Genomic DNA, 60,948 nt, shown 5'->3' with positions numbered 1-60,948 from the left:
TAATAACATGTATTCTATTAGCCATGTCATCTGTATCTATTGACCACCACATGCATTGCGTCGTCATAGCATTGTGACATCATAAGCATTGTGACGTCACGGCCAGAGTTATCAGCTACTGTTCAGTTTTACCTGATGATGGGGCCAGAACAAGCCCTGAAACGTTGTACTCGAGAATAAAAAGAATATGTAACCCAGAAAAAATCTCTATGTTCACCCATGCATCTGTTAAATATTACTAAAATAGCAACAACGCCTTATAGATTAGTATGAATGAATAGTAATATAGTTAGAGCTATAATGGCGACATTAAAGTTATGCATTAAGAAAAACATTAGCACCAACAGTATATTTATTAATATTACCATTTGAAACAACTGATAAAGTGGTATAAAATTATTAACAAGCATTATGATAACTCATTTAAAACGCTGATGCTTTCTGGGATGAAAGAATTTCGAGCCCCGCTTGTTATGTATATGGCGTATGCAGTCGTCGGCCAGAAGGAAGAAGTTGAAATTCAGGAAATAGGACTTAGGGCTGTCATTTAAATTAGTGCTTTCTTTCCGATAGTGCCGATAGCTTGCATTTTAAGTCCAGAACTTTTCCTTGCTGTGTTAACAATTTCCAGAGGTACAGATAAGCTGCGTATCTGCGTAAATTACGCAAATATTTATGTGAACGCTCAATTCCTAGTACGCTTGAATTTTTGTAAATACTCAAAAAATGGGATCTCGCATGCGTACACATACAAATGTCAAATCACAGCCTGGAGGTTACTGACGACAGGTAAAATAACTGGTATATTGAGAGCTTCTATTCCAGCACATGAACTTGGCAACTTGCAATATTTCTTATCGTTTCTCATATTACAGATCAACTATAAATAACAAACACGTAAACCAACATTAAAACCTTATTTTATTGTTACAATTAACGGAAAATGGCAAAATACCCAACTGAGTTTGAATGAGATAGCTCTGAATCTTAGAAGGCTAACATCGATTTTGAACAGACAGACCCCCATACCAGCAATGAACACTGAAAACTAAAATACTTGTACTTTGAATAAAAGACTTGTAGAATAACGACAATATGGTTGTGTCAATCTTAAAATAACGATGACGACGTAAAAACTATGGCCGCTTTAGTCCTTTCTTGTATCTGTTATCAGTATTGTTGTTCCAGGTGAGCTTAGAATCTATCACTTAAATTCCTCAACTCTATTGATGGTTTCGTTATCAATGGCAATTGGCAACAGCTCACTTTTTTCCGTAAATCAAAAACCGTATCTTTTGTTTTCTTAACATCTAATTTAAAAAATTGATTTTCCACCATTCAAGAATTTTTGTAATTTCATAGCGGCGACGTCACCTGCAAATTTACAGTAAAACATTGTGAAAACCTTTTGACACAGTCATATATGTAAAATAAATAAGTCGGGGAGAAAGAACGCAACCTTGCGGAGCACCAGTGGATATGAATGTTGTTGCTGATTGGGTGTTATTAACAGTTACATACCGGGGTCTATGTACAAGAAAAGATACTATCCATTTTATAACAAATGCGTTGACTGACATATTGCATCTCATGAGGCTGGCTGGTATTAAAAGCTGAAGAAAAGTCAGCAAACAGCATTCGTACATAAGAATGCTAAAGTTCTAAAAGTTTGTAAATATTGTTTCATTTTCCGGACTCCCGTCGGGTTGGGGTAAGGCAATTTATTCCCATTGCTACATCTATATACACCAAGAATATAATTAAACATCGCCTAGACAAGCTAAGTATAAAATCGCCAACCATACTATAAAATCATACAGTTTGGTGCCTGGTGTTCCAACAGTCGTGTATTTATCCTCTGACCAAAGTGGTTTTGACACATAAGTATTGAAATCCAATAAATGCAAAGTCACGGGTCAGTAATGTGACTGAAGTGTTAGTGTTCTCCAGTTTCTTCACATTAAATATCATGACCTCCCCCATGCCACATCCTGGAGGATACGCGACACGTTTTGACCAACGGGTCGTCGAGAATCTGGCAGCACCAACAACTGATCATAATGTGGTCAATGGCACTTGTACATATTTGTGATTTGTACATGGAAGGAATGACTGGGGCTTACCTTTTCCCGGCTGATCAAATCCCTAGAGAAGCTGAGTTAATAAACGTTTACAGTTTGGTGCAGCTTAACTTTGTCTCAAATCTAAGAATACATGTTCCTTTTTCCAATCGACCCGTGAAGGTCCGGGTTAGAATGAACCTTCAGTAACCCATGCTTGTGGTAAGAGGCGACTAATGGGATTGGGTGGTCAGGCTCGCTGACTTGGTTGACACATGTCATCGGTTCCCGATTGCGTAGATCGATGTTCATGCTGTTGATCACTGGATTGTCTGGTCAAGACTCAATTATTTACAGACCGCCACCATATAGCTGGAATATTGCTGTGTGCGGGGTAAAACTAAACTTTCTCACTCACTCCTTTTGAGAACCAAAACAAGCAATGTAGTATCAGTCATCCCTCCACCCCCACAAGAGCCCCACCTCCACCCCCACAAGAGCCACCTCCGCCACCCCCACAAGAGCCACCTCCGCCCCCCCACAAGAGCTCCACCTCCACCCCCACAAGAGCCGTCTCCGCCTCCGCCTCCATAATATCCCCCACCACAAGAATCACCGCCAATAGATCCACTATCACTCCCACCTCTACCATGATGGCTATACCCACTGAACCCACCACCACCACCATCACTACCACCACCACAACCACCACCGTCATAGTCTTTCTCATCTTGGTACACATCCCCGTCTAACTCATACATCCCACAGCAGTCCTTCGCGCATGAATCTATGCCCATTATGTACGGGTGTTCATACTCATCCAAGTACCTATCCTCATTGCTGTCTCTCCTGCTCCTCTGCGGGTATTGTCTCGGAGCCTCGTCCCTCGAGGCTCTGTTCTTCTTGTGCGTGTTGACGATGTAAAAGTTTGAGGCACATGGTTGAGTAGCCCCCGCTGCTCCTACTAAAGGCGTTTCTTCCCCAAGAAGAGTTGTAAAGACCTCTTTCCAGACCGGATCCCAAACCCTCTGTCTCGGCTGGCACATTGCGACGAGGAGCCCGACGGAGAGCACCAGGGCGAGATGTTCAGCTACTTCATCACCGTCGTACAGCATCACATGGCCGTCATCGTATACGACATCGCCCATCCTCAACATCAGACCTGATTTGTAGTCAAGTTGGTGAAATGACAAACGTTTTTTCGGAATGTTGTACCAGCGATACGTCAGTTTTCCCGGGCTCGTTGGCACAGCATTACGTCTACGTCGACGTCTTTTCTCTCCTATTAAGAAAACAAAGATAGTCAGGACAGTTGTTCAAAGTTACTTGTTTAATTGTTTGAGAGAGTGACAACAGGGAAAGTGAGTGAGGAAATGAGTTAATGAGTAAGTTCCTGAGTGAGTGAGTAAATCTAATGGCTGCCTTAAGGACAATATGGTTCCTACCTTTCGAAGCAGAGAGAGCTCTTTCATCTACTCCTGTCCAGCTGCCAGTGACTATCCCCCAGTCACCCCTATTGTTCTTGATCAGCACAGCCCGCTCACCTGATTGAGGGTTCAAGCAAGGTATCTTCTCGGCCTAGAGACGAAACAGAAATGATGTGCATCATAATAGGTGAGGTGAGGTGAAACTGGGTTAACGTCGGGCTTGAGAATATTTCGCTCATATGACGACGTGCATGCGTGTGTATGTGCAGCTGATTGTACTAGCCCAGACTGAAGCTAGTTTTATAATGCTAGTCCACTGAGAAACCATGCCGCAGTGAAGCATGAATACCCCACTCAGACACATTATACTGACTCCGAGCCAACCAGTCCTTGATGTACCCATTAATGCCGAGTGCCAGGCAGGGACCAACAAGTACCATATTTTAACGTCTTTTGGTATGATGCGGTCGGGGATCGAACCCGCGACCGTCCGCTCTCCGGGCGACGCTCTAACCACTACACCACGGAGGCTGTCGCATCATAAGAGGAGACCGTGGCGTTATCAGTGAGACACATGTAAGTCACTTTGTTTCATGGATCATTAGGTACTTACACTGTCCGTTCGAACCTGGTCTGGATGTGGCAGTTGGTCTGGACCAATCAGATGTGCACACGTCACCAATTTCTCCCGATAGTACACATAAACTGCTGACATCATCACATCAGTTGAGTGGATTACCTTGCACGTAAACACTGGTTCTCCGCTGATAAAGGCTACTCTGAAGAGACATTTACAAAGATCAGCAAAGATACAAGCTATTTTCAGATGCCAAAAGAAACCCAAATTATTTCCCCAGTGACAAACCTCCAACATATGATACGTCATACATATAACATTACGCTGCGAGTTTCGTACGATGAATGTGTGAGTGAGTGTGTTGGCTTCATATGAGATCTCTAGAAATGCCAGGAATGACACAGGCAGTTGACTTTTACCACATTTTAAAACTCGAATATGGTGTGGAACACACACACACAACATACCCACCCCTACCTCCTCTCTCACACACCCCCCCGCAACACCCCCACCCCCTCCTCTATGATTCAAGTGCTTTTGGATAATGCGATAAGTCTGGAGCGTTGTGCAAAGTACGTACGTGTGTGTGGCCATATAGCATGTTTCATGAGCATCTGCCACTTTTGGTACAGGCAGTGGAACTGGACCCCAGATTTCCTCCCTCTCGTCGTTTGGATGTTCTACTGGTTTAAAAAGTTCCCGTTCAAGTTTAAAAGCTATGACATCTTTGCGTGGATTTGACATTGTCCCTGCGATAAGTAACTGTACAGGTGAGGGAAGGAGCGGCACCGTCTCCTCAAATGAAGTGGAGTTTCCTGTCATTGCGTGGATGTATTTGGAGGTGTCAAACACCCCATTCCCGATACGAAATTTAAATTCCTTCTTCAAAAAGCTTTTCCCTTGAATTCCAGTCAGGCTGAATGTCAGCCGACAGTGCTTAAGACTCACGTCTTCCGTTGCCAGATCAGGATCCGTCCATTCCATTGCATTCTTATTGGACCATTCCTTGGAATGATAGCTGTCCATTGAATAATAGGATGAAAAGTCCAGTTCAACTGCTCTTGCCCGTTTTGGAATACAGTTTAATTTCAAAGTTGATATACGAATTGTTGCTGATGTGTAGGACATACTGGCTGTCTCTTCATCGGTTAACTGTGTAAACTGTGTTTTCGCCGGATCCCCTCTGTACACCGCACCAGTGGCATCGAGTTTCTCCAGAACAAACTCCTTCTCCCATAATGTTCTTGTAAGTTTCTCAGCATTTGAAACTTCTGTCATGTCTCGTGTGGCATATATACTGATGTCATAATCGAGGAGGTGCCCCAGAATCCTTTCAGTATCAACTCTATAATCCAAAGGGTCCAGAAGATGAGTTTGCCAAATGAGATCAATGTCGACTGCAGGGGCAAGGACAGCGCTTGGATTCATTTTCTGAAGGTGAATAAATTTCTTATATCTTTCAAAACTTTTCAAGATGAATTGTTTGTCTCTATAATGTGGGAGAGAAACTTGGTAATAGAACTGCCTGTGTTTGGCAGAGGTGGAAACGATATCAGAAGTGACTCTTGAAATATGATGACCAGCCGGTCCGGCATTAGTGGACATTGGTTGAGTAAGGAACGGTACTCCAGGATATGCTTTATCCCATAAGTCTTGTGTTTTAGCCATGATCTCCTTTCTTTCTGTTGGATCTAGGTGTTTGTGAGGAACAACTTGACCTACCCTGGAAATACAGTCTTCTTGATATGTTAGTGGAACCAGCATATGGCAGTGCCATACCCATTCAATGTCCAAAGGTGCTGCTAAAACTTCCTCTGGATGTTTGGACGCTAGAGGCAGCCAGTAACGACTGTACCGCTCGATTGCCCCTTGCAGAGAAGACCCTTCGATCATCTCTTGTTGTTTGTCTACTTCCTCCAGGAAGGCAAGATGGTTGAGAACAGACTGCACTTCCACCCCTACAGTCACCATGGTGATGTACCTATGAATAAGAATATAATGAAGCTTAGTTTTACGCCAGTATATTCCAATTCGCCAATAAGTCAGCCAGGGTTTGCGGTGTCGTTTAACCACAGTAGTGCATGTTTATGGCTTGACGGTGACGCAAATGAACTGCCTCGTTTACGTGTCAAGAAATTGTCCGTAGAATATCGGTATGTTGTTATCTCACAGCCCTAGCTTTCAATGTAAGCCGCCATAGAAAATGAATATTGTTGAGTGCGGCGTTGAACAACAAAGAAACAAATTACAACCGCGAGCGTCTGTTGTGAAATAAGCCGTGAAATAGGAGCTTTGATATAGACAACCTGTCAGTGACGTCACATGCACACCGGCCTAGCACCCTGATGACTCTTTGGCTCATGTTGTTATGCAAACATAAGCTGCCTTATGCGGCTGGTGAATCAGCCCCACCCCATAAAATTGTGACTTTTAAACTGATTACCTTACTGTAAGATATAAGCTAAGTACATACTGCAGATAAAAAGATGCCTACAAGCTGAGAGATGAAAGTCAGGAGGACTGCTTTATGCCTTCGCCTTCAAATAAAATTATTCCTTTACATGTCAAAAGTATCATATTTAGAAGGTTCGTCATAAAATAGATTTTCAGCCTTCCATATATGTCGTAAGAGATGACAAACAGGATCAGTGGTCAGGTTTTCGGCCGTGGTTTGATGCATGTCCCTGCCTCTTGCGTAGATCGATGTGAGTCTCTCCCGGACTCAATGTTTAACAGACCACAGTCAGAGAGCTGCAATAATGTTGACATCACATGCCGCTAGGTGACGCTGTACCCTTCACATAATAACTTACACGTATATGGAGAAATATACATACCACGGTAGGCCTTCAATACGACGTCTTCTCCTCCCCCAATAACGTTTCACCACCGAAGTTACCCGTCTGGCGTCAAATGGATTTCTTATGCAAACTTGCCGATGTTGTTAGTAAGTAGTCCCTTAGCTCACCATGATTCAAGGTTAATCAAAACAGTGTGATACTCTTAAGATGGCAGACGACAAATACACGCCCACCATGCACCAGCAGATCGCTCACGTTTGTACATGCAGATGAAATACACACTTGTACAAACACACAACAGGTACAACCACTTTTGTACTGACACACGATATGTCATTCCCTTCTACCAGCAAAGCATAGTTTACTTTGTAACAGCAGACGACAGGTCAACGCCCACTTCCACCCTTGTACTGACGAATACACGAGTAGCTGAAATGGCATGTATTGTGGATTCACGTATGGAATGCATTGTGGATTTGTGTATAGAAGACATACATATCAAATTACCCCTGCTCGTCTGGTCCCGCGTTAAATGTGAGCCACCTTCACTTCGTAGGTATCAGTCGGATCAGTAAATATTGGATCATATTCTGCCCTCATATTCTGAATGTCGCGTACAATAAATATACATTAAATATATTCAATTCAACTAAAGCGAGGATTGTGAAAGCTGGCCACGTTGTCATGGAGGGTTGTACCAAGTCGATATATCAACCCCTTATTTGCATCAGACACCATAGCGTCAGCTGCATGCGTGAACAGGATAGTCGAACATATAGTAACAGCATCCTTCTTCATTCAGAATATTTGCTGACTGAATAATTTATTGAATGGATTGTTTTTATTTATGCAGTATCACATTAAGTAGCATGATGGTATATGCAAAATGGAATCTGTTAGAAAATATCTGTGTCAATACTGTACCAAATACACGCTACTGAACTAACGATTTCCGGTGGCACTGCGGCCCTCATTCCGATTTTTCGATGCTCGCTTGGTACCACCCGCTTATCTGGGTGTACGTACACGCGGTTAACTATTGTCACGAAAACACTGCTGTTAATATGTTGTGTCATTGCTCACATTTCATCACATTGGTGAAACAATGGCTGTGATACTCTATACCTGACTGTATTACCCAATAATAACAGTCTTCTCGGGTTAATCTTACTTGTTACATGATATCGCCTTGACAAGTCCCAGTATGAGTCCGTAGGGTGATAGTTCAGAACTCAGCTGCAGTCGAACGGCTGTTCACTAATATATGGGAGAAATATACTGAGGGGCGAAAGAAAGTATACTTAGTCTGTTTTCAGTGTTAACTGAAAAGTGCAACCACTGGTGTTAAATTTGATTATTTGACCATTTGTGAAATTGATTCAATGAACACAGGTGTACATTTGCACAGACATACATCCTACCATGTTCTGAAAATGTGAATATCCTTATTCACAATCAGTTATTCGACCCAAAAAGTAATAACGTATCATTACCTATTGCCGGTCTAGTCGGCTGATTTGTTCCACTGACATGATTTTCCAAATTGACAAAGTTTCACAATCAGTCTCAAAAATAACCCGTATAACTTTTTAAAAGTCGCCCAATATATCGAGGTACGAGTTATTTTTACCAACATTTACCAACAAATGATCTTTTCAAAGAGACACACAACCACAATCACGACGATCCCGCAGACTAGAACGATGTCTCCAACGATGTTCAATCGCAGGCGAACAGTCGCGGTGTAGAAAATCTAACAAGGCAAGGTAAGGATTACCTCCCTTTACCTGTTTACTGTACTCGACTGACCCATTTCAACATCGCTATTGACATGGCAACCCTCGTGAAGCGGAGACAACCCGCCCGCATACTAAAGACATAGTGGTGTATATGATATGTTCGTTATGCACTAACACTGCACTCGCCATGTCGACGTGACCTAGCCAATTTACATAACGCAAATGTGATCTGATTAACCTGTAATTGAGACGCAGTTGGCGATGCGAGGAATGTGAGAAGAGCGCAGCAGACCGGAGAAGATATACCGCATTCATTACACCGTATCTCGTGAACAGATATTGACTGTTCATCGCAGATCCCACTATGAAACAAATAGACGCCCTTCTGTGACGTTTCATCGCTTGTACACACGAGCAGGGTCCTGTAACAGACAGTACTGTGACTGCATTGATCAAAGGTCATCGGGAGTTCAACTTGTAAGTATATTTGGCAACTGAACCGTGTAGGGAGTTGGGCTGAAGGTACGCTGTCGGGAGTATGTGCTAGCACTGAGATTTATATATCGTGCTGGTATGTTATTTAGTCAAGTAAATCACAAAACATTTAAATTATATTACATCAGGTATTAAAGTTACTTAAGACTAGTTCCATAGTAATGAATTCTCCAACCCCTCTTTATCCGCCCAGTCTATTGCCGGAATTACGTGAATATGCAGGTATGGTTTAGTCTGTTTGCAGTGAAAACGTACCGATGAATTTCACTTTAAATAAAAAGGTAAATCACATAAAGTGAAATTAAGATTGCGAATCCTCATGATTTTACCTTGCCAATTGAACATTAAAATATTAGAATTTTATTCAACTTAGGACAAAGTTGTTTAACAAACGATCATAGTTCAAATCACTATTATTGGTTTGTATTACAAACAGACTATAGTTCTAAGTTAATCTGATATTCAAGTGTTGTTAGTAAATACCACGAGGAGATCCTGGGCCTGTTTGGCCGGCTTGACTATTGCTGGTGTAGGTGATTATTGCCATCCTTTTCGCCATCTTCACTATTACTACTTTTTAGCTACACGTGGGGCTGAACAAAAGTATATATTTTATCTATTTATTTTATATATTTGTGTACAGGTATGAATTCTTGTCACCAACATTTTAATTCACTATATATACATCCATGCATCCGCACACAAACACACACACACACATACACAAATGATTACGTGGTTTCATCCACACACACACACATACATACACAAATGCTTACGTGCATGCATATGCACACATACACAAATACATACATACATACATACATACATATCATTTAAAGACAATGACACGACGACGACGACGATGATGATGATGATGATGATTACGATGATGATGATGATGACGAGGATGATGATGATGATGACGAGGATGATGATGATGATGATGGTGAGGATGACGAGGATGATGATGGTGATGATGGTGATGATGGTGATGATGTAGGATACCTGTTTTATTCCCAGTTTGTTGACTGCCTGAAAGAAGACATCATCTAGGACCTGTAGGACCTGGCGTGAACCAATACAACGTGTATCACTCATCACGCTGAGCAGTAAGTATTTCACGTACTGCCCTCTCCTACATAATGTCGCGAGGAGTAGGTGTAGCCAACGATCACCAACAAGATGGCGGTGGGGTAGCCTAGTGGTTAAGACGTTCGCTCGTCACGCGGGGTTCGATTCCCCACATGGGTACAATGTGTGAAGCCCATTTCTGGTGTCTCCCGATGTGATATTGCTGGAATATTGCTAAAAGCGGCGTAAAACTAAACTTACTCACCAGCAAGAAGGAACATGTAGTTCACTGACATTTTAACCTGTGATTGTGGTTTCGGATCATATTCGCCCGGACTATGTTTCTAGGCTTTCCTGTCCCATATGGTCGTGGGTTTCACCAGAGTAGTAAAAATCCAAGACCTGTATCAGTTTTCTCCAACATCAGCATGACACATGCTTTGCTAAAAATATTGTTCAATGGTGCGGTAAAATCCCAAACTTCCGACGTGGCGTAAAATATCCCCAGAAACGCCGTAAGACCTTGATTTGTATGATTATATTTTCAGAATCCATTTGATGAATTTTAGTGTTCATATCCATGTTTATAGTTTGAACTTCAATGTCTACGTGCTTACTTTAAGTACGAATTTTAATATTCATATGAAATTTTTTAGTGTAATTATTTTAAATATCATTATGCACAACCTCACTGTTGTCTCGAACAAATTATTTTTTTACATCCGAAGCCCTCCAAAGTATTAGATGACTAACTGTCATGTTTCCTTCCCCAGTGGAATCCGTTGATGCCATGGATGTAGATGTTGCCATAACAGCCATCCAGAACCATCTCAACTTTCTGGAACAAGTGGACAGTCACGGCCATCTTTATGAAGGCCCCGTTCTAATGAGAGCAATAGACCGTTACCAACGATACTGGCTGCCTCTAGCATCCAAACACATCCATGAACTCCTGGCGGCCCCTTTGGACATTGAGTGGGTCTGGCACTGTCATATGTTGTCCCCAGTGTCATATCAGAAAGACTGCTTGTCCATGGTCGGTGTTTTGGTTCCACACAAACTGTTTGATGCTGATGAAAGGCAGAAGTACGTGCTCGAGTCACAGAAACTATGGGAAAAGGAGTATCCGGAAACACCCTTCCTTGCAGGGACTGAAGGAATAGCTGTAGGAAGTGACCTTGAGTCTAGTCTAAGCTATGATATTGTCTCAGCCTCAGCAAGGCAGAAGCAGTTTTTCTATCAGGTATCCTTACCTCATTACAGGAACGAAACCTACCTGCAAAATGGCGTGAGGAGATATACACAGTTTCTGTTCCTCCTGAAAAGCAACCCCGAATCCTTCCTTGCTCCCACCTTTGATATTGATCTGGTCTGGCACACCCATCAGCTGGACCCGGTCGCCTATCTGTCTGATACTAAGAGAATCCTCGGTAAGGTCCTGAGTCATGATGACAGCGTCAACGACAGATCACAAAACTCCAAGCTTACCAATGCCACGAAGTTGACAGCCTCCCTTTGGAAAAATGCTTTTGATGACAGCTTTTCCTACCCTGGTGCTATGTACAGAGGTGAAGACCGAAAGGGACAATTGTATCGGCTGACAGAGGGAGAAACAAAGACTTTAGGTGTGGTAGAAGTTCTTGTGAAGCTCACGTCCCTTCAAATAGATAGACTTCCAACATGGGCTCGTTCAGCAAAGTTAGAGGTGGTCGTTTTACGAGACGAAGAGGTGGTGCTGAGTAAGGAAACATACAGCACAAAGACCTGGACTGACAAAGATACCATGACTTGGAAGAGGACTAATCTTTTCCAAGGGAAGATGTTCACCAACAAATGCGATTTAATCCACTTTAAGTTAATCGGAAAATCAGGGTATGGTATCTTCAAAAAGGAAGTAGTGTTGGGAGAGGCAACACTTGACTGCCTGTCATTAATTGAGACCCCTGAAGGTTGTACATATTCAGTTTCTGCTGAGAGAACACTGGACCCATCGCCCATCATATTGACGTGTAAAGGAGAGATGTGTCGGCCCAAGGCAACTTTAGAATTGCATTACGGACCTTGGAAGCCGTATAAGGACGGCATACTGTCACCGAGAGAGGAAGCATGGGGTCCTGTACCACTGCCACATCCAGTAAAAGGTGTTCCAGAAAGATTCCACATGGCAACACACAAGTAAGTGGTTCTTGTCGACAGGACGTTAATCCTGCAGTTTGCTTTACGGGTTCGAATCCCGTTCCTCCTCGAGTATGGTACAAGGTTTGACAGCGTCACTCCTGTGCTTTTAACCAAAGTTGGTATTGACACTTAACCTTTTTCTAACTAAGCTTACTCACCGTGATTTAATACTGTTGAAAGCGCCTTTAAACCAAACTCACTCGAGCCTTTGAAGGGTGTTCCTATGTATGAGTTCCTGGCTTATCTCGGTCATTATTGTGGAAACACCCCCTGACAGTCTGCCTACGTAAACTTAACATTTAAATCAGTCACGTAAACATAATGCTGATACCGTTGTGTTGTATTCTTCAGTCGCAGTGGGGTTTCTTTCAATCCTTTCATTCTATACATAAAATGTAGACAGTGGTGGTGCGTGGTCCTGTGCTCAAAGCTCAGGTCACAAATCGGTGAAGTTAAGCAGCGTCGAGCCCGGAGAGTCCTTGGATGGGTGACCGTGTTTGGCAGCTTGACTCCTGAGAGTTTCTAGGACTTGAGTCCTGCCCCACAACGAAGCACATGTGACACATGTGGTCTCACCTTAGGCAAGTGAGTTTGTTCAAAATTGTCTCTGTTCACCCAGCAGGAAAATGGATACCCGGTGGAAAAAAGTCATATGACTATAACCTTCTAGCGCTTAACAGGCAGCTTGGGTTATCTGGGATAATAATGTGCTGTGCTTTGATTGTTAGCGCTATGAGCATACCTAGTGTGGAGTTTGGCGCTATATAAATGGACACATTATTATTATTATTATTTTCTTTACCCGTTCCAGACTTAACGATGCGGAAAAGAACACAGTTTTTACATGCAAAGTTGTTCACTCCACGGATCTGATGATGTCATCAGTTTTTTGTGTACCACCAGGAAAGACTGGTCACGTTTGCTTATCTCATCGGTGCAGACCAACTTCCTTCACCAGAAGCAATCGATTCATCTTCCGTAAGTTAACCTTTGTTAGTTTGTTTGTTGTTTAAAGCTACACAATTGCCAGCTATATGACGGCGGGGTGTAAAAGATCTAGTCTGGACCAGACAATCTACTGATGCCCATCATGATCATCTATCTACGCAAGTGGAATGTGATGACGTGTGGCAACCAAGTCAGCTAGCCTGAACAGGTGTAACCGTGGTTTTTGTTCTCGTGAACAATTTGTTTGACTTTCCATAAGTTTGTGACGAGGGCCATCGGTTGGAAAAAGATATGCCCAGCTTGTGTCATCACTGGTTTGTAATGAATCGAAACACGCTAATGATATAATCGGAATTCACGTAGAAGAGTTTTTGTTAACCACCAAAATTAGCGAAAAGGGAAAAGATGTCTTTTTATACGAGGTATCTCCCGCTGCTCACAAAGTTTGCATGAAAAACTAACTGTTTGTAACGAACAAACACTCTCTATTTCTGATGTCATCCTATAATTCCCATTGTATTTTGTTGTAATCTTATCATTCTCATTGTACGAGCTCTCCGTAATGGAGGATAATAAAAGTATATATCCTAACTTTAGTATTGCAAAACAATTTATCAGGGACCGTATGGGGACCAACGATAACAGCTGATTTAACTAATTTCTGAATAAGGGAGACATCATTATTTTGTAGACATTAAACATGTTCCAAAAAACACAGGCACTGGTATGGTGCTGACCGGTCTAGAAACATCACAATCATTGCGAATTCTGACGCACCTAAAAGGAACACATACATACGATTATGGCTCCAAGGTCATCTGAACATTATATTAAGATAATCGGATGCGAGTTGGTTATAAAGATTGGCGATGCGTGCAGATATTGCAGCGTTCTTTGACAGAATCTGTTCCGATGTGTTCTATTTCAGGACTTGCCGACTATAAATCCCAAAGTTAGGACAACGAGCGATGTTGATCAAAAACAGTAGAGGAGATTGGGGTTCGGTTACCGGCAACTGGGTTCCCGCTACAAGATCCATCCCAATTTCAAGTATGTCAGTTATGTAGTCTTTTTAATTGTTACTGTAGTTCCCATTTCCATTTCCTTGAGTTTTTCATGTCACTTGTTATCCATTAATTTGTATGGAACTAGCCACAGAATGTATCATGTTACTAAAAGAAACAAGGTTTACCCAACCGCTTGACCCATACAGTCGACATGCCCACTGACCAATTGCAAGAACATTTTCCCCCTTGTCTAATGGAGGGTGGCATGCACTGATGTTCTACACAGTCAAGATATGCACTGTGGGTGATAAGGCCGGGTGTACCATATGGCAAGACTACAGAATACCGGATACCTTCCGCCATCTTTGAAAGCTTATTTTAGAACTGCGCACAAAATGTGCGCAACTGAGTTCCTTAGTAACGGCGTTTTCTTTATGTTGCATACTCGACATTAGGGTTTAGGGTTTAGGGTTAGGGTTTAGGGTTAGATTAGGGTTTAGGTTTAGGGTTAGATTAGACATTAGATATGATGCTTACCTTACAGAACGAAATCGTCAGCACTGTCGTCAGCATTAGATATGATGCTTACCTTCACAGAACGAAATCGTCAGCACTGTCGTCAGCATCGGGTTGCAGGGGAGCGAAGGGGCGTCTCACATGCACAATTTCATCATCTCTGTCATGGGGTTTATATACACGACTGATAAGCTCCAAGAAAGCTATAAACATGTCCTCCCTGTTACTTAAGTACTTCCTTCTTACACAAAATTCTTCAAAATATGAAGAATACAACCCCTTAGTAGTGCCTGATCGTGGAAGAGATCTTTTCAAAGCACCCCAAGAGGACTCAATGGTGTTAGTGTGTGCTCCCGTCTCGGGGTCCTTGAAACAGATCGAGTGATTCACTTTCAAGTGGAGAAAGTCTTCATGCTTCAAGCAGTCATAGGCTTTCCAACAATCGCTTATTATTGTGGTGCCTGGTTTGATGTATTTCCTTATTATCGGAATTAGTGTCTCAGAGTCACGCTTGTCCACACATGCAAAAAAACAGTCTTTGGATTCCCGATCGATTCCCCCGAAAACCCACTGACCGTCAACCCTTTTTCCTCGATTAAATTTTCTTTTTCCAAACGTTGATTCGTCAATTTCCACTATTCTTCCCTCCCCACCGATCCTATCACTGTCAGAATCTGCCACAACAACACAAACTTCGCGACAGAAGTGGTACCAGTCTACAGAAGTGTTGCAAGACGAAATGTCTAGTTCCCGACGTACAAAATCTTGAGACAACTTAAAAATCCAACAATATGTGAGCAATAACATTTTGCCACAATCTAATTTGCTGTTTTCAAACCACGAATTGTGGCGAATAGACAGTTTTTTGCCGCACGATTTCTTGCTACATTTCCAACACAAATTGTCTTTGCTGTAGCTTTTATCTTTACACAAATAAAATTTCCCAATACAACATTTACCGCATGTTTTCCCGTCCCAGTTTCCAAAAAGTCCCTTGTTTCTTAAAAATCGATGAAGTTCTACTTTGTCTTCCGATAACTTGAATACATCCCACAATCGCACCTTCTGAACGCCGAGTAGTAGTTGTAGACTTCCAAATACGGCCGTTACTAGGCTATGACGTAGACACAAACTGACCAATCACTGAACACTTACCTTTCAGAAATTTCCCGCGCTCATTCGCTCCAACTCCCAGAATTCCGTAGGTCCGGTTTTTTCAAAGGCGCATATATTTTTTATTTGTGATAACTTACCTTTCATTTTAAAAATTGTTGGTTAGTTTTACTAACCGGAAGTCGTCTCAATCAATCCGATTTCAATGTCTATTTTTCATTTTAATGCTCGCTTATTGTTTCGAATAATATAGCTCGTGCTTCCCTATAATAGGAAGTGCGCGTGCTAACAAAGAATATGGTTGGTAGGTATCCGGTATTCTGCAGGTGTACCTACCATATTACCTGAATTTGATACTATGGAACAACACTTCAGTTATGCCATGATATTTATTTCCAATCTGTAGGGTATTCGAGGACTCTGAAGAGAACCCAGGTACTTTGTGGATATCTTGATATCAACTTCTACAAGTTCTCAACAAAAACCTTGACAAAGAAGCATATGACGCAGTACCTTGACGGGAGGTTCACCTTTAAACTTGACGGTATTGAGTGCAGCACAAGAAGTATCAATTTCCTGGACAAACACCACGTGGCTGCTGAGCAAGTTGCCCTGGCTTTGTCCGTCAGTGTCCTGCATGTTCTCTGTCAGCCAAGGTCGAAAGCATGGAAAACTGGATTGTCCCCGAACTATGGCAGGAAGCTAGATCGTGGTGTTTCTGCAGCTCCTTGTGAGAATGTCCCCTTCCTGATGGCGGCTGGTGTCCTTCAGGAATGTCCATCTAACCATTATTTAGTGACTTCCTACAGAGACGACAGAAAAACAAGAACTGCATTGTTCAAGAAAATTGCAAAGAAAAGTGGACAGCGTGCTTACAACGAGAGTGGCGATGAAGAAGAAGAAGAAGAAGACGATGACGAATCAGCAACAGAGTCATTTGACGTGGATCTGTTTGATGCTGGCTGTGATGACGACTTTGATGACCCCTGTACGATGGGGATGGATAGTTTTATGGCCGACTGTAGCGAGAGCTATGATGATGGTGGAGATTCAGGAGCGAATGATTACTGTGGGGGAGGGATGGACTACGTCGGTGGGAGTGACTATGTCGGCAGTTCATCGTGTGGGGTGGTGGATGTGGAGGTGGCGGTGGATGTGGAGGAGGTGGTGGCTGTGGTGGTGGGTGTGGAGGAGGTGGTGGGTGTGGTGGGGGATGTGGAGGAGGTGACTGAAAATACATGAACTCTCACAACAGTGATTATTTATTTTTTTTATATGGTTACAGGTTTCAGGTTTAGAAAGTTGTCTGGGGATCATTGTAATGGTTCACTGCTGTGAATTGTTGATGATGTATTTACTGATAACAGTAATGTAACGCTGCCCTTAAACATGTTGTATCATGGTTAAAACCGTTGTAATAAAAGGTCGAATGGTCGATTATGAAGACGTCTCACCTCAGAAGCTCTGTTTGACGTTTGTTGCAAGACATGTTGGGCAGCGTGATCTTCAATATGGCAGTATGTTTATCCAAATGATGGTAATGGTGAAATAAAAAGTTCAGCCGAATAATGTCTCTAATGTTTCTCATATAAGCCCTCTGTGCCCGAGGGGTCTATTCAGCCCTTGATAATATGTATTGCCCTAATCACTCACTCGTTTCAGTTGGGTGTTGAATGGTGTCAATATTCATTTTCCATACATTATGTTTCCCAAATATATAAACGTATATAAACGTATATCGATCATTTCCTACAGGAGATATAAAGTACTACGTAGGAGATAGTAAGTCCTACGTAGGATATAGTCAGTCCTACGTAGGAGATAGTAAGTCCTACATAGGAGATACTAAGTCCTACGTAGGAGATACTAAGTCCTACGTAGGAGATATTATGTCCTACGTAGGAGATAGTAAGTCCTACGTAGGAGATAGTAAGTCCTACGTAGGAGATAGTAAGACCAGAATTATTTTTCACCGTGGCCCTACTACGCTTCCGTAAAAAAACCTTCATTTCTGTGGAAATTTACACCTTTTCTCCGATTGAAAATCAAAACTTAGAAGTGTGAAAACTTCAAGCACTGTTCAAAGTTGCATTTTCTCTAGTGTAATTTGTTTTTATAAAATCGGGTGGAATTTTTGGGTCGGGCGGTAATGGCCTCAGCAGCATCTACGTTGTTTTATAAGATTTTCGACCCAACCCTAAAGACTTGTAAACTGTTTCATTGAAATCTATTTCAAAGAGTTGGCAACTAAAGAGGGATCTGGCACTGCTGGCCGACATATGTACAGACTAAGACCATTTTTTAAAATTTCGTGATAAAATTCCCCGTTGAAAGAAATGCGTGATGATGAACCCAACTTGGACACTGTTGGCTTAATGCCTACAGGAGTATCATTGATAAGACAGTCTCTTCTAAATGTAACCATTGCAATTTGGAGACCCTATATAATAAAATGCCTTGGCAATAACATCATAAGACAAAATCTTAGAAGTACTGTACTTGAAATTGATGGCAACAGTTTTGAGTTCCAAAATCATGTATGGCTCCGTTTTAGGATTTGTCTTGTCATCTGGAAAATACGATTTAATTCTTATATATGTAGGCTCTCAAATACCTTAAACAGATTTAGTTCTATTAAATAAGTGGACATTCTGTGTTGATCTTCTGTTGTATTGAACAACTATTTCATCTTTCAGAAAAAGCGTTTTTAAAAAAGTTTTAAAAGGTTTCAGTCCATATCATGAAACAAAAGTGATTCATATTTATTTTTGTTTTCCCATCAATTTTCAAATTATACGTAAATCCAAATGAATATTTATTATAAATGCGTCTACTTTATATTATTATTTTTACGATGTAATACCTCGTAATTCCTATCAAGTTCGATTGGTTTGTTACGAGGAAATATATGTTATGTTGGTCCACATAGCCCTTAAGCTGTATCTCCAACATCAACAGATATCGAGAGGGTGGCCCCGTCAGGTTCGGGTATGCAACGCCTAACGAAGCTTGTATTCTTCAAAAACCAAGTAGGACATGCTCCCGTATGCAGACATTCTGACAGACACTTGATTACATTATCAGTTGTATGAGGAACGATTCGGGGCAACACTAGCTACTAAACGCCAGTAATATTCCAGCTATGTGGCGGCGGTCTGTAAATAATCGAGTCTGGACCAGACAATCCAGTGATCAACAGCATGAGCATCGACCTGCGCAATTAGGAACCGATGACATGTGTCAACCAAGTCAGCTACGATGACCACCCGATCCCGTTAGTCGCCTCTTATGACAGGCATAGGTTACTGAAGATCAATATTCTAACCCGGATCTTCTGACCGACAGAGTGAACTGTTAATTGCAGGTCTGGCATATATATTCAAACAGATCAATCACATGATGTCTTGGGAGCGGATATATTGACTGAACAACTGGCCTGGCCTTAGCATTTGTATATGACGGGTTCCACCACTGGAGCAGGATACGCTCACTCGCGGACATCTATTTTGATACTGGTTCAAAAAACACTTCATGATATAGTCGGACTGAGTGAGTGAGTTTAGTTCTACGCCGCACTCAGCAATATTCAGCTATATGGTGGCGGTCTGTAAATAAGCGAGTCTGGACCAGACAATCCAGTGATCAACAGCATGCGCGTTGAACTACGCAATTGGGAACCGATGACATGTGTCAACCAAGTCAGCCATCCTGACCACCCGATCCCGTTCGTCTCCTCTTACAATAAACATTGGTTACTGAAGACCAATTCTAACCCGGATCCTTGCGGGTCAATACAGTCGGAATTGTACAATCGACTCAGCTTTTAGAAAATGTTTCTTATGGATGTGGGAAGGATTTTTTTTCTATTTTTAATTGAACCACCAACGAATACATCAGAGAAATTGAGAGAAAAATATTTTGCGAACTGTATTGTCGTAGCAAAATCATAAACAAGGTAATTATTAAACTGAATAGCAAGTTTGGTGAAAGAATCCCACATCAAGTCTCTGTTTTATCATCTTGTTAATATGTCAGTTTCACTGTGTTTTTACATGTGCCTCTACCCAGATCAAGATGCAAACACTAGTTCTTGCAGAGACAGAGACTGAATCAATTGATGTCCGCATCAATATTCTTCATCTGTCTAAAGATCTCCCAACAGCTTTGATCCTGGAGCAGTTGCAGGGAAAGCAATGTTTGTCTGTTCCAATACTGCACACCATGTAAACAGAGTGGCGACTATGTATTTGAACGATGAAGTCCACATTTCCGGCTATGTTCCGGGCGCCAGTCTGTCATACCAATCCAATAACCTGTGAAACTGAGTCAATAACGTTGTTAGTAATTTAAACAGTACTTTTTATTCTCAGTGACGCTCTCTGTTTGTGATCAAATGCTTTTAGCTTAAGCGAATAATTTTGTCGTGCTATCGTATTATTTTTTCATATCTCAAGCGGCTTTGAAGAGAAATAATAATTGATTGTGTGATGAAATTCTTGAAGAGTTTTTCATGGCCTAAAATACCTAGTTGACAGTCATGTTTGTCTCAACAATACTGAAGAATACATGAAGTGGGCATTTTCACTCGATACATAGCTCGAACTTGGCAAGACTTTGTGCATGTGACGTCGTTTTACTATCATCTAATTCCTTACATATAATACCAATAATTAATATATTGATTATTAAATTATATTTTAAAATATTATTGACCAAATCTTCAGGTAAAACAAAGATGAAGTGAAAATTGATATGCATGGTATCTATAATTCACATTGAAAACATGAAAACAATTGTTATTTAAACTCGCTCTTTTTTGTGAAAAAGTGTTCAAATTTAAAAACTCTGTAAACCATTCAGCGCTCTGTTGTGTTCAAATTTAAAAACTCTGTAAACCATTCAGCGCTCTGTTGTGTTCAAATTTAAAAACTCTGTAAACCATTCAGCGCTCTGTTGTGTTCAAATTTAAAAACACTGTAAACCATTCATCGCTCTGGTGTGTTCAAATTTAAAAACACTGTAAACCATTCAGCGCTCTGTTGTGTTCAAAAAACTCTGTAAACCATTCAGCGCTCTGTTGTGTTCAAATTTAAAAACACTCTGTAAACCATTCAGCGCTCTGTTGTGTTCAAATTTAAAAACTCTGTAAACCATTCAGCGCTCTGTTGTGTTCAAATTTAAAAACTCTGTAAACCATTCAGCGCTCTGTTGTGTTCAAATTTAAAAACTCTGTAAACCATTCAGCGCTCTGTTGTGTTCAAATTTAAAACACTTAAACCATTCAGCGCTCTGTTGTGTTCAAAAAACACTGTAAACCATTCAGCGCTCTGTTGTGTTCAAATTTAAAACACTGTAAACCATTCAGCGCTCTGTTGTGTTCAAATTTAAAAATTCTGTAAACACTGTATTCAGCGCTCTGTTGTGTTCAAATTTAAAAACTCTGTAAACCATTCAGCGCTCTGTTGTGTTCAAATTTAAAACACTGTAAACCATTCAGCGCTGTTGTGTTCAAATTTAAAAACACTGTAAACCATTCAGCGCTCTGTTGTGTTCAAATTTAAAAACACTGTAAACCATTCAGCGCTCTGTTGTGTTCAAATTTAAAAACACTGTAAACCATTCAGCGCTCTGTTGTGTTCAAATTTAAAAACACTGTAAACCATTCAGCGCTCTGTTGTGTTCAAATTTAAAAACACTGTAAACCATTCAGCGCTCTGTTGTGTTCAAATTTAAAATTCTGTAAACCATTCAGCGCTCTGTTGTGTTCAAATTTAAAAAACTCTGTAAAAACCATGTGTTCTCATTTAAAAACTCTCCATTCAGTTGTCTGTTAAATCACTGCGTATTAATGAAAAAGCTTATACTGTACGGGCGGGTATAACACTATTCTGTCTATATATATATTATATATATATATATATATATGTGTGTGTGGGTGGGTGTGGTGTGTGTGTGTGTGTGTGTGTGTGTGTTTGTGTAGGAATTACTGACAATGTCTATCGAGACAGTTTTTTCTAATTACAAAACCTCACCGTTACTTTCAGAGAAAAACATGATATCTGTATTTTGATTATATAACATTTAAGAAGATTTACTAATGTTACTTTATCGAGTTTATCGAATCTGATGTAAAAATACTTCTATCACAAAATACACCTTTCGACAATTTAAATCTAAGTAACGAAAATATATGCTCTCACAGCATTAAAAGGTCTAACATATGTTATATTTGGGATTACCCTTTCTAATATATAACATATGTTACATATGACCACTTTCTAAAATGGCATTGTGTATTTCATAATAAAGAAGTTGTTCTCCATTTATTGTTATCCTTCCTTACTGCTCCAACTTCTAAATGCCTCTCAAAGAAGTTAACGAAAAATCGAATTTATGATATCAGTATCGTTTATAATATCCATAATAATTATATAAGTTTCTAATGTCGATTGTTTGTCAGTCTCAGTGTAATAAGGAGTAAATGGTGAAACGGCTCCAGACAATGGTAACATAATCTAAACAGGCGATAGAATGCTTCACTTATATTGCCAGAAATCCATAGCGGTCAGGTCACAGTGTAACATATAACACTCACCATAGTGAACCATGAAACAGCGAGGTGATCAAACCGTTCTATCACAACTGGTTGATAGCTGATCATAACGCCATTCACTGGATTGTCTGGTCCAGTATCGATTATGTACAGATCGCTGTGATATAGCTGGAATATTAGAACGCGGCGTGGAAAAACAAACAATGGGCTCAGAGATGGGAGGCGTGGTCCCCTCTGCATGTCCCTATTGTACATGTTTGCGCGATATACAAAGGGTTATTTACTTTCTACTCAACATACAGGCATGAGAGATGGCTTCTGAACAAACATCTCAAAGTCCGTTACTTTGTGCGCCTTTATTACACAGGATACCGCGGTAACCATGGGAAATATTGACATAAAAGGTCTGTCTCTACTTCAGTGTTTCTCAAAAGAACAATTGGTTTTGCTTGTAACTTTGAGGAACTCTTCCATGGCTATCATGATGAAATAAGTGGTTCAACTCACAGGTATGAAGGCCAGGATAAATGGAACTGACCAGCACATTGTATTTATGAATGGGAATATATGAACTTTCCGTGGAAAATACAGATAGTGAGACAATATCGGATCGTTTGATCGATAAAATATTTATCGACTTCTCCGTATAGGTTATGAAATATTGTCTGATAGACACGTTCCCGGATATCTCTTACGGACAATACAAATACGAGGTTTGCTATGACGATTTTTCTGTGCACTTTCAACATCAAAGTAAACATTAATTACTTTGCTTCCTTTCCACTCTAAATTTGTTTGGAATTGTTGGCTGGGCCATGGACATTGAGACTCGGACTCTGGAACTGTAGGCGACGCGGGTCTGTGTGTCCAGCATGGCCAGGTAAGAGAGATACCGTTTCGTGGCGGAATGTTTGATGAGAAAACGTAAGAGTAAAAGTTATAGATATTTCTCTTTTCCGTTGTTGTAATATTATATGTACCACTGTTTCGAGATTTGGTAGTTTAAACAACACCATCGTGGGTCTTGTAATCAAGGAAGGATGCTAGTTAAGACGCCACGTTATCATCAGTCCTCAGGAATCTGCGCTCGTCGTAAGACGCGACCAAGTACATATGGTAAGGCTCGGTGACTTGCTTGATTGCAAGACATCGGACGCCGTTATACAGGGGAATCTTATTTCAGAGCAGCGTCAAGCAATAAAGACAGTCTAATGAAGGGAAATCTATAATAAAATTCATGCTTTTCGTTGCAGCATACCCATACTCCGTCTGACGGTACTAGCGGCACTCCTGCACAAAGGTGGGTTGTTCTATATATCCTTAACAGAGCTATTACACGGTTGCCCTTATAGTTACAGGAGATGCATATATTACAAAGGTGTTCATCAGTCATCCTTATGACTTATACACCACAGCAAGAACCAGACACAAACATATTAATGTTGACAATATGTTCTCTTGTTATCAGACATTTGAGTACCTCTCATATGCAAAGTCAATTTGCATGAAAATCGTATTTCTATCTCCTGTAATTGAATTTTAACGTGATTCTGTTTGATTCTTTTGTATTTGTACATTCATATATCGTCTTGAAAATCTCCGGAAGCTGCGAATTTGACCATTGGTTGTTCTTTTGTTCAAACAATAACATTTAACATTTTTATTTACCATTTTGGTTGTGGAAGTATTTTGTTTTTGTTCCTGTTGGTGGGTTCTGGTTGAAAAGGTGTCTCCCAACATTACACCTGCCACCAAACAAAATTACCACAACCATTATTTTGCTTTCACGAAAGAAGAAAAACCAGAAAAGGGTTTCCCCATGTCCTTATAGAGACGTTTCCATGGTTACTGCTTAGGTTTTGGCCTAAAGATGGCTTATCGCTTTTATTTTCATGAGCAGCAATAATTATAATAATACATGTACTTATAAAGCACAGCAATTCCCAATTATGATGTGTTTTGGGTGCTAATTACCCATGTTACTTAGCGTGACCACCCGGTGCCTCACGCCGCGTCTTTCGAATAGCTTAGGTCGTTTAAGACCAATTCTAACTTGAAACAGTGCTAACAAGACCAATTCTAACACGACATATCCATTCTTAAAACTTGCAATGGCTGCTGGGGACACATGCTATAGTATGACCAGAAATTATTGAGAATTTTAGGAATATGTTTAATTGGATTTCTAGTATAAACAACATTGACCAGCTATCAAGTGCTTGGTTTCATTCAAGAGAGACAACTCCGTTAATCCTTTTTCATTAGTTTGTGAAGAGTTATCCCCCTTTGTTTATTTGCTAGCAGACGACATTTTCAGTGATCCTCAGTATGGATGATTTAGAGAAGAGGAAGTTGATTTTAGAGTATTATAACAAGGACATCAGATCAGCTAAAGTGATTTCAAGTTAGAACAGGCATCCCTTTGTCCACTGTTCATCGTGTTTTGAAAATATTGCAAATGGATATTGAGCACCATTGGCGCAGGTAGGCTCAGAAAATTGACTGTCGGAGGAGGCGGTTTAGATATTCTTGTTTCTAAAACAAACGAAGGAGTTTAGAAAAACTTAAGGCTGGATATGATTGCTAGAGGAACTGTGGCTGTCTGTAAGGAGACAATTAGATCTAAGATGCATGCAATTGGTTGGCAGAAAAGTCGAGGAATTCCATCACCGAAATTCTGGACCAAACAAACTGAAAAACTGGGTGTATCAGCATCCCAAAGTAACTGGGACGGAAGGTTAACGTGATGAAAGGGTGTGCTGTTTCCTAATACATGTGTTTCTGGACCAAACTGAAAAACCTTTGTATCAGCCCCAAAGTACAGCCGGAAATTTACCGTGTGTATATCTGTGAAGGGGAATATGAACAGTGAGCGGTACACAGATATTCTCGAGGGACATTTACTTCCATCTGCTCACGTGTTCTATGGAAATGTTTGGATTTTCCAGCAGGACAACGACCCAAAACATCGTTCAAAGCATTCACAGGCCTGGTTTCGGACCCAAAATATGACATTATTAGATTGGCCAAGCTATAGCCCTGACCTAAATCCAATAGAAAATGTTTGGGGACTTATGAAGGAAAGTGTCAATAAGAAAAATCTGACAAATATTGCTGAAATGAAAGAAGAGGTGGTCCGATATTGGGACAGCATGGACAGCGACTTTCTAACTTCTTTGATCAGTAGTATGCCTAGCCGCATTGAAGCCTGCATTGCTGTCCATGGTGACTTGACAAAATACTAACTGTTCACCTGTCTTTGAATCTGGAGTTATGTTCTGCTAATATTCACATTTAATCCGTGAGTAATGAGTTCAAAAACTTTTAAAAAATACAATCTTTAAATTCTCAATATATTCTGGTTGTACTGTACTTCCAGTCTCAATGGCAGATAAGTATAATCACAGTCATGTATATCGTGTGTTTCAGGAGCCGAATCCTGGAAAATAGAAGGAACTTCATTCTGGATAATGTTCCCTGGTGACGGAGAAGGAGATGCAGAAACGACTGTGTCCGTGGCAGGCAATGAAGGAACTACTGTTACATTTACAGCACAGGAACCAGCGTTGTCCATAACTGATTCAATAGACACATCTGGCGTCTTCAACCTGTCTCTGGGCCCGGATCATCATGTTGACATTCTGTCAGACGGAGACACTCACAAGGCCATCCACGTTGCCAGTGACGACAGCGTGGCTGTCAACGTGTTGACGAGGGGTAATGCATTTGCTTTGTCCTACACTGCAAACCCCCAGTTAGTTGGGGGCTACTTCAGTCACAGAGTCGTCACGCACTGTCCGGAAAATGACACCTGCAATTCTGTGATTGCAATTGTTGGTATGATGAATAGCCCACAGATCCTAGTCACTGTGAAAACACCTACAGTTGTCACAATAAACGGAGCTGAGTACACCGATGGTGATGTCATACCTGTGTACATATTTCAGTATGAGATAACACTGTTCAGATGCAAAGGTGATATTTCTGGGTCTCTTGTCTTCACACCGTTCCCAACAAACGTGTTTTCTGGTACCTACTGTGACAAAGGTGGCACCTTAGGGTGTGACTTTACGTTTGAACAGATACCTCCTAACAGATTATTAGGATCTGAGTTCAACATTGCCCCCTTTCCGCCGAGTGTCCATGGATTTTATAGAATTGTTGCTACAAAATCCAACACTGTGATTGTTAAAGACGACAGTTCAACTTTGACCATCATGGATGAAGGTCAGTTCTATGATATAGAGGATATACATCACATTTCTAAACTTGAATCATCTTCCCTGTTCTCTTCACAATGTTTATCATCGACGGAACAAGCCAATACAATCACTCAAATGCCATGATTGTAATGCAACCGTTGACGGAAAACAGGAAGTATCATAGAGTTATCTCCCCTGAGGGATATCGGTCCTATTCTCAGATAGAGTCTCCCTGGGGACTCCACGAAAATGTTTGGATCAACAGTCAATTTGTGTGTAAGCAGGATATTTACTTAGAACAACAGAACATGACATTAATGTTTGTTCAGATGGAACAGGGTGTTGGTAACGTTGCTTGCGGGGACGACCATCCAGTGTTTGGATTGGTCACGTATGGATTTCAAGTAAGTGTCGCCTACGGATATTCAGCACTTCCTGGGAAGCCAATCGAATCCCCACAAAATAACACTGGTAAGTTGTTTCAGTGAGCGCTGAGTTTTTATGTTATTTATGTAAATACCAACTGACAGGAACCCAGTCCCAGACTCTTACACGTAATAAAACATGCCCTTGGTCAGTATTGAGGTTCCTGATGCAAACAGGATTTGAGGATAGTTTGTAGACGACACTGCAAAACAGAAATGTAGGGCAAAATATTTATTTCCAAGCGTGTGTTTCTTGTTCTAATGTAAATATATGTATAGCTTTCCAGTTATGTACCGCATAAGTGCCTTAATAGAAAACATCGAATTCAAGTTATATCCATCCCATGTTGTGTATCTACATTAAATAAACAAATATACACGGAACCATGGAACAAAAATACGCGCATTCACTAATCAAGTAATACCGACTGAGACTGAAAATATGAATTCAAATTTCCCACGTGATATGCAAGAAAAGTGCGTTTGCTGTATTTTTGGTTGGCGGTGGGGAATGCGTTTCTTCTTCACGTTTGTTTTCAACAAAAAACAGGAATAATTATACTCTGATGTTGCGGTTTTATAAGTAAATGACTATAACTCCTTCCCGCATTCCCCACCACTTCTAGAAGAATCGGCACGAGAAACATACATTCCTTTATGCAGCTTACAAAACATTCACGACTATTATTTTTCTTTTCATTGAATGTGTCTTTGATTCTTTCAATGTTTCTGAAAAAACGCCGATATGATGAATACTTCGTAATAATGAATAGTTCTGGGACAGATTTTCAAAACTAACATAGCTAGATAGTCGTAAGTTAATGTTAATGTATGGCACTTACGACCATCTTAATACTAGGAGAGTTTCGAAAATTTAGGTCCTGGACTTTAGGTCCTGGACTGCATGTTGAACATCGTATCTTTTCAGGTGTATGTCCAAGTTGGTCTCCTATTGTGATGGATCTCAGCACATCCAGTTCCTTAAGTGAAGAATTTGTTCATCCAAGTATGTTCGGTTCTTCAAACATGCCACCAGAGAGCAGCCATTACATTTCAGTCGACGGAGGCATAAGTCCTACTTCAGGTGCACAGTCGGAATCACTGGTTCAGGAAAGTCAACTTTCTGTGCAACAAGGAATCTTTACCAGAAAGACGTTTGCTGGTTCTAGTTCTACACACACCACCAACACCCCAGAACCAAGTCCATCTATAACAATGACAAGCACTAACCAGGATGTTCCTGCTGATACACATTTACTTTCAACCGACACGGACACAATTCCATTCCAAGTAATCCCAACTATGACGATGCCGTTATCAGCCGGAACCGGAACAATGATTACTGGGATGCACACACCCCAGTCAGAGAGCCCAAGAACTCCAGTTGTAAGTGTTCCATCCAATACGTTGACGCCAACCTCAGTGCTGTCCAGTACGTTGACGCCAACCTCAGCGCTGTCCAGTACGTTGACGCCAACCTCAGTGCTGTCCAGTACGTTGACGCCAACCTCAGCGCTGTCCAGTACGTTGACGCCAACCTCAGCGCTGTCCAGTACGTTGACGCCAACCTCAGCGCTGTCCAGTACGTTGACGCCAACCTCAGTGCTGTCCAGTACGTTGACGCCAACCTCAGTGCTGTCCAGTACGTTGACGCCAACCTCAGCGCTGTCCAGTACGTTGACGCCAACCTCAGCGCTGTCCAGTACGTTGACGCCAACCTCAGTGCTGTCCAGTACGTTGACGCCAACCTCAGTGCTGGGCACATTTGCTTCTGTTACCTATGAGAGTCACCTGCATCACACCGGTGTGTATGGTAGTGATGTTACCAACAGTGCCAGTGTTTATCAAGTTGTATCGCCCTCAGCACTGACAGCAACAGAAATAATGGTTACGTCATGTCAGTCCACCATTGCGCCATTGCTATGTTCTTGTCCCTGCTGGAAGCAGAAGTTTCAAGGAACCAACACTGACATCCTTAAACAGCTTGACAGCATATTGCATGAAGTTCGAAAGAACTTAACTCTTGACAAAGACACTCTGTCTGCAACAATACGGAAACGTATCAGTGCCACTGACCCCCGGAAGTCTGCGACTGGAGTCGGTGCTACAGGCACTGGTGTTGTAGCGTTCTTCTTTGGTCTGGTAGTCTTTGGAGACATTGTCTCGTTTGTTATTGGTTGTGTCAGATGGTTTGGTAAACCAATCAGCGTTAAAGTTGGGATAGGATCCTGATTCACATAGATTATGATGAAATCGTACATGTTGTAACATGACATTGGCGATTGTGAGATCAAACATGTCGATTTGACCGAGAAGAGCGTAGTTTGGTTCAGGAACGACGGAACTGGACATGATGTTAATGAAATAACGTAAGATTTGTATTGCCACTTGCACGTTCACAAGGTCCTGGTGTCACATAGTTGAAATCGTTAGTTAGACTCTTACCTATCTCCACGATTAGACAACGTGATTCAGGTAGACTATGCTACTTTAACATGGTAACTTATAAACATTTGTTGAATGTTGTAATTGGGTATTTTTATGTTATTTTTAATAGGTATGATTAGAGTGCAACAAGGTCTAGCACGTAGTTTGTCTTTAACCGTGTTTTTAAAGCAATATATTTACTCAACTCACTTTTACTGTACAAAGTTCGCAGAGTTGCGGACGCGGGGGAGGTCTTTTCAAACGTCACAGGCACTTTTCAAGAACAACTGCCAAATACAAGCAGCGTAGAGAACATCCCTCGGTGATCTTAGAAAGAAACAATTAGTAATACTAGCCGTGTTTAAGAGGTTGTCAGCACCTATCACTGGCTCATTCCACATGCCTGATGTCACTGTAGCGTCAAATGAGACAAAGTCTTGTGCCTCACATCACTCAGGTCACACGCACATGCGCATACAAAGTTCGTCAAGGAAAGTATCTAAAATCCGACACTAGTCTCCATAGGAATAAACTGTGTGAAAATCTGCAACATTTATCAAATTATCCTATCAGAAAAGTTTACTTCAGTTCAGTAAGCAGCTGACTGGACAGTCTGTACGTCCTGCGTTAGAGTATGGTCGTGTTCAGATGTTTTCACTTGTCAAGGGAAACTATGGGCAAGTCCGTGCTGTGCCTTCTGCTGAAAAGACCAATCGCCTGGGTAATGTCCTGACATCTGCTGGTAAGGTTTATGAAGGCGAGTTTCTGAGTAATACTCTCGGTGATATGGGTTGTATGGGCGTTATACCTGAGTCGCCATAGTTACAGCTACACAGTGAAATGTAGCATCGATTTCAAGAAATACCGATTGATACCGCAGATTTGACAGAAGATCCAGAGAATCTGACCTAATATCATCAATGATATGTTTTATCTCTTCTCCCACGTCCCAACAAGTGAAGCACTGTAAATCCTCTGCCACCGCACGTCCAACCTGGATTAACATCTAGATTGTAAGTTGTCCTGTGCCACATGCACAAACCGATCTTAGTGTGATTGCTTTGACTTAAGATCGTGATCTTAACTAAGATCGAAATTTTCAACGGTGTATGTACGAACACCATTAACTCGACTCCAGTCTACATTTGTCTGCAGAGGTGCATAGCTGTATGTGCATACCAACAGTGGAACCGGTTTAAAAACAAGACACTGTGACTATCTTTCAAAACAAGATACTGTGATTATCTACCTTCAAAAACAAGATACTGTGACTGTCTTTCAAAACAAGATACTGTGACTATCTTTCAAAACAACATACTGTGACTATCTTTTCAAAACAACATACTGTGAGTATCTTTCAAAACAACATACTGTGACTATCTATCTTTCAAAACAACATACTGTGACTATCTTTCAAAACAACATACTGTGACTATCTTTCAAAACAACATACTGTGACTATCTTTCAAAACAACATACTGTGACTATCTTTCAAAACAACATACTGTGACTATCTTTCAAAACAACATACTGTGACTATCTTTCAAAACAACATACTGTGACTATCTTTCAAAACAACATACTGTGACTATCTTTCAAAACAACATACTGTGACTATCTTTCAAAACAACATACTGTGACTATCTTTCAAAACAACATACTGTGACTATCTTTCAAAAAATCTTTCAAAACAACATACTGTGAGGTATCTTTCAAAACAACATACTGTGACTATCTATCTTTCAAAACAACATACTGTGACTATCTTTCAAAACAACATACTGTGACTATCTTTCAAAACAACATAAACTGTGACTATCTTTCAAAACAACATACTGTGACTATCTTTCAAAACAACATACTGTGACTATCTTTCAAAACACCAAAGTTTGGGGTTGAAATGGATGTAGGAAAAGGAAAATATAACAAATAGTTTTGAGAAAGTATTTTTGTTTTATACATATTAACTGGATATTAATTTATAATTATTTCAAACAATGTAGTTTGTGTATGTGGAATTCGTTATCAGATGCGTGCTAATGTAACAGTCATATGTTAATTTGAAACGCCATGACATATTTGTTGGATTCGTGTACATCCACCCAGAGAGATCACCGGAATATACAGCCTCAGAAGACAACGGCATAGACATATTAGAAAATAAACTTTTACAAATATTGATTTGATTATGGAAAAGCCAGTAAGTTTATTTTGTTTGGTGATTTCAATGCCCGTACAGCTAACGAGCCTGAGGGGCGGTGGGGTAGCCTAGTGGTTAAAGCGTTCGCTCGTCACGCCGAAGACCCGGGGTCGATTCCCCACATGGGTACAATGTGTGAAGCCCATTTCTGGTGTCCCCGCCGTGATATTGCTGGAATATAGCTAAATGCGGCGTAAAACCAAACTCACTCACTCACTCACTAACGAGCCTGACTTTATAGTAAATGACGGTTCTGATTATATTCCTGTTGGTGGCGACTTTCACAGGATAACTTTGCTAAATCCCGCAATTCATATGATACTGTCACAAATATGTATGGAAAGTGCTTACTCGAGCTGTGTAAATTAATGAATATACATATTGTGAATGGTATGCCCGATATTCCTGGAAATTTAAGCTACATTTCAAATACCGGTTGCAGCACTGTTGATTATGCGGTTGTTTCATCTGAGATGTTCAACTCTATTGATAGTTTTGAGGTAAAGGCTCGCACGGAGTCGGATCACCTCCCGATAGTTTGTGTACTCCGTGACGTAACGATAGTTTGTGTACTCCGTGACGTAACGATAGTTTGTTTACTCCGTGACGTAACGGCGTCCGCGTCCAGCGAAAGGAATGCTACTGTACTACCCATGCTCAAGTCCGTAAACTGCGGGAGGAGCAGAGAGAGAGTTTTCATACTTACCTGGTAGATAACATAGAGAATGGTATCCTGGATGATGTTAGAGATCAACTACATATTGATGCTAACGCTGCGATATCTAAGCTTACGTCCCTACTTCCATTATCCGGTGTTAGAGCCGTGTGTTGTTTTAACTAATTGTAGGGGTACTGGGCTGTAGGGGTAGTGGCATGTAGGGTTATGGGATACAACCAGCAGGAGCTGTCAGATTCACTTCACTCATCGCCGGCAATCTCGCCAACCTCCTGGTTCGATCAAGAATGCGGCAAACTTAAGTCCGAAAAATACAGACTTCTAAATTGTTTCAGAAAGTATAAATGTGATTCTGACCTTGATTCTTATTTGAATGCAAAACACAATTTTAAAAATGCTGCCAATTGAAAAAGATAATTAGTTAGCCAAAGCTGCAGGCGATATTAAAATAGCGGCAAGAAATCCAGACTGTAAGGTATTCTGGAACACGTTAAAACAGCACTTAATGATAATATTTCTCCGCATCAATGGTATCATATTACTTCAAAGATCTCCTTTCCTCCAGAGATAAAAAACTGCTTTCAGATTTTGATAAATCAGTGTATGATTTTGTCTCAATTCTTAACTCTGACGATTGTGAAGATTTCTCATTCTCTCACGATATATTGTCAACCCCAATTACTGAAGAAGAGGTAATAAAATCTATAAATGAATTGAAATGGACTAAGGCAGCGGGGCATGACGGCATCTCTCCTTCATTTCACAAATCTACTTTTACTTCTCTTGTGTCATATGTGAAAGATATATTCAATGTAGTACTTGATAATGGTAAATTCCCATCTATATGGAACAAAGGTATGATTGTACCTCTGTTCATGTCTGGGAGTGTATCTGAACCATCCAGCTATCGTGGAATATCTCTCTTAAATATTTCTGGAAAACTATTTGCAAATATTTTAGAAATGCGTTTACGTGCCTGGGTTGATCTAAACGAGCTACTGGACGAAGCTCAAGCTGGTTTTAGACCCGATTATAGTACATCTGATAACTTATTTATATTACAAGCATTATGTACAAAATACCTATGCAGGCCCAAAGGGAGATTCTATTGCGCTTTCACCGACTTTCAGAAAGCCTTTGATTTCGTTGACCGTAAGATATTGTTATTTATGTTACATACCAAAGATGCCACGACAAAATGTATAATATTTTAAGAAGCATGTATGACTCTGTTGCAGCCTGTGTTAGAACTGATTTCTGGCAACACTGAAACGTTTAATACTTATGCTGGTGTGAGACAAGGCTGTGTCCTAAGCCCCTTACTGTTCAATTTTGTTATTAATGAACTTGTAGATAATGTGTACAAATCATGTAATAATGGAATATTTGTTACTCCCAAAATTAAGGATTTACTTTTACTTTTGTTTGCAGACGATATTGTTAGGGTTTTCATTTATGGTAAATGGTTTGCAGAGACAGCTGAATATTCTTCAAACATTTTGTGACACATGGGGATTAAAGTTGACTTTGGAAAAATCTAGTGTAGTTGTTTTTAGAAACTGGGGTATAGTGGCATATTCTGAAAAGTGGTCATTCCGTGGCAAAAAATATAGCTGCGTATCAAAAGTTTGTTCACCCAAGGAAATCCATTCAAACCATTCATTTTAAGCTCGAATAGGCAAAGGAAAACAAGGAAAACACAATGAGAAGTAGTTTATGTGTGAACTTTATTCAATAATGAGTAGCTCCACCTTTGGCCGCGACCAGTGCTTTGATTCTCTTTGGCATGGACTTGTAGAGATTCTTGAACACTGAATTTGGCAAAGAATACCAATGATTTTTGACAGAGTTCCAGAGGTCATGGCTTGATGTAGGCATATCTTTTTTGCTACTTTCTTCCCAATGATATCCCACACACTGTCTCTATGGGATTCATATCAGGGAATTTCCGGCCATGGCAGCACCTGAATTTCCCTGCGAGCCAGATAAGCACGTGTAGATCTGGAATTGTGAGCTGGAGCATTATCATGCTGGAACACAAAGCCTTTTCTGGAAAAACCAGACAGGAACCATGATTTGAAATATCGTTGATGATATGTTGTTGATATCGTTCACTATTCAATGTTCCTGGAACAATTTTCAGAATCCCTGGCCCGTTGTGGGAAATCATTCCCCAGACATGAACTTGAGGGGGGTGCTTTACAGTGCTCTGTAAACAAGCTGTTTTGTAGCGTTCATAGCTGAAACGTCGCACTCTCATGCGTCTTCGGTTACTGAAGCAACGGAAAATGGATTCATCAGAAAATAATATCTTGTTCCACTGCGGCAGCCGAAACTGTTTGACCCGTTTAGCCCATGAAAATCGCTGTTTTCTTTGCTTCTTATTGAGAAGAGGTTTTCTGGCAGGGACAAAACATTTTAACCCAAATGTTTGTAGTCTACGAGAGATAGTCATCCGACTAACCTGTTTACTCAATGATTGCTTTAGTCTACCATGAATAATGTTCAGTGTAGCATATCTATCCTTCAGACACAGTTTCCTGATTATTCGGTCTTCACGTCTTGAAGTACATCGAGGTCTGCCTGACCTTGGCAAATCTTCAATGCGGCCAGATTCTTTGTATTTCTTATATAACTTGATCATACCTCTAACTGAGACATCACACTTGTATTCTCTCGCCATAAACTTCTGAATTGTACTCCATTTATTCCCTGCATCCCTCAATGTCACAATCCTGCTCCGTTCCAAGTTTGTCCAGTTTCGTTTCTTTGCCTGATCCATTCTGTAAAGAAATCACGACAGTTTATTATCGACACATTGTGCGTTACCAAATGTTTCAAACCGAAGACTAAAAGCATCCCAGCAACGGAACATTATACTTTCAAGCAGAAAAGTTCAGATTTCTTACAGGGAAGATTTTATACGCTTAATTATGATGGAATGAAATTTGTAACTGTTCTATCTTTCTGCCAGAGGATAGTTTAAATATATCCTCACAAATGTTGATGTCATAATTTAAGCACAATAACAAAATAAAAGTATAACTCACCTTTCTGTCTCGATGATCGCCGCTCCGGAATTTCATTCTGCGATTCCGTTAAAGTATCAGAGCGGTTACTAAGTTGTTTAAAAAGCACAACAATGATGAGAACACACAACTTGAGCTCATTTGAATGCATAATTTACGAATGGGATTTGCAAACAGACACTGGAATTAAATTGAAAGCAGTACTTTAATGTAAAAAGTACTACAAGCGTTTCCATTTATGAAGTGAACAAACTTTGATACGCAGCTGTATGAATGTTGTTTCTTATTATAAATATTTGGGTCTTTTATTTTCCAGTCGATTAAATCGGTCCATGGCATGTAAAACCCTCGCAGCACAAGCTAAGAAGGCATTATTTTCTATTTTCAAACTTTTTAAAGTTAATAAGTTTATTTCATTTGATTCTGCGTCCTTACTTCTTGACACTAAAATAGCACCAATTTTGTTATACGGATCAGAAATGTGGGGAGCCAACTATACTGAGTCAAAAAAGAAACTTCACAAAATGTAATTTGAAATATAATGAATAATTTTTCTCTGATGATACATCTATGTATCCGAAATGGGATCCCTATCTTTCGACTCTAGAAAAACGTTAGCAAAACCCACTCAAACCCATCCATTCGTCGTGCAAATGACGTTAGTGCCAAATCAGGTTTTGCACGTGCAGTCGATCACGTGATCTTCGCATCGAAGTTTTCTTCATATGCACGTGTTTGCATTGGCCTCAAGAATTGAAAAACACTTTTAAACCACAGTTCTAACGGTACTTGAAATGCCACGATTGTCAAATGTGCAACGTGAACGTGCTGTTGGCATGTTGCAAGCGGGAAGATCAGTTATTGACGTCGCAAGAGCAATGGGATGCAGCCGTCGTACTGTGTATGACTTGCGAGGTCGTCTACAACAAACTGGCACCACTTCTGATCGCCCAAGGTCGGGTCGTCCACGTGTGACGTCACGGGCAGAAGACCGTCAAATCGTCCTACGTCACCTACGTGGCAGATTTCTGCCGGCTACACGAACCAGGGCTGAGATGTTTAGAGGTCGACTGTCCTCACAGACCATTCGAAATCGGTTGCGGGCTGCCAATCTCCATTCTCGACGTCCATATCGTGGGCCAATATTAACGCCGTTTCATCAACGTCAACGTCTGCTGTGGGCCCCAACGTCACCTCCGATGGACCCAGAGACTGGAATCGAGTCGTCTTTAGCGATGAATCAGGTTTACCCTCAGATTCGCGGACGGCAGGCATAGAGTCTGGAGACGACGTCGTGAACGGTATGCCCAATGTTGTGTACAGGAAGTCGACAGATTCGGGGGCGGAAGTTGCATGGTGTGGGGTGCTTTCTGTAGGAACAACCGTTCCCGGCTTCTGGTCATCCGTGGAAACCTCACAGCTGCTGCTTACCGCGACCAGGTGCTCACCCTGAACTCGTTCCTTTCATGGCGGCTCATGGCCCAGGTCTACAGTTCCAGCATGATAATGCTCGGCCGCATACCGCGATGTTGACACGAAATTTCCTTCAAAACGCTGGAATCAACGTCATGGACTGGCCATCGAGGTCCCCTGACCTTAATCAATAGAGCACGTTTGGGATGCACTTGGGAGAAGGCTTCGTGGTCTTAGGAACCAACCTCAGAATTTGCAGGAACTTGGCGCTGCCTTGCAAGAGCAATGGCGCAGAATCCCCAACCACGTGTTCACAAGCATCAGGCAGTCGATGAGGGAGACGGTGTTTGGCAGTGGTGAATGCGCGGGGCGGCCATACACGATATTGAACTGAGAAATTTCGCATTTTTATTCTTGTGACTTGACATTCTGTATACCCATGTTTTGGAACGGCGGTGTAGCCTAATGGAACTGATTATGGCACTGTCAGTGTATCGAGTACATCACACAGATCTCAGCAATGAAATAATAACAATTTAACCATCTTACCATCTCTTGTTCTTTTATAGTGCCCTGAAGAAGAATGTGAAGTTTCTTTTTGACTCAGTATATCAATGATAAGGAACACACAACCCGAGCTCATTTGATCGCATAATTGCTAAATAGGATTTGCAAACAGACACTGGACTTAATCTGAAAGCAGCCTTTTACAATGTAAAAGTACCTACCAAAAGCCTTTACATTTATGCGATGAACAAACTTTTGATACGCAGCTGTGGCTGAATGTTGTTTCTATATTATAAATATTTGGGTCTTTATTTTCCAGTCGATTAAGTCGGTCCATGGCATGTAAAACCCTCGCAGCACAAACTAAAGAATTATTTTTCTATTTTCAAACGTTTTAAAGTTAATGTTTATTTCATTTGATTCTGCGTGCTTACTTCTTGACACTATACTGCACCAATGTCAATCAAAATGAAACTTCACAAAATGTAATTTGAAATATAATGAATAGTTTTTCTGATGATACATCTATGTATCCGAAATGGGATCCCTATCTTTCGACTCTAGAAAAACGTTAGCAAAACCCACTCAAAACCCATCCATTCGTCGTGCAAATGACGTTAGTGCCAAATCAGGTTTTGCACGTGCAGTCGATCACGTGATCTTCGCATCGAAGTTTTCTTCATATGCACGTGTTTGCATTGGCCTCAAGAATTGAAAAACACACTTTTAAACCACAGTTCTAACGGTACTTGAAATGCCACGATTGTCAAATGTGCAACGTGAACGTGCTGTTGGCATGTTGCAAGCGGGAAGATCAGTTATTGACGTCGCAAGAGCAATGGGATGCAGCCGTCGTACTGTGTATGACTTGCGAGGTCGTCTACAACAAACTGGCACCACTTCTGATCGCCCAAGGTCGGGTCGTCCACGTGTGACGTCACGGGCAGAAGACCGTCAAATCGTCCTACGTCACCTACGTGACAGATTTCTGCCGGCTACACGAACCAGGGCTGAGATGTTTAGAGGTCGACTGTCCTCACAGACCATTCGGAAATCGGTTGCGGGCTGCCAATCTCCATTCTCGACGTCCATATCGTGGGGCCCAATATTAACGCCGTTTCATCAACGTCAACGTCTGCTGTGGTCCCAACGTCACCTCCGATGGACCCAGAGACTGGAATCGAGTCGTCTTTAGCGATGAATCGAGGTTTACCCCCAGATTCGCGGACGGCAGGCATGGAGTCTGGAGACGACGTCGTGAACGGTATGCCCAATGTTGTTGTACAGAAGTCGACAGATTCGGGGCGGAAGTTGCATGGTGTGGGGTGCTTTCTGTGGGAACAACCGTTCCCGGCTTCTGGTCATCCGTGGAAACCTCACGGCTGCTGCTTACCGCGACCAGGTGCTCACCCCTGAACTCGTTCCTTTCATGGCGGCTCATGGCCCAGGTCTACAGTTCCAGCATGATAATGCTCGGCCGCATACCGCGATGTTGACACGAAATTTCCTTCAAAACGCTGGAATCAACGTCATGGACTGGCCATCGAGGTCCCCTGATCTTAATCCAATAGAGCACGTTTGGGATGCACTTGGGAGAAGGCTTCGTGGTCTTAGGAACCAACCTCAGAATTTGCAGGAACTTGGCGCTGCCTTGCAAGAGCAATGGCGCAGAATCCCCAACCACGTGTTCACAAGCATCAGGCAGTCGATGAGGAGACGGTGTGTGGCAGTGGTGAATGCGCGGGGCGGCCATACACGATATTGAACTGAGAAATTTCGCATTTTTATTCTTGTGACTTGACATTCTGTACACCCATGTTTTGGAACGGCGGTGTAGCCTACTGGAACTGATTATGGCACTGTCAGTGTATCGAGTACATCACACAGATCTCAGCACTGAAATAATAACAATTTAACCATCTTACCATCTCTTGTTCTTTTAAAGTGCCCTGAAGAAGAATGTGAAGTTTCTTTTTTGACTCAGTATATTTCGAAGCCATTGAAAATGTCCATGCATCATATTTTAAAAGATTTCTTACAGTAGGTAAATTTGCTTCCAATAAAGCCATACTTGGCGAAACAGGACGTTATAACATGCATATTGAGAGTCAAATGAGAGTTATTAGATACTGGATTAAACTTATAAGACTGCCTGATTATCGATACCCCCACCAAAGCTATCAACTATTGTTATCACTAGATACTTGTGGAAAACATTCAAGGGCTTCAGATGTGAGAAATATGTTATTTTCAAGTGGGTTTTCTTATGTTTGGTTTAATCAAGATGTTGGTGATATAAAAATACTTTTGTCAACATTTAAACAAAGGATAAAAGATATTTGTTCAGAATTGGTACGCATCAGTAAATTCATCCAGTTTTCTTAGTCATTATTCACAATGTAAATCGATGTTCGGACCTGAAAAATATATCAGTGTTCTTAATGGTAAATCCCTTTTAAGAAATATTTGTTAATTTAGAATCTCTCTACATGCCTTAAAAATTCAACGTTTTAGAAAAGATAATAATACATTGGAAGATTTATCATGCTCTTATTGTTCTTCTGGTAAAACTGAAGACGAACACCATTTATTATTAGTCTGTGATACCTTCTCTGCCTGCCGACAGAAGTATAAAATGCACTAATGATGCCCCACAAACGATATATAATGTGCCAATTCTAATAATGCTGATATTATCAAATCTGTTTGCAAACTATAATTTTGTAACGGGAACGGCCTTAACAACAAATGACCATGATGCTTTGCGTTGTGTTTTGTGTGTTCTGAATCAAAGCCGTCCCGTTCGGGGATGTAGAGGAGCAATCAAAAACCAACAATATTCTCAAATGAAAACATAATTTATTAATAAATTATAACTCAACAAAACAATATAAACAATAAGTCAAATCTAACAAATTCCTGAGAACAAAAGATATACAAACACAATTACTTACAATAGTTTATTAATAACCACCTATTTCTCCCAACCCTCTCAACTACACTTTAACCACCCTCTTGAAATAACGCTAAATCCTACCTACAATCTACTGCACCTACACTAGTATACGAAAATCCTACTGTCTGGCATGTTCCATTATGCTGAAATCCACCCGGCCGTCCCCACTAACAAAATTACCCCAAATATACCTTTCTATTCAATTTCTCTTTATTGGCCGAAAAATACACTGAAACCTAACAGGGAGTGGAGTCGGGACTCATTGCTCCGTCACGGAACATGTTGTTGTCCCATCACGGGACATATTGCGGTGGATAACCTCACCTGTGACCGGTCGCCGATCATACAGACACTGAACAATTTGTGTTGCGCGCTTAAATACCCTGCAGCTGCCCTACGTCTTACGTAACAACCTCGACACGATTGGTCAGCCAATCTGCCCACCACCAATCAGAATTGCTCATACCAAACAACCTGACTGCCTCAGAAAATGGCGGCGAAAACAATTCACCCACCGACGGAACAGAATCAAAGTATGATACCCAAGCCTCGCAGGAAATACATTTCCTGCACCCACGACTAACGAAAGGTTAACGTAACGTTAACGACCAACACCCGGAAGTAAAATGTCGGCACGAAAAGAAACACGTGCTCCCCGTTACAATTTCATGTAACGTGACCAATAGTTGAAATTGTGCATCTTCAATTGTACTTTGGGCCACTGGGCCTTAACTACTGAATAAAACCTGTCTCTTTGTCTGTCTCTCTGTAATGTAACAGTGAAAGGTCTCAAAAGGAAATTTGGCAGCGCTCGTTACTTTAACCCTGAAAACCTGACGTAACGTGGTGTTATAGTTAAACTTTCCGACTGATCTTTGGATACGTAATATACGTAACTCGCTAAAGCTCGGGTCACGGAAAATACGCAGACTCAGCTTGCGGGATTCACACTCAATCATTTATTGAAAAACATATCATACTAGAGAAAACACAGGAACAGTTCATTAACTCATGCTGTCCACTCATGTCGTCCCAGTTTACAGGGTTATATCACAGGCCCTCGTGTCTTTGCGAGGATTAAAGATTTTTTTTAAATATATAAAATTTGAGATGACCCCCGACTCGAAATGCTTCACAGTACAATACATTATGACAAGGCCGGACACTTCGGTGTACCCTACCCGCCTGCTTTTCCAATCGCTACGCTACCATCGTATACAATCGGTTAAAACTTAATGTAAACATAATCATGGATGATTGGCCCTGAGGGTTATATGACCGCCCGATCCCGTTAGTCGCTTCTTACGACAAGCATGGGTTGCTGAAGACCAGCTGTAGCCCGGATTCACACGGGTCGCTGTTCATGGGGATGCTGGGTCATTTACCGTGACATCAAGTCTGGAACGGTGCTGGTGAATCCTCACTCACTCCAACTGTTAAACCAGAACGGGTGGCTGATTTCTAATTACGGAAGCGTTAGTCATTGTGGGAGTGAGCGAGTGAGTGAGTTTAGTTTTACGCCACACTCAGCAATATTCCAGATATATGGCGGCGGTCTTTAAATATTCAAGTCTGGACCAGACAATCCAGTGATCAACAGCATGAGCATCGATCTACACAATTCGGATACAATGACATGTTTCAACCAAGTCAGCGAGCCTGACCACCCGATCCCGTTAGTCGCCTCTTACGACAAGCATGGGTTACTGAAGATCAATTCTAACCCGGATCTTCACGGGTATAGTCATTGTTGGAAAACAGAAATCATATAATAAAGTGTTATTATATGGTCTCTGTGGAAACTACGAAATTCTAACCAGAGTAACAATTAATGCTTCGTACCAATTTTACGTGGAAAGATGGTACGGTCACCTTCATCTTCATTTTTCCTTTTATTTAGAAAAGGAATCTGTTTCACTCGATAATTAAAATGTTAATTCAACTAATTATGCGAAGCTAACAATTATTGAAACAACATCATTACTTGTCTATTTTTACAACGACGTTTTCTTATGTTTGTTTCAATATGGCTGTGAATATAATTTGTGGAAAATATGAACGAAAAACAGTATATTTTGATTGCAAATGTTTATCTTTTTCCAAGTTAAGTGACATGTATTGACTGACCTAACCAACAGGAACAGCCTTATCGATGAGCGTTTTACCGTTGTCTTTGAACAAATATGTACAGGGAAACAAGCTTTTGTGCAGTATCAACAAATTCGACCGTCTGGTGAGAAGACTGCTCATAGAGAGGATGGTATCCTCCTGACATGATGTCTGGACAAAGAAACCTCGTTAATCCACGCACCGCGCAATCAGGACAGCCGAGATTGAGAATACTTGTACTTGCAAAAGGACCTCCGTTTATACGACTCGATAATCAAACGAAATGTTATGCTAGGGTTACATTATGTTTCCGTCGGCCGCGGCAGTCCCGTTTCCCCGAAACGTAGTGCGCCGCGGAATTTTGGCCTGTTTTTCCTCCAAACTCAAGTTTTGTTAGGTCCTGCTAAGTTTTCTCACGGTCTATCCCGGTATCCGTGATGGGCCCGGGCCGTTGGGAAAAATGGGCTGCCGAGTCCCGGAAGCTCAAAGGCGCACTTCGGTTCTGCCCGCAGTCCACTACGGAGGCCATTACGTTTCCTCCCGCCTAGGCTCCCGGCCTGTAGCGTTCTGATGGGTTCCGTCACGTTTCTTGCGTTCTGTCAAGACTTTCTACGGATGAAACGTGGACGCCGACCAGTTTTAGACCACGTTTGTGCCCGCGGTATAAAAATAAGGCCTCCCAAGCAATAGCAGCCATTGTATCCTGAGACAAAAGAGCAGCATGAAGAAGATTTTGTGTTTGTATGTTTGCTGGGGGCATACATCAAGTCCTTGTGTCAGCAAGAAGGCCAGGATCAGCTGCAGAGAGAGAATGCCAGAGAACGCCCTGTAAACCGCCACATGCCTGGGTGCGTCCTGATAGAACGGGACCAATCAGCTACCATACAACCCAGCTTGTCGTGAGAACCACGACAAAATGGGCAACAAAGATGAAATAACCGTGACAAAACGCCAAACAAACGTGGCTGAACGTGACAAAACTAGAAAGGACGGTGAGATGCCTCCCGTCCAACTACGGACCCACTACGGACTGTCTACAAGTTTTGTTACGGCCTATTACGTGCTGTCACATATGTTACGTTCCCCCCGTTTTCCTACGGCCTACTAGGTTTCTCATTAGTACCGTGACTGCCGTGGCAAAGTTTTGAACAGTTTAAAAATCTGTCACGGCATCCACGGCAATCACGGACTGTCACGTTTGCTCGCTTAGTCCCCCCACGTTGTCTCAAGTCCATCCCGTTTATCCCCGTTTCGGGGACACGGGGCTGCCGTTGCCGCCGGGAACATAGTGTAAACCTCGCATTAATGTGAAATTTCACGGCGCTCTCCCGAAGAACGCTGTAGACTGAACAACGTACTCCTGAAAACATTCAATTTCTGTTTCCCAGGCCACTAAACATGCCATTCTGAAGATAACTCAATACATGACGTCAGTGCAAAAGGATACCTCATATTCTTAGAAACAGATTCCATGTGGTGTACCAGGCAAAGAAAAACTCTAAAGGGTATATATATGGTGAGGATACCAGGTGTTCGCCAAAAATTATATTTCCTTTATCATTTTTGCTTTCTTACTTGAATTCACAAGCTTGTTATGTAATTCTTATGAAAATGAACTTTGATCTAATCTATGTTTGTGATGAAAATTGATTGAGTAGCGTCAGTCGCGACACAATGAAACAAACTGGGTCGGGCTTTAGGTAGAGAATGTCTTTTCAAAATTATTCAAACTTAATTAATTATTTTGAGAAATAAACAAGATAATCATTATCCCTTTGTTTACCTTTGTTGAATCAATTCCATAAATTTACCATATAGGTGTCGCCTTTCGCGAGGACCTCGAAGAACGCTTTAGGACTCTTTATCAAAACTGTTCTGATAATCCAAGATATTTTTTATGGATTAAACTTCTTTTTTAATTTTTTAATCCACAGTAAAAGTTTAAGTAACATATGCCACTAAACAGCTGATGATGTGTAAATATGAAAGTCATCTAGTATTATATAGCTTTAATATAAAAAAAGAACCTTAATCGTTTCATCGAAGTTTCGTGAGAGGCCCCCGATCCTCACTATTCTACGACTGATAGCCTGACTGGTTGTGCTTGATAGGCCTTTCTAAGAAGAGCATTGATAACAACGTCTTAATGCTATGTTCACGTGCAGCTGTATATACCGCTGTTGTATCAAGTAACGTATCGCCTAGTGTTATATTTTACGGCCGTTTCTTCTCTTTTTCTTCTTCGACACTTTCTACCTCGCAATATCATATCGTAGACCTACTCTGTTGGCTAGACATCAACTAAGGTGAGGTGAGGTGAAATTGGGTTTTACGTCGTGCTTGAGAATATTTCGCTCATATGACGACGTGCATGCGTGTGTATGTGTATGTGCGGCTGCTTGTACTAGCCCAGACTGAAGCTGGTTTTATAGTGCTAGCCCACTGAGATACCATGCCGCAGTGAAGCATAAATACCCCACTCAGACACATTATACTGACTCCGAACCGACCAGTCCTTGTTGTACCCATTAATGCCGAGCGCCAGGCAGGGACCAACAAGTACCATATTTTAACGTCTTTTGGTTTGACGCGGTCGGGGATCGAACCCGCGACCTTCCGCTCTCCAGGCGGACGCTCTAACCACTTCACCACGGAGGCGGTCAGACATCAACTAAGACTGCATATCAGCAGGTATGAACCTCTGTCTAGTGGCAATACCTTATTTCTCAGACGCCCCAGTTTCTGACAGTTCGTTAGGGGTATCTTAACACATGCACCTGTTATAGTCATGAACTAGTCCACAGGACCTCACTTGAATACAGCCCAATCAGTTTGAAACTCCAACCCAATTCCCCATCAATATAATTATGTATATATTCACACCTCACACAAAATGGTTTACGACTAATAGTACCCTGGTCTTCTACTCACTTACATACAACCAGAAATTATTAAGAATTTAAAGATTGTATTTTTTTTATTTTTTCACTCATTACTCACGTGTTAAATGTGAATATTAGCAGAACATAACTCCAGATTCAAAGACAGGTGAACAGTTAGTATTTTGTCAAGTCAGCATGGGCAGCAATGCAGGCTTCAATGCGGCGGGGCATACTACTTGATCAAAGAAGTTAGAAAGTCGTGGTCCATGCTGTCCCAATATCGGACCAACTCTTCTTTCATTTCAGCAATAGTTGTCAGATTTTTACTCATTGACACTTTCCATCATAAGTCCCCAAACATTTTCTATTGCATTTAGGTCAGGGCTATAAGCTTGAAAGCCAATCTAATAATGTCATATTTTGGGTCCGAAACCAGGCATGTGAATGCTTTGAACGATGTTTTGGGTCGTTGTCCTGCCGGAAAATCAAAAATGTCCATAGAACACGCAGAGCAAAGGGAAGTAAATGTCCCTCGAGAATATCTGTGTACCGCTCACTGTTCATATTCCTTCAAATACACAGAGGGGCCTTGCCCTAACACAGATATGCCACCCCACACGTTAAATTTCGGACTGTACTTTGGGCGCTGATACAAAGGTTTTCAGTTTTGTTTGGTCCAGAATTTCAGTGTATTAGGAAACAGCCACACAGAACTTTCATCTGAGAAAATCACATTGTCCCAGTTAAATGTATATGCTGTAAGCACCAGTTCAACCTTCGCTCCATTTGTTCAGGTTTCATGATCGGTGATGGAATTCCTCGACTTTTCTGCCAACCCAATGCATGCAGCTCAGTTTTAATTGTCTCCTTACAGACAGCCACAGTTCCTCTATCAATCATGTCCAGCCTTAAGTTTTCTAAGCTCCTTCGTTTCTTTTAGAAACAAGAATACCAAGCCGTCTCCTGTCACCGACAGTCAATTTTCTGGAGCCTACCTGCGCCTCCCTGGTGCTCAATGCCATATCCATTTGCAATATTTTTCAAAACACGATAAACAGTGGACAAGGGATGCCTGTTCTACTTGAAATCACTTTAGCTGATCTGACGTCCTTGTTATAATACTCTAAAATCAACTTCCTCTTCTCTAAATCATCCATACTGAGGATCACTGAAATGTCCTCTGCTAGCAAGTAAACATAGGGGATAACTCTTCACAAACTAATGAAAAAGGATTAACGGAGAAATGAATGAATGAAACGAAGCACTTGATAGCTGGTCAAAGGTTGTTTATACTAGAAATCCAAGTAAACATATTCCTAAAATTCTCAATAATTTCTGGTCATACAATAAATCGTTTAAAGTCAAATACACACGAGATCATGGATTCCAACACATACACTCTAAATGTTTGACAGGCATTCTAGAAGTCGTAACTGAGGGTGAGGGTGAGGTGAGGTGAAATTGGGTTTTACGTCGTGCATGAGAATATTTCGCTCATATGACGACGTGCATGCGTGTATGTATGTGTATGTGCGGCTGCTTGTACTAGCCCAGACTTAAGCTGGTTTTATAGTGCTAGCCCACTGAGATACCATATGCCGCAGTGAAGCATGAATACCCCACTCAGACACATTTTCTATGTACAGAAATATATCAAACATTCACAAAGGGTTGGCGTCACTTGTACACAGAGTGTCTGCATTACAATACAAACTCAACAAATGATTTCAAATGATAGACATATGTTGCAAAGTTTATAATGACAACATGATATGTGTTCCGGACGAAGGATCGTGTGAACCTAGTATCTGCACCTTGGAGTGTTGGCAACATTTCGTTGTCTTCCAACATTTCAAAATGTACATAGGTTTCAACATCCAGTAGATCAATGAGAGATGATAAAAATATTATTTCGGGGATGTAACAACTTTCACAGTGTAGTATGATATAAAATGCTAATTCAAAGAGTGCTGTGATATGTCAGTGATGTTTGGAGACTTTATTTCGTGATGAAAGTCCTGCATTAAGTGATACTTTGTTAGGCCACATTTGTTCATCATATCCATGTACTTGTTTGTTTACAATTCGTTTCCACTGGAGTTTGGGTAAAATGAACCACTATATAAATAAGCATATAAGTAGTTTCTAAGGTTGTATTTGCACAAGACAGACTGAAGATTTCCACAAATAGTTGATTTTGGGGCGTATTAGCCATGGAAGCACAGAATATACAAAGTTGCTGCCCTTTAATGTCGAACAACAGTTCACAACTATAACAACTGGTTTTCATAATCAGTCTTTGCCATATTTAACACTGGTAGCTGGATGTAGGTCAGTGTTATTTAGACCCAAGCATATAAGTGAATTAACACTCTGTCTTGCTTTCTGGCAACACTTTTCAATTCAAAATTTACATGTTAAATCAGACGTTAGAAGTATACCGTCGTAACGGTGTAGGTACTGACACCGTAGTCTTCTGGTAAACCCTGTAGTATCACTTAACTGGTGCCTGGCGCTCGGCATTAATGGGTACAACAAGGACTGGTCGGCTCGGAGTCAGTATAATGTGTCTGAGTGGGGTATTCATGCTTCACTGCGGCATGGTATATCAGTGGGCTAGCACTATAAAACCAGCTTCAGTCTGGGCTAGTACAAGCAGCCGCACATACACATACACACGCATGCACGTCGTCATATGAGCGAAATATTCTCAAGCACGACGTTAAACCCAATTTCACCTCCCCTCACTTAACTGGTTTCATTAACCTACCAATGTCGTTGTTGTCATGAGAAATAAGAAGCGCTGACGAAACAGGGCTTCCTTTCACGAATCAACCTAAAGTCTCTGAGGTTAGCCTTGACTCCCACTTTTTAACATTGCACTAAGGTTACCTTAGTGTCTTACGATCACCTTAGTGCTTTGTGAAAGGAGGCCCTGATGTGTAGGGGAAAAGGACACGATAGCCAAGTAATTCATGTTGCTTGATATTGCACACATTTTCCAAAATACCCTGACACTGATCGTTACGGTCTGTCTATATGCTAGATACGACAGTCCGACAGCAGGGGCCTTGTTAGGAGATCGTGTCTATGTATCTGGAGGGGTCTCTGTACTTATAATAAACTTTGCAAGTTTGGCCATTACTGTAAGTAGCTTGGTTGGTTTCTTGTTTAACACCGCAATCAGCAATACCCCAGCTGTATGGCGGTGGTCTGTAAATAATCGAGACTGGATCAGATAATCCAGTGATGAAAATCATGAGTATCGATCTACGCAAAACTGGGATACGATGACATGTGTCAACGAGCCTGACCACCCGATCCTGTTAGTCGCCTCTTACAACAAGCATGGGTTACTGAAGAAGAAGAATAAACTGATATAAATTATATTTAAAAAATAACATAACTTTAATGTTCGTACTAAATGTCAGACTTGAGCTTGGGATTTGTATTAGACATTTGAGAACATTTAATTAATAATGTATATATCACTTTTACCTATCTTTTAATCGGTGTATTTTAAATAAACTAAGACTGGTTGCTATGACATTATGTTTACCAATTAGTGAAAGACTTGTTCTGTTAAATTGTACTACTTTCTATAGCTATTTTTGTTTCCGCCGCTCGCCTCTCCTGGTTGGGCTCAGGTGTTACCGGGTGTGGCCGAGGTACGTGACCAGATTACCCGCGGCACAACGAGACTGGATTTCGGCCAACACGGACGTGTCCAACTAAGCTTCTCTCCATCGAGTCACCTTCAAAGAAACTTAAAGGTAAGTGCATTCCCCTATCTCCATATCTCACGACTTCAACGGCAAAATATTGACATGACCCCTATAGCTGTAACAACTGTGGCAAGGTCAAATTACCTGACGGGGGCCTGACTCACACAAAGAAGGTCAAATGTAGCCCTGGGCCTGATCAACATTACACTGTCACTTCAGTCCTGGTCCACTATGTTTTGCGTTAGTGACCAATCGGACATTTTCTGTCTTACAATGGACGCGCTGTAACAGGTGCTTGGTGACAGCAGAACAGCTGACTGACTGACTGAGTTTGGTTTTACGCCGCTTTTAGCAATATTCCAGCAATATCACGGCGGGGGACACCAGAAATGGGCTTCACTCATTGTACCCATGTGGGGATTCGAACCCGGTTCTTCGGCGTGACGAGCCAACGCTTTAACCGCTAGACTACGCCACCGCCCCAACAGCAGAACAGACTATTTACGACTGGTGGTGGTGGAACAAAAAGAATGATTGTCGATAGAGTTATATTTTCTACAAATACGGTGTAGCTATCTGTTTTTCCCGCACAAACATGCACTTTACCACACATATACTCATGCCAATAATGGTTGTCACCCCCTCCCACCCCAACCCTTACAATAACAATAATCCAATAAAAATTGAAGGTGACAACCATTATTGGCATGAGTATATATATATATATACCTCTGTGTTGGCGTCCCAAACCATGGCTCGCACATTTTATTCTGAGACGTACATGTGTTTGTCCATATGATCTAGGTTTCGTCTAAATTAGTTTCAAGGGATGTAAGTCTCGCGTCGAAATGTAAAAGAGCATACCGCGTAAATCGATTTCGGTTTACCGCCCATACCTTTGCGTTGTGTTCCATCAGGCAGGGGGCGGTGGGGTAGCCTAGTGGTTAAAGCGTTGGCTCGTCACGCCGAAGATCCGGGTTCGAATCCCCACATGGGTACAATGTGTGAACCCATTTCTGGTGTCCCCTGCCGTGATGTTGCTGGAATATTGCTAAAAGCGGCGTAAAACCAAACTCAGTCAGTCAGTCAGTCCATCAGGCAGCCCTCATTACCGACACGCCCTAGCTGGCAGACTCCTGGACGGGTTATCAATTTTAATGGCAGAAACAAAACGAGAGGTAGGCGATAGCCCCTTATTAAATCAAAGTTTAAGCTACAGTGATACAGGACAAAAACGCCGTGTTTAGTCACAATAATACCTGCCAACTTCCCCTTCCCTGTATACTTCATTCTGTTCATCCCCATCGCTCTAAGAATGTGATGTCCCTAAACAAACTTGTTTCTAGGGGCGGTGGGGTAGCCTAGTGGTTAATGCGTTTACTCGTCACGCCGAAGATACCCCACATGGGTACAATGTGTGAAACCCATTTCTGGTGTCATGATATTGTGATATTGCTGGAATACTGCTAAAAGCGGCGTAAAACTAAACTCACTCACATATTTCTACTCCCCTGTTTCTCTTGACCAAAACTATCACTCATTGCTGAATAACATTTATTAAAAAAGGATAATAAAAGGTCTTGATACAAGATTTTACCAGATGCTGGCTACACGCCGACTCACAATTCCTTACCCAGGGTTTTACCAAGAAAATTGACACAACAAATGAACATGCTCTTTCCCTCCCAGTCCTCCAACATGCCTATACCCGTGAAGATCCGGGCTAAAATTGATCTTCAGTAAGCCATGCTTGTCGTAATTTATAAGAGGCGACTAACGGGATCGGGTGGTCAGACTCGCTGACTTGGTTGACACATGTCATCGTATCCCAAATGCGTAGATCGATGCTCATGATGTTGATCACTGGATTGGCTGGTTCAGACTCGCTTATTTACAGACCGCCACCATATAGCTGGAATGTTGCTGAGTGCGGCGTAAAACTAAACTCACTCACTCACTCCAGCATGCCTTGGTCTGCCGCCTCACCGAGCATGATAACGTCACGTCACCCAAAGGGCGTAAGCGTCTAAAATAGATGACAATCAAGACAGCTACTTAGTCATCCTGTCAAACACTCCCTCGCTGTACTGCCGGCCCAGTTGTTCGGCATGGGGCATGAGACTGCAGCATTCCTGACGGAGTAGGACGAAGGTCTTCCTCCGTCTGCCGGATCAATGACGGTCTCATTCGTGACCCACTCGGGTGATTCCGGGACAAGCCGAATAGTGACTCGTGCTCCTGTCGAAGGGTTTCATATTGGGGTATGATTGATTGATTGTTGTTTGACGCCGCACGAAGTGGCATAGGGAGTGTTGTGTAGAGGAAGGAGAGTGGATTTTTCAATTAGCAGGAATATGGTACCAGTAGATCAAAGAGTTTGGATCCTGGCTGGTTGGTTGATTAGTTATTCCAGTTATGTTATCCACATTGTTGAACCAGTGTCCTGTCTATCATATGTGCACATATCACTTTTGCGCAGCAACCATTGTTTCTGTATTCAGTCGTCTGTGACGTCATTAAACAATTGAACATGACGTCATTGAAGAGGATCGTCACACTTGCTTACCGTGTTTTACTGCACAAATGTTCATGTATAAATGGGTTATAAAGAAATTATTACACTCACAAGTGTACACGACTTATATGAAACTCGTGCAAAATTATGTATTGCCCTCGCTCTCGGGCAATACAAAATTTCACACTCGTTTCGTATAAGTCGTATGGCACACTTCCGTATGTATAGTCCGTTTGGCTCAAAAGCGGACCGATGAATTGCAATCTAAATCGAAAACTAATAAACATACAATACTCAATGAAACGCTGATCATAATCAAAATATCAGACTAACGAATCCCGGATGGGACTCAACCCAAAAAGTACTAGAATCTGTACTTTACTAAGAAAGTGTAATCCCAAATATAACATACGTTACTTTTGACCACTTTCTAAAATGTCATTGTGTATTTCATAACACTGTGATTTGTTTGCAGAATTTTAATTCCTCAAATTAAAAAAAGTTGTTTAACAAACTATCATTAAAATTTTGACACAGTTCAATATTTGTTAGGACGGAGGAGGGCAGAGAAAGTTACAGCCAGGTGTTAGAGAAGCACGTGCAAAGTGCCGACAAAGCTATTGATTCATTAACCTGTGCTGTGCCGTCTCCTTTCTCGCACACCTGGCTGTCCCTTTCTCTGCACTCCTCCCTCGAAACAAAAATGTGAACTGTGTCAATATTTTAATGATAGTTTGTTAAACAACTTTTTTTATTTTTAGGACATAAATTCTGCAAAAGCCTCACAGAGTTGGTCTGACGTTTTGATTATGATCAGTGTTTTATTGAGTATTTTATGTTTATTAGTTTTCGAGTTAGATTGCAATTCATCAGTCTGCTTTTGAGCCAAACGGACTATAATAATCTCTGTAAGTCATCGAGTCTGGAATAAACAACCCAGTGATCGACAACATGAACATCAATCTCCACAAACTGGAATAGAGTTATCGTTCTTTTATTACCCCAATATACCCGTGAAGATTAGGGTTAGAACTGTTCTTCAGTAACCCAAGCTTGTCGTAAGAGGCGATCGAGTGGTCAGACTCGCTCACTTGGTTGACACATGTCATCGTATCCCAATTGCGTAGATCGATGCTCATGATGTTGATCACTGGATTGGCTGGTTCAGACTCGACTTTTTAAAGATCGACGCCATATAGCTGGAATATTGCTGAGTGCGGCGTAAAACAACAAACAAACAACACAAACACACCTATCAAGAAGATGTATGAACTATAGAGACTTACAGGTAATAGAACATATCCAGAGCAGCCAGTGAATTCCTGACACAGGACCGCCTCCGTGGTGTAGTGGTTAGGGCGTCCGCCTGGAGAGCGGAAGGTCGCGGGTTCGATCCCCGACCGCGTCATACCAAAAGACGTTAAAATATGGTACTTGTTGGTCTCTGCCTGGCGCTCGGCATTAATGGGTCCAACAAGGACTGGTCGGCTCGGAGTCAGTATAATGTGTCTGAGTGGGGTATTCATGCTTCACTGCGGCATGGTATCTCAGTGAGTTAGCATTATAAAACCAGCTTCAGTCTGGGCTAGTACAAGCAGCCGCACATACACATACACACGCAAGCACGTCGTCATATGAGCGAAATATTCTCAAGCACGACGTTAAACCCAATTTCACCTCACCTCACCTGACACAGAATCCTCTGCAAGAGCTTAAAACTGAGAGGAAAATAAACTCTAAGTTTTATTCATACGAAAAGTTGCGTTATTGTCGGGGTCGCCAGCTGGAACTCCACACGGTGATTAATGCTCCAGAATCCCAGCTGAAGTATGTTATCTTCACCTGAGATATGTGTTGATCAGTAAGGCGCCCGGGACCCCCTCCCTTAAGGGGCAATGTCCACGGGCTCTTTCACAATGCTGCAGCACGCACCTGACACACCTGTCCGCTCTGCGTAATGCCCGAGTAACCTTCCATTCCTTAAAATAATGGAGCCGAGGCCCAATGGAGGCCAAAGGCGCTACATCATTTGCAAATAAGGAATGAGAGTTATTTTTAAGAGGATATTACCCTACTTAAATTACATTCGAAGTATTGGGAATGTTTCTGTTATCAAAATTAAATGTCAAAATGACAAAATGAAGGTTTTATTTGAAACTGGTACACATCTCTCCATTCCTGAAAAGTAATGGAGCGAACAGACAATGGAATGACGTCACAAATGTAATTTACCCTCTACATCACAGCCATATGCAAATATACCAGGGGTGTTTTGCATCAGGCGACAGTGGATTTTCCGAAGCACTGCTGCAACACATTGAATAATGGGATCTAAGTGGATTTACCACTAGCTGTATACCTTGGACAGACACAAACCATTTTATCAGTCACTGGGAAAACACTTCACTTTGACTTTATCAATGTCACGGAAGAAGCTTATCGGCGTGGAGGTGAGAGACCCTGTGGTGGCGTAAGAATACATGTGTTGCAATCCTAGCTGTCTGTTGCAAAACGCCCGAGAAGATCGTCACATTGATCGTTCCCTGTTAAATAGGACGATAGGACTCAGAGCGTGAAAAAGGACTACCTCAACCTCAAGGTATGGTGTACGATTCATTAACCATGTACCAAATGATGCATCTCAAGTTAAACTGAATGTAAATGTGCATTTTGCATGGGTCTGCGGCGTTGAAGCTTACGTTATCACATGGTATTGAACCTCAGTCGTCACCGTCCAGATAAGTACTGATATGATGCCTGTGCCTTTATTACCGTCGTCGATGTCGGTGACAATCAGACGCATGGTGAGGCGGTGTTGCTATCACCTCTCGGCGTCTTTCTGTTAAATATTCATGGCGTGTGCAGGTGAGCTTGTCCACAGTGTGACCCCTTCATCACGGCAGAGAACATTCACCCTCAAACTATGTTGAGACCGTGGTTGCCGATTTCCCGTCGTACATTCTTGCCATTTATAAATATCCTCGTAGGTTTGTCACTGACAAGTGTGGACAATGAATTTCATATCGGTTTCTGAAGATTGAAACAAGCAGGGAACCGTTCGTGTTGTTCCAGTGACAGCCGAGTCGATGTGTGTACAGGCTTGTGCTCATGCGCAACATGTCAGTAGCCCGTTTCTGAAGCTGCTTATGAAAAGCGGATGCAATGCTCCGTGACACTAAGGTAGTTGTGCGGAGTATGTGTTTGTGGGTGGTTCGAATGGCGGGTCGTCCCGGTTAAGTGTCCATGTTTTCAGCACGATTCTCGTGGGTTTCATCAAAGTACTGAATATCTGAGACCAGCATGTAATACCTCGGACATGCCTCCACCTCCAGCATGCACCCCGAGATTTAGCATCCAATACTCCAAGTTCCAGAGGAGATATCGCTTGTAGAAGATCAAGCGATGTCTCCTTGGAGATATAGTTTTGGCAAGTTTTGAGCTAATTGCTGATTGGTCAATACTTTCGGACAGCTTTCATCTCAGCTGTAGACAAATATGGCTGTTTCTTTTTTGAGGTCGAAAGAGTTATTTTTGTTCATGATTTGTTCTGACGACATAACAGTACTAGTTTACTTAAAAGACTACTAATAAATGGGGAAATATATATATTGCAGAATTTAAGGCAATAAAAAAATTATGTGCTTGTTTTTTATGACGTAATGGTGTCACTCGTTCTCCCTTCCATCACTCTTGTTCACCTGGATGTATTCATACGCAGATCCTCAAATGATATTGTTACAGATGGTGTTTCGTTTTTAATTTCTCTTGAACCACAAATTAAGTAATATTATGAGAGAAAGTGAGAAAACTCCGAGGTTTCTCACTTTTATCAACTCATGGTGACATATTTGATATCAAAAGACACGAGGGTGAGATTCTCTATATATCGCAATAACGTTCAAAGCTGCTTAAACCAACCTCCCTCACCTAAATACTGCAAATGTCTGAATCCTAGAATTATTAACAAGTAGATTCAGATATCAGTGGATCTTATTATTATAGGATTATTATAGGATATTTATACAGCGCACATATCCACGCTACTAGCGCATGTGTTGTGGGAACCATATCCTCTCATTTTGATTACAGATTTGTTATCGCTGCAATAGTCCAAGATGGCTGCCATAAGAAGTTTGTTGGCTGTGGTATCGATCTTCCTCATGATAAACAGTGTTGAGATGAGTACGTCATTATTACTGAAACATGCATTATTATTATGATGTCCTCATCTTTATTTGATTAATTAATCCCTCACATAACTAACGCAATAAAATTGTTCAATTGTAGATCGATGATCATGGTGTTGATCACTGGATTGTCTGGTCCAGACTCGATTATTTACAGACGGCCGCCATGTATTTGGAAAATGGCTGAGTGCGGCGTAAAACAACAAACAAGCACCATAATACTAACTTTGGTTGCATCACTGAATCTACCCCAACACAAATTGATATAACTATATAATTGCTTGTTATCATGTAAGATAAACAATATGATGTATATTCATGTAACTGTCACGTGATGTTTCCGTCGTCACGGCAATTCGCTGGTCAGAGTTGCTATCCTTGCTATGATTGTGGGTTTGCGTCCCGACTCGCCCCGTTATGCGCGTCTTCACCCATTCTCCAGGATTAAACATTAGAGACCTGTTACGGGACCTGACAGGTCGTGATATAACTGGAACGCTGCGGTATTGAACCCATATCACTCACTCACTGTTTTCGTCTTTGCAGAGACTGAAACCTGCTGGGCCAACGACCAGTGCGGGTCATGCTCCTCGGCACAGCCGAATGTCTTTGGTGTGGGCACAGTTTGCTGTCCGGGGTGTGCCCCCGGCGTTCTGCAGATGGTTGAAGGCAGATCGTGCACGTGCGACGTTTCCGTTGCAGGTCCTCCTCTGAGAGTGTCAGTCTTTGCGTCCGCAATCACACTGACCCTGTCCATCTGCCTGAAACATCTCCTGCACTGAAACCTGTTCTTTCTGACACTGTCAGTCTGTGTTATACATTTGCTTATATATACCCCGTCCTCTGAAACTGTCCATCTGTCTGCAACATCTCCCATAATGAAGCTTGGTATTGATGACATTCTTAATTTGCCTGAAACATGTCCTACAATGAAGCTTGGTATTGATGACATTCTCCATCTGTCTGCAACATCTCCCATAATGAAGCTTGGTATTGATGACATTCTTAATTTGCCTGAAACATGTCCTACAATGAAGCTTGGAATTGCTGACATTCTCCATCTGCCTCAAAGATCTCCCACAATGAAGCAAGACCCTTCTTACACTGTCCATTGATGCATCTCCTACATATATATCTTGTCCATGACAACCTGTGCTATTAACTCTGTGTTAATACAATATAAATCTAGACCATAATTTGGTCTTTGTGCTTGCTGTTCAAGAAGCCATATGCCTAGCATGAAGATGCACCATATGAAGACGTCATAACGGTCATGACAAGCATCTGAAGTGTGTTATATTTAACATCTGTTTCAGTTTTCTATGGACATTCCCTTTGCGTATGGAAAATGTATAAAAATGTTCCTTTTTCTATAAAGTTTCTTTGTGTTTTCTTTTTGTATTTGATGAAATTAGCAGTCAAAAAGTGTTACTATGGCGACTTGACTAGACTGCAGCAGTTGACCTGTGTCTTGGTTTGCTCCATGAGTTCGTACATAACAATGACGCACTGTCAGCTCTCATCAACCAGCTCTCTGTAAGGAAGGTTAACTGTATGAACAACTTCTATATTACAGTGAGAGCGACCTCACGTACTATTGGTTGTTATACAATGTATATTATGTAAAATACGGTGTGGTTGTTTGGAATACATAATAATTCACCAATTTTAGTACTGACACCTTGAGATTTACAAAGGGACCACAGCATATTTCTGTTTACAAAGTCAAACGATTTTACCAAATCAATAAATACGGCACTCGTTACTTTCCTTTTCGTGCTAATTATTTGCAAACGTGTCTTCAAACTGAAATACCATTGCCTGTTGTAGAGTGCCCATTCCCGTGATTTATCTGTCTTATCAAAGGAATCGGCCAAAAATGCTTAACGTTTGTGTATACATCTGATGAAAACACTCATAGCCCTGTATTTGCTGGTTTCAGTAGGTGATCCCTGTTCCAACAGTCTGCTGTTTTGGAAAATAGGTATTTGGAGCATAACGTTGAATAGAATTTCAAGATAGGGGAGGAGAATTTCGGGTGAATATTAGATATAGTTGAAATAGTTGATTCAATTTATCTTCACCAGCTGCTTTATCATTTGTAACAAAAATTAATGCTTTCTGAAATCGTATTCCTTGCTATCACAAATATCTGAAGTTAATAGGCAAATTTATTCGATTCGTCAGTATCTAAAAAATCTTTCTTTGTTTTCTGTAGAGAGGTTGCAAATGCTTCCTTGAACTATTTACGAATGGTTCTATTAAAAATATTAAATTCCAATAATAAATAGTTATTATCCCTCATTCTCCTAAAATAACTGAAATATTTACATCATATTATTTTGAATGTACTCGCATCCATGGTCAAACCACTGTCGACTAGATTTGTTGGAAGTACATACTCTTTTCATATCACCTGCTGCCTTACACAAAGCTTCTGACACATGGCTAGCACTTTCGTGTGTATTATGGAACACTTCGTCAACAGTAGTGGGAAAACATTAGCTGTTCTACAAATTGGACATAATTCGTCAATTTTATCCGAACCAAACGAATTTGAAAGCCTCCCTATTACAAATGACTCGTACGGGTTCACTCTGTGTAGAAGTACGTTTCACCCCCCGGGCATTGAGTCATGCTATCAACTAAGTAGTGGTGGTCCGATTAATTGAAATAATCGAAGATTGGTCGCAATGACTAAACGACCAAGCAGTCGATCATGTTTTCTCATACTCGATCACAAACAATTTGGGAACACTTGTTTGCTTTAACAATATTTTGCACAAGGTTGGTTTTGTCTGTTACATTTCATAAGCACTACTAAATTTATGTTCCTAACATATTAGTCATCCTTTAAAGATGTTAAATTTCTAAATGCATTTTGTGCAATTCTCAAAAAACTCGAAAGAACTACAGGTTTTTTCTTTATGTTTTGTACATTAACAAACATAACCAGAAAAATTTATAATTGACGCTGGCCAATTATTTTCGAGGATTGATCGGTTGTAATAAACCAATCATCAATTATGAAATTTTAACCAATTCCCCTGGAATATCAACTGAGTACCCGAGCCCGAGCCCCCGGTCATTGAGTCACGCTATAAAAGAAGTACCCGAACCCCACCCCCGGTCATTGAGACCCGAGCCCGAAAACACACTGTCATGCAGGAGAAACATTTCTTTGCATGGTAAAATATTATATTGCATAATGTTTATTTACCGGGATGTCGGTTATACTGAACAAATATTTGGCGACATTCAACACGACCACTCTACTCTCTGAAATGATTACACACGCGAGTAGCGTGTGGGAAATACGCCTTTGGCCTGTTATTCACGACACAGGACACAGACAACAACGTCGTCCTCGATCGTGACCTATTATTGTTTCAGCGATGCGTAAGCTCTCATGGATGACTGTCAAGCGAGCTTACCTCATCGACTGTTTGTCGTCCGCCCAACGTCAGCAGTTTCTCCTTAAAAAGCAGTGAACAAAACAAGTTCCAAACTCCCATTCCTCTTCCTACCAGTGATGGCAGCCTATATATCGAAGGCAGAGAAAAGCATATTCAAAAATCTATGTGTGGTCCTTACTGAGGTATATTTGTTTCACTAAGAATCACATTTAGTAAATGTGTAGGTGCAGTTCACCAAATGTTCTCTGTTTTTGTTAACGTTATAACATTTGCCTGGATAATACGTTTGAACTTTCACAATGCTGAAAAATGTCCGTTGTTGAGCCTTTTCTTTGTGAAATGCAGTTGAATTCAGCTCATGTGTAATATGTAGTCGGGCACAACACAAGTGTTCCAGTTTTTGCGATTCTTCACGTAGGCCATGTTCCAATATTCCCTCAAAATACACTGAACACTACAGCTTGACGAGAAACTACTGGACAATGTAGCTGAAACTCCACACGCTTGTTCCAACAATATTGACACCTGAGCAAATTCAAGAGGCTCGGGTCCGATTTTCAAAATGGCCTATACGGCAGCCATATTGAAAAACTCGTTTAATGGCCACTTTTGAAAAGCTGTAATGAAATAAGGTACTTTTATAGGTTGGTGTGCGAGTTTCCATGTCCCACGTGTTCCACTTGACGTGTTGACCTCTACCCAGCCCGTCTGGGTGTCTTCCCAAAAGTTAGACGTCCCAAAAGTTAGACGCGTTAAAACAACATAGGTTATGGTTGGTTGCACTGAGGTTCACTACACTGTTACCTTCGTTAATTAATGGACTAGTCCAAATGTACTAATCAAAACATAACGAGAAGAGATTATGGATAATGACAATGACTTTATTTGACATAAAATAAAATAAGTTAATTCAACAAGATAATTTAAATGATAAATAGATGACTTTGTAATGACTTTATTTGGCATAAAAACAAAATAAGTTAATTTAACACGATAATTTAAATGGTCAATCAAATCATTCAAGATTTAAGATTTCACATCTTTCACATCATTCACTATACAGGCAAGAATGTCAACCAAGTCTGAGCAAATGCCCAAATGCATCGAGGAACACCATGTTTGTCATCCCTACTGCACGCAGTCTCTCTTGCAGACGGACCCGTGAAGATCCGGGGTAGAATAGGTCTTCAGCAACCCATTGTTGTCATAAAAAGGCGACTATGCTTGTCGTAAAAGGCGACTAACGGGATCGGGTGGTCAGGCTCGCTGACTTGGTTGACACATGTCATCGGTTCCCAATTGCGCAGATCGATGCTCATGCTGTAGATCACTGGATTGTCGGGTCCAGACTCGATTATTTACAGACCGCCGCCATATAGCTGGAATATTGCTGAGTGCGGCGTAAAACTAAACTCACTCACTCACTCTTGCAGACGCATCAGCCTGTTCTCAGTTTCTCTGTAGACCCTCTTCCTCTTTGTGGGAGCAGCACCAACGTTGATCTGCTGGAGTTTAGCTCTCTCTGCGATCTCAATCTTCTGGATGATCTCTACAAATCGGTAGATGTTAGGATGGTGATGTGGGAGTGCCTTGTTTAATCTACTGTGAAAGCCTTCCAGGTCTGTAGGGCCCCATTATCATGTTTTGATCAAAGTGAACGTTGTGAAAACAAGTATGTAAAATCTATAATCATGTTATGATAAAATTGAGCATGTGAAAACACATTTGGAAAACCCAGTGATTGAGTTAGTCAGTCAACATTAGTATTCTGATGAAAGTATTTCTGTACAA

General features: G+C 41.3%; 2 protein-coding genes and 2 long non-coding RNA genes across 5 annotated transcripts; 2 read left to right on the top strand and 2 right to left on the bottom strand.

The window, feature by feature from the left end:
* Positions 1-1,967: 1,967 nt before the first annotated feature.
* LOC124267451 lies at positions 1,968-7,223 on the bottom strand. The gene is made up of 6 exons (XM_046702373.1): positions 6,902-7,223; positions 4,645-6,045; positions 4,101-4,266; positions 3,506-3,638; positions 2,614-3,342; positions 1,968-2,035 (listed from the first exon to the last, which is right to left on the bottom strand). The coding sequence occupies exons 2-6, from the start codon at positions 6,033-6,035 to the stop codon at positions 1,968-1,970; spliced, it is 2,487 nt and encodes an 828-aa protein (XP_046558329.1). The 5' UTR covers positions 6,036-6,045; positions 6,902-7,223.
* Positions 7,224-8,720: 1,497 nt separating this feature from the next.
* LOC124267450 lies at positions 8,721-17,750 on the top strand. The gene is given in 9 exon segments (XM_046702372.1): positions 8,721-9,081; positions 10,123-10,211; positions 10,947-12,348; positions 13,163-13,238; positions 13,240-13,329; positions 14,228-14,257; positions 14,259-14,349; positions 16,342-17,069; positions 17,072-17,750. Coding segments are annotated over 8 exon segments (2,514 nt in total). The 5' UTR covers positions 8,721-9,081; positions 10,123-10,210; the 3' UTR covers positions 17,168-17,750.
* Positions 17,751-37,706: 19,956 nt separating this feature from the next.
* LOC124267440 lies at positions 37,707-41,090 on the bottom strand. 2 transcript variants are annotated; one of them, XR_006896030.1, is made up of 3 exons: positions 40,986-41,090; positions 38,268-38,269; positions 37,707-37,717 (listed from the first exon to the last, which is right to left on the bottom strand). It is a non-coding gene; the product is annotated as an uncharacterized LOC124267440 (long non-coding RNA). The 2 variants fall into 2 exon arrangements; XR_006896031.1 differs by lacking the exon at positions 38,268-38,269 and adding an exon at positions 37,891-37,892.
* A 12,722-nt stretch (positions 41,091-53,812) lies between these two features.
* On the top strand, positions 53,813-57,118 carry LOC124267423. Its single transcript, XR_006896026.1, has 3 exons — positions 53,813-54,153; positions 55,644-55,736; positions 56,288-57,118. It is a non-coding gene; the product is annotated as an uncharacterized LOC124267423 (long non-coding RNA).
* The last annotated feature ends 3,830 nt before the right edge of the window (positions 57,119-60,948 follow it).

This window comes from Haliotis rubra, unplaced genomic scaffold (genome assembly GCF_003918875.1).
Source record: "Haliotis rubra isolate DU_JTF1 unplaced genomic scaffold, ASM391887v1 Scf131, whole genome shotgun sequence".
Taxonomy (NCBI): Eukaryota; Metazoa; Mollusca; class Gastropoda; order Lepetellida; family Haliotidae; genus Haliotis; species Haliotis rubra.
The sequence above is the reverse complement of the archived record's forward strand: the minus strand, read 5'-3'. Positions and strand labels throughout refer to the sequence as shown.

Bases quoted from the DNA above. Each gene is read 5' to 3' on its own strand.
- LOC124267451 (XM_046702373.1), bottom strand. From the start codon at position 6,035: ATGGTGACTGTAGGGGTGGAAGTGCAGTCTGTTCTCAACCATCTTGCC. The intron at 4,267-4,644 runs GTACGTACTTTG...ATGTCTCTTCAG, and splicing joins TGCTATATGGCCACACACAC to AGTAGCCTTTATCAGCGGAG. The intron at 2,036-2,613 runs GTGGAGCTCTTG...TGGTGCTGCCAG, and splicing joins CGGCTCTTGTGGGGGTGGAG to ATTCTCGACGACCCGTTGGT.